Source organism: Pelodiscus sinensis, chromosome 1 (assembly GCF_052426305.1).
Source record: "Pelodiscus sinensis isolate ZL-2025 chromosome 1, ASM5242630v1, whole genome shotgun sequence".
In the NCBI taxonomy this organism is placed as follows: Eukaryota; Metazoa; Chordata; order Testudines; family Trionychidae; genus Pelodiscus; species Pelodiscus sinensis.
In genome coordinates, this window is record NC_143052.1 from 239,811,108 (window position 1) to 239,883,196 (window position 72,089).

Here is a 72,089-nt window from a genome sequence, read left to right on the forward strand (position 1 = left end):
GGTTGACAGGTGCCCCAATAAGTTTACAGGGAGAGCTTATAACATCTCAGATTTTAGCTGCTAGGATACAGAAATCCCTTCGCAGCGGGCAGCCTGGGGAGGCTGAGAGGTGCCCCAACGGATCTGTCCCCTGGAAGCGACACAATCCAAAATGCCCAAGCTGTTCCTATACCTGTCCCTTTTGACCGGCTGAAGTTCTTTTGTTTGTGTTCAGTTCGGGTACAGCAGCACGGGTTCAAGTCAGAAGCTTGACACGCACTGGCTTATTTATAGGAGAAAGAAAGAGAAAATAAAATAAAGAAACTTGGTTCAGTATATATATATTTATAAGTGAATGAGGGCACCCCACTTATTCCCAAAGTTTATAGCTAAATCACCTTACCAAAGGCAGTTTACAATAGAAATGAAGCAGTTTGCCTTAAGAAACTATAATAAAGTAACTAAACTTATAACAGAGTGACAATTAAAGTGTACACATAAAGAAACACATTGCAGGTACAATTCTCACCCCTGCGTTCCAGACTTGGCATGGCCAGCATCTTTCTCTCAATCCCTCGGGAAGAAGTATGGCAAGGTTGGGCGTCCCACGGACCTCGGGAGACAATCAATACCTGCCAGCAGGTGTAGGTGATTGGAGCTCAAATGGGGTGGGCTACTAAACCCCTTTTTATATCCCTTGGGTCACGTGGGCTTCTTCCTGGTCTCAAGTGGCCAATTAGGAAAAATGGCTTTGAACACCAAGTTTCCCACAAAGGGTACAAAGCATAATTCACACCTGGGAAGATGCAGGCAATGGGCACCTCTGGTATGTGATGGGCGAAGATTCCTCTCCTGAGACAGTGCAGGCGTGTCAATTACTGATACTAGCCATCACGGTGACGGGAGGCCTCCCAGTCGTCAGCTAGCCCATTTACTGTCTGGTTTCTGTTTATGGTAGAGTCAGGGACAGGCACCACACCTGCGTTCCCAGGGCATCAAAGGCTGACTGCCTTTCTCTTGCTCTCTGGAAGGGGGCGGAAACAAGATGGGGTTCGTGTCTGGCTACACAAGCATACCTATTTGGGGAGGTTAGTTAGAAGAGTGTCTTCTAAAGAGTGAAATGGAATTCTGAAATGATAATGAAACATATGTTGAATATTCATATTTTTATCTTGCCAAATGTATTAAATTTGAAAAGTGTTGATAATATCTGACAAGATTGTTTATAAATCATACTGCATAATGGTATGGTTTAACATTATTATATATGTTTTTAAATGAATAGCTCAGAATTTTCACTAATTATTATGATTATGGTGAAACTTGAGAGCAACTACACATGAAACAAATCAGTCTTTATATAAAACAAAAAAACTAAAGAAAGAGAAAGAGAACAAAAGTAATCTCTTTTTTTATCCCAGTCCAAAATAAAAAGTCAAAAATATGTGTCATTGAATGTGGAGATACATATTTATTAGAAACATCACCAGGACTATGCAAAATCATCTTTGACAGTGTCATTGATCCAGTGGAGAGGGCACAAGCAGTAGCCATAAATCTTGATTTTAGTAAGGGTTTTTTTCCCCAGTCCCACATGACTTTCTCATGAGCAAACTAGGGAAATGTGGGCTAGATGAAATTACTATAAAGTGGATGCATAATTGATTGAAATTCCATACTGAAAGTGTGGTCATCAATGGTTCACCATTAAACTGATAAGATATATCTAGCGGCGTACTGCTTTGATGAGTCCCTGGTCTAGTACTATTCAATATTTTCATTAAGAACTTGGATACTGTAATAGAGAGTTGGCTTATAAAATTAGCAGATAACACCAATCTGGGAGGGAATGCAAGCACCTTGTTGAATTTAATCTTGTTGATTTTAAGCTTTTTGGGGGGGGAGGTCAAGGTTACTTTGAATTCTAATCCTATCCTCCAAAGACACATGCACAGTACTTTACTTAGGAAGGAAAAATCAAATGCATAGCTACAAAATGGGGAATAACTGCCTAGGTGGTAGTACTGCTGAAAAGGATTTGTGAGTTAAAATGGATCACAAATTAAATATGAATCAACAATATGAATGCAGCTGCAAAAAAAAAGTCTAATATCATTCTGGGCTGTTTTAACAGGAGTGTCATACGTAAGACACAGGTGGTAATTTTCATGCTCTACTTGGCACTGATGAGGCCTCAGCTGAATTACTGTGTTCAAATCTGGATGCCATGCTTTAAGAAGGATGTGAAAAATTGTAGAGTCCAAAGGAGAACAACAAAAAATATTAAGTATGTAGAAAATCTGACCTGAAAGGAAAGGTTAAAAGCAGGGTATGTTTAGAGTTAAGACAAGTACACTGATGGGAGATCTGATAACAGTCTTCAAATATCGCAAGGACAGTTGAAAAAAAAAAAACCACACTGATAAATTGTTCTCAATATTGAGTGAAGGCAGGACAAAAAACTAACGCACTTAATCTGCAGCAGGAGAAATTTAGGTTCGATATTAGGGGAAAAACGCTTTTAAACTATAAATGTAGTTAAAATCTGGAATAACTTTGCAAAGAAGGTTGTGGAATCTCCATCACTGGAGGTTTTTAAGAACAGCTTGAACAAATATCTGTCAGTGATGGCCTAGAACATGCAGCTGGACATGATGACTTCTCAAGGTCCCATCCCAGGAGTACTTTTCTATGATTCTATGAAAGTAATTCAATTTGAGTAGATTCTCCTAGTACAAACAAATGTGATGTGATTTGTAGATGCAGGAATATTGTGATAAATTCCGGCAGATTTACATTATGAAATAATTTCATGCTGGCATCTGTTTTTCTTCTCCCTCAGCAATTTATATACCTTTATTGAACTCTAAAACCCAACTTTTCCATCATTACAGCCCAGGATCATGGTAACTAATAAGATGTCTTGGGGATCTGATGTATATTATATGGACTTGTCAATTATAGTGCCCAGGAAAAGTTCAGCACTGTCAAAAATCTTAAGTATAGCTAATCCTGAACTCCTCACAAAGGAACAGATCAGTTCCTTTGCTACTTTCTACCAGAAGGATGACAACTCTCATAAATGTTTCAGTATTATTTCAGATGACGTATGTGGATGGGGGTGACAGGAATATAAGCATTAATGGCATCCTCTTGTAATTCATCTTCCAACTTGATTGAAGCTGTTACCTATCCATTCTAGTCAGCATCAGTTGCTGGTAAGTAGGTTGTGGTAGCTCACCAGCTATTCACTCATATTGCCAAGGGAGCAAGAGAGATTTCAAGGAGTAATGTTGAGGCACTGGGTCGCTACAGCCTAACTGGCTGCCCTACACCTTGGTGGCTTCCCAAAATCAATGGCATTGTCCTATGGCTCTTTTTATTTTACAGGTTAAAAGGGCTTCTAACATGAGAATGACTGGATGTCTTTTGCATAAGAGTCTTCTCTAAATTAAATCCAAGATGGGATGGGTCTTTTTATACCAGAAGAAAAGGTGGAGACCCTGATCCAAATGTGATGGTGAATTCTGTCCTTTCTGGACCCTTATCCACTTGATAGAGTGGGATGGTTCCAAGAAAACACCACCATTCAAGCAAAAATCTGGCTCAAGACATTGGTATTGCTTGGTAAGTACTAAGTATGTTCTTAAGTACTGGACGTATTGGGTAAATGCAATGATTAAATCAAGTTGAATGTGTAATAGTTAATACAATTCTCCTGATTCCAGCCTATCAGCTACAGTTTCCAGGTTAGAATGCTTTGGTTGTTCTGAAAGAAGGTTGTTTTCATGGATTGTTTGAGAAATGTTCAGAGGCTGATGTGAAATTCACATTGAGAATAAAGGGCCTGTCGATCAGAGTTTGACAGAAAATAGCCGTGTTCACACCATACACACTATTGTAATAATATTTGCACAAGGTATGCCTTATGAGGTGCCATTTAAAAAACAATTTGCTGAGCAATGATATCATGACAAAATGCATGTAGCAGCATTTTATATGAAATTATAAACCTAAGCTGCAATCATGAATAAAGTGTTTTCCGGATAAGTCTGGGAAGTGGCCCCACCAGTTCCACAAAGACAAAGGGCGAGCTGTTGCCTCAGCCAAGTGTAAACAACGCTGAAGGACCATTACTTGCCGGGGGTATGTCTATGCTACAGAACAAAGTCGAGTTAAGATACACAACTCCAGCTACATTAAATGCATAGCTGAAGCAGCTTAACTCAACTTTCGGCACTGTCTACACAGCAGGAAGTCAAAGGAAGAACACTCTACCTTCAACTTCCTTTACTCCTTGTGAAATGAGGGTTACCATGAGTCAGAGTAAGAAGCTCATTATTTTGAAATGCTGTGTAAAGTCACACTCGGTTATTATATATGTAGTAGCCCAGTGTCTGTGAGTCTGTAATGCTGAAATGCTGGCTGTTCCTTCTGGGTGGCCCGTGCTGCATGGCGAGTGTGGGGACCAAACGGCCGCTTGCTCCCCCACGGCGGCCTGGCTGAGTGGCGCAGAAGTCAGCCGAGTGCCATGGCGGGAGGCGAAGGAGGGTGCGGCAATGATGTGTGGCATGACAGCGGCTCCAGGCCCTGCCCCTGGCTGTGAATGTCACCACCCTGCCCCCCTTCTCCCGCCGTGGCGCTCGGCTGACTTTTGCACCACTCAGCCAGGCCGCCGCATGGGAGCAAGTGGCGCAAGCGACCATTTGGGCTCCGTGCCCCCCATGCAGCACGGGGAGCGCGGCGCCCAAATGGCCATTTGGGCTCCACGGTCCCCTGAGTGAGGGGCAGGAGGGAGAGGAGAGCTGAAAGAGAGAAGGGGAGCCAGAAGGAGGAGGAGGAGAGACGCAGCGAGAGACCGAAGGCCCAGGAGAGAAGACCGACGTGGAGGAGAGACCTGAAAATCCTGTCTTATGATGGGCTAATTGGCTAGTTTCAAAATAAGTGTGTAATGTAGATATAGCCAAAGTGGCCACTTTTTGTCAGGAAAGAAGAAGGGGCAAAAAGCACAAACTGCCTGTTGCCTTGCTCCCATGTGGACATGCTTTTCAAAATGGGACAGGACTATAAAAAGAAGGGACAGTCACCGCAAGACATCCCTCTCTCTTTCCCTGCCCACTGCATTATTTGCATCTAAAAAGACAAAGGAAGCAGCTGTTGGACTCTGAGGGTACGTCTACACTAGCTCGTTAGTTTGAGCTAGGTAGGGTAATGAGGGCAAGCGGAGTTGCAAATGAAGCCCAGGATTTAAATATCCCGGGCACCACCATTTTAAAATCCCCTTTAGTCCGAACTCCGTGCCCACAGCTACACACAGCACGGAGTAGGTAGTTTGAATTAAAGATCCTAATTCGAACTACCATTACTCCTCATTCCACGAGAAGTGGAATGAGGGTGGGGGGGGGGGTGAAGACTTGTTTGAACCATGGAGGGGAAACTGCCCACTATATACAAGTTTTGTTGAACTTACTGATAGCCTGTAAGGGGAAAATGAGGCAGAAACATGCCTGCTACTCTGGACTGGGCCACCAGAGACCAATGCCACACTATACCATGGTACAAATAACATGGTACTGTAACATGCCATACTATAACATGTTACAAATATCATGGATTTTTCCCACTTATACTGAATTAAACTAGGAACAATGCTACTAAGTCAGAAGGGTCAGACTGGTTTCAAAGTGGAGTAAGAATGGAGAATCAGAGCCACTTCATTTTTGTCTTGATTTTTTTATATTCACAACTTTTTAGTTATAAATGAAATAGATGAAGGACAAAATGAATCTCTTTGTGGACTAACAATGGTAAGAAGTGTCACAAATAAAAGTGTGTTTACTGCATAATAATTATTGGTAGTATAGATAGCAATATCTATATTTAATGTTGTCTGAAACTTTCAATTATAAGATTGTATTCAGTTGTTTGTAGCTTTGCCATATATTAACTATTCAGGCTGAAATTTTCCATGTCTGATGTCTGACTAAGGCTGAATTTTTTAAAAACAGTTTCAGGTTTTAAGTTGTAAGGTTTAGCTATTTTGGGGCACATCTACACAGCAAGGCTAAAGCCGAAATAAGCTACACCACTTGAGCTATGACAGTTGCGTAGCTTAAGTTGAAATAGCTTATTTCAACTTTTGGTGCTGTCTACATAGCAGGAAGTCTGAGGAAGAGCATTCTTCCTCCCACTTCCCTTACTTCTCTTAAAATGAGGGTTACAGGAGTTGGAATAAGAAGTCCTCCAGCTTGACATTATATTGACGTGGACTAAGTTATTTCAGAATAACGCCAGTATTCTGCTGCTGCTATGTAGACGTACCCTTTGAGATTTGCAGAAGTGCTGTCCTCTCATGACTAAATAGTCATGATATCAACTCAAGCTGTGTTTTGAGGATATAAAGAGGTATACAAATTTTAAATGTACTGGAAAAAACAGGGTTTAGGTGTTTTGAGCTGGGAACCGAACATTAATGGACTTTTGAAAATTTTAGCCTTAATTTCTCCCTGATCTCTACAAGATGGAGAGGATAACGACACCTATTATCGCAGAGGTGTTGTAAAAATAAATTAATTACTGTTTAAGTGTTTGAATACTAGGATGACAGCACCATGGAAACCTCCAGAGAGAAATTAGTAACCTTGTATTCAATGCAGAATTTGAATGGTGTGCAGTAAATAAGGCCCAGGACTATACACACAATGGGGAGGATAAGAAGAAATATTAAAGAACTCTTCCTCACTGAATGAGACTGGGATATTTTGGGGGTAAATAGTATATGGTTATGTGATTAAAGACCATTCTATAATGAATAGGCACAAACAGATTGAACTAAAATTGCACAACCTAACTTAATAGTGGCTTTTCCTAACTTTGGGGAGTTTAACTTTACAACTTTAGCATTCTTTTAACACAGGTGTTTTTAACTTAATATACTATAGATGGATATTATGCAGTACAATATTTGAATAGGTAGCAGACTTAAAACAAATAAAAGGAAGTATTTCTTCACACATCGCATAGTCAGCCTGTGGAACTCTTTGCTAGAGGATGTTGTATAGACCAGGATTTTAACAGGGTTCAAAAATAACTAGATACATTCATGGAGGATGGGTTCATCAATAGCTATTCGCCAGAATGGGTAGAAATGGTATCCCTAGCCTCTCTTTGTCAGAGGCTGGGAATGAGTGGCAGGGGAGGGGCATCACTTGATGCTTACCCTCTGTTCATTCCCTCTAGAAGCATCTAGCATTGGCTGCTGTCAGAAGACAGGATACTGGGCTAGATGGACCAGTATGTCCATTCTTATGTTCTTCAATTCTTATTAAATAATGTGCCATATATGCTATTTGCCAGTGTGACAAAGACAGCAGCAGCTACTTCAACATTTTATTCAGTTTACAATCAAGAAGTTCATGTTTGTGATGCATGCTGTCTGGGGGCCTGAGAGCACAGAACTGTAACTGTAGTTTTAGCTTCCCTCAAGGTAATCAGCAAGTGTTAATTTCTTTCAGCTATATCTTCCAATATTTCCCTTACTACATCCAGATGGTTTTGCAGAGCAGTGGAGCAAATGGATGGGAAATTTTCTTTAGGGACTCCATGGCTAATAAAGAAATTGTAATGGGAATCTATGATGAATGATATTCTGAAAGCCACAAACTGGTCTCAAGACCCTGTTTTTAAATAATTCTGCCATTAAATCTTCCTTTAGCATCTACCGCAGGAAAATGTTTTACTGCAGATTTTAAACTAAGCTACAGTAAAAGCATTTTAACAAGAGAAAGCCTTGTTAAAAGTCCTGTATTTTTAAAACACACTGAGGTGAATTATTACTTTTTCCTTTCCTCCAAATACTTTGATCTACCCTGTCCACTATGACCATTTTCTCTGGTGACTGAACAATTCATAGACATTTCTTTATGAAGATCTGGTTAAGGTTGTAAATTATTACACAAGAATTCAGTAAAATGCTGGGCACAGCTTGACATCTATGCACAAAGAAAGGAATCAAAGGGTAGTAAAAGTTAGACTTAAAGCAGGGTTATACTCACACCTAAACCAATGTAAATTGAAAGTGACTCAATTAACTTCAGCTGAATTACTCCAGACTTGTACTGTTGTACGTGAGAACAGACTGTGGCTCTTAGCGTGCTTTCAGAAACTGTTCCAAGGTGCAGCTGCATAGCATCCTACAGAATGGAGCCTGGGAATTCTCGGGGGAAGATCAAGAAAGAAGCTTGCAGCTGGAAGGAGTGGCCAGCTCATTCTGGATGTTGGCCAGGGGCTGCTAATGAAAAGTAATCCAATAGCTGCTGGAGTCTTGAAGACATCATTTCCACAAACTGAATCTCCTGCTGAGACAGCTGTATATCATCAGCACAGACAGAGCAAGAAGAAATCCATATAAAAATTCAGGTACAGGGGTTACACAGAACAGCATCAGAAGGAATTCTGAGGGATGGTAACCAGCTATTTCCCATATTAAGCAGAGCAAATATCTCTGTAAAATTTACTACATCTAAATCCTGAAAGAACTTTTAAAGTTTATCCATTTTAGGTGCTGCACCCATCCGATGTGAGACACCAGTAACAGAAACTAAGTACCATCAGGTTGGTAGTGGCCCTAGAAAAGTTCTCTTGCACAACAAGCAACTGTGTATGGCTTCTGTATATAGTAAATAACGAGTAGTGAGGTCTGTTGGACAAGAGGATAATAGATTCCTAGGCAGGAGCCCTGTAGCCACTGATACTAAGGATTTAAACTCCATTCTGGGTACAGAAGCAAGAAAGATGTATACAAGACAGTACCAGGGACTCATGGCTCAGATCATCTTACCGTGGCTTTCCCATTGCCCTTCCTGGCTTGCTACCATCCATTGTGGATGGATTCACAAACAGACTTAGGCACTTAATTGCCATTTTAAGTGCCTAAATCCCAGAATCAGGCCAAATTGAGATTTATAATGCTAATCAGCTGCTACTGATGCCTGCAGGTGCCTAAAATCACTCCATACCTACAGCTTTGCAGTAAATGTTGACTATGCTTTTTCCTGGGCACTGCAGCCCAATTGCAGGCACCTGGATACCTATGCTTCAGAGTAATGCAAAAACCAGGGGATGACAGTCATTCCTCTGCCTATCTCACCTGTGGGGTCTGGTCCACTATCTGTGTTGGGGAACAATTAAGTAAAGTTGGGTTGATGAGCTGTTCCCCATCACTTTCCTACTCAAATAAGAAATAAAACATATAAATGAATACTTTAAGATGATACATATATGATAGTAACATATGTAGAACATAGCTGAATGGTAGAAAATAAGGGTTACATTTTATTAGTTTAATGTTGATGGAATGTTAGTGATTTATAATAGCACAGGATGAAAAATGTAAAACCAATTTATAAGAGCTTGGATAAATGTATAGCTGGATATGCTGCTTAGGTTAAGTAATGTTGATTAGAGGAATGCTAATGGATATGTAATGTGGAAAAGTATAAGTAACTAAGTTAACAAGGGGACCAAGTTAGAGAATACCAATCCAGAGAAAAGAAGATTTTCCTGGTACCCTGGTCTCAATAACATTGACCCCTACCTATGCTGTCTTATCTATTTATTATCCGCTGTATATTTAATCAGAAAATATCAGTTCCAATGATTCCATCTAGGGCTGTTGATTAATTGCAGTTAACTCATGTGATTAATTGGAGTTTTGATGGTATGGTTGAGCAATAGAATATCAAGTGGAATGTATTAAATATTTTGGATTTTTTTACACTTTCAAATACATCCATTTCAATGTTCACTTGCAACATAGAATACAAAGTACACAGTTCTCATTTTATATTATTTTTCTTACAAATATTTGGACTCTAAAAACGATACACAAAAGAAATAACATTTTTCAATTCACTCATACGTAGTGCAATTTATGAATCATGAGTCGTTACAGAATTGCACTTAACAACAAAAAATGTAAAATTTTTGTGCCTACAAGTCCACTCAGTCCTGTTTCTTGTTCAACCAGTTGCTAAGACAAACAAATGTGTTCACATTTATGGGAGACACTTCTGCCTGCTTTTTTATTCACAGTGTTACCTGAAAGTTGTAGGAAATCCTCCCTCTAAAGCCCACCAACAAATATACAAGCTTCAAAAAGATGACCATGGAGTTCTACTGCACATTCTGGTATATCCTTCAGCCCAGCTCTTGCCACCCTGCTGCCTAAGAAGGGGAACTGCCACAAGGGGGAACTGCCACAAGGCTGGTGCCCAATCTTACTGCTTAGTATGGACTACAAGGTCATAGCAAAAGCCATCTCACTGGGATCTGTGCTGGTGGATGTGATCCACCCTGACTAGGCCTACATCATTCCATGCTGGGCCATCATTGATAACTTATATCTGGTCTGGTACCTACCACTCCTAGTGTGTAAAGATAATCTGTCACTTGCCCTTCTGTTTCTGTACCAGAAGCAGGCATTTGACAGGGTGGATCATAGGTAGCTCATGGGTATTCTGCAAGAGTTTGGCTTTGAGCCCCACTTCATGAGCTTTTGCTGTTGGTGTGGACTTAACTTAGGCCATGCCCACATCTGTCAGCTTTGGTCCAGGGGTACATCTGAACTTCCTATTGCCCGACTGGCTATTGTTCAGCCAGTTGTATACCATTGTTATCAGGACCTTCCTCAATCTCCCCCACAAGAGGATGACAGGGTTGGTGCTTCAAGAGCCAGCCTTGCAGATGATCCTGATGGCACCTTGTGGGCCTGGGCATGAGAGACCTATAGTTGGGCTGACGCTTGCCAAGCCAGCTATTCATCATTCTCCTCAGCTTACTTTTGGGGGTAAACGCTGACTTATAAATTAACCTGGAAATGTGACTAGTCCTTTGGAATCAGAAGAAACTTTTCATTTGGTGAGATTGGTTTTCAGAACCTCCCATCTGTATAAGGAGTGATGCTGCTGTTGACAAAGGAGAACTGGAGTGTCTGAAGGGAGCTGCTTTTATGACTTCTTACTAATGACCGGTTTGGTGTGCCATATATAGGAGGACCCCCAGTCTTGGGCTATAAGTAGTCTTGTCTCTAAGTAATTCACCCTGAATTGACCCTCTCAGCAGTACCTCTAGAAACTCCCATTAATACAATCTCCACCTAAGAGGTCTTCCCCAAGACCTGTGAGCTTCCAGTCTTTTACCAGAACCTCTTCAGGACCTGGAAGCTAGTATCAACAATCAGGTCGGCAGTGGCCACCAACGGGAAGAACCCCCTGAGAGAACCACTGCTGTACTACCCCCCATCTCCACATGCAAGTGGTGCAATCTGGCTGATGTCACCATATCAGAGAGCTCCTAGACTACAAAGGGAATGAGTGAATCTTGCAGCACTTGGTCAGTGCTAGGGGCTTCCCATCCTCCATGTCGCTCTTTTGTACTCCCGGAGATGAGAGGCAGCCTTCTCTTTCTTTCTTAAGTAGGTCTTGTGGAAGGTTGCTCCCTGCTTTGGCTCATCCCTGGCTCTCTGGAACTTGTTGCCAGGCCCCTGCCCTGCGAATCTCCATGTCCACCCCTAACACACCATGAATCAGCAGAATGCCATCCAGTCATTCCTCCTGTGAACCGTGCCCAATAACATACTTGCACATACTTGTGCTTAATAGCACATTCTTACTTGCCTTCAAGTCCCACCCTGACACATGTGGCTACCTGAATTGTAAGGAAGGCAAAGGACTGTAGTGGGCCACCCTTGTCAGCTCCTCCTAGCACAGCCAAGACAGCCAGTCGTCACACCAAGAGGAGGAAGCTAAATGGGGGCGGTGTTTCTCTGACTGTGGGGCCTTATATGATCACAGCTTTGGACAGAGTTCTTCTGCACTATGTCCATTGTCTCCTTAGATGCCTTTGAGGATTGATAGTACTCTGTTCCTTGTCCCCTTCTGGTCCTCTGATTTTCAGCCTTAAACATCACTCTCATTTTTGTTTTCTCTTTCTGTCCCCAGCAAGTAATTGTAGCCTAGACTTAGTGGTTCTTCCCTTTGTAGTAAGACCTGTGTTAGTTATAGTTATGTGTTTTAGTAAGACCTGTGTCAGCTTAGCCCCACCTATTCCAGAAGTACAAATACTACACACCATCCAATTCCTGCCACAAATAAGACAAAGGACCTATACAGCCTGCTTCAGGACACTGATTAATCCCTGAACAGTGGGAAAAAATAATATGTGGGCATGTAATTACCTCGTAATGCATATGGAGGCTGAATTAAGGTTGCAATGGCAGACTTGATTATGGAACACCCTCACTTTTAAGAGCTTGACTTTGCAACCTAAATAGTGCTCTTTTAAAATAGTTTCTTTTGCATGCAATAATATAAACCTCATTGTTCCAGGTGCAGTTATGAGTAATGAATGTTCTTGGGTGCTCCCATGCTACACTGATCCTGCCTGGAACCGCTAGCCAATAGAGTTTGGAGGGTACAAAAGGAATGTGTTGGGATACCAACTGTAAATCCAACATCCGAGTTCTTGTGCTGCTGAGTATTTTTGGAAAAGGGACACTAAATAGTTAATGCTGCTGGTTTGTATGGATCTAATCCAGGATAAAACTGCAACCACAGTCTCTTCTCAGGCAGTGGAGTGAGACCACTTAGAAGCAGCAAAGGGAGCCTGGGGATCCAATCCCATATCAGAGCTCAATGAACCTACCAATCTGATTAACTCCTTATAGAAAAATACATAATTTAACATGTTTATGGGGAAATAACTAAGTAAAGAATTAGGCACAGGAACAATGTGGACCTGTCCACTAGTTTTCATCAGAGATAAATAATTATGAAGGTGTTAGTCTATTTCTGAGTTTCAAATTGTCACAATTAGTTAGGAAATGTTCAGGAACGAGAAGAAATAATTTCCCCCCAATGCTATAACTTGAAAAAAAACTGGCTTGTTTAACCTTGAACTTTAGGGGTGAAATGCAGGTTAAGCTGAAATCCACAGGCATTTTGTCATTGACTTCAGTGGAGCCCTGCCCGGATTTGTGAATGTTCATTGGATGCCAGGATTTACCTGAGCAGATGCCACTCTAGCTCTAGCTCAGGATGGAGGGTCAGCTGGGCCAAATCTGAATGGCACTGAGAATAGCCCACCCTCCCCTCATCACCCATGGAGGGGAATTTCAAGCCAAATCTGCTTCCTAGGCCTATAAGCGGAGGGGGCAAACTATAGCCCATAAGGCCCATTTGGCCTGTAAACTGTTTTAATCTGGCACTTGGACTCCCATTGGAAGCAGTGGCATGTCTCTCTTCTGACCAGCTGCTATGTGTAGGGACAGCCAGAGGGCTTCATGCACTGCCCCCACCACAAGCACCACCCCACAACTCCCATTGGCTGGGGGTGCCTGCAGATGGGGGAGAAGCACCACACGGAGCCACCTGGTTGTGCCTCCACATTGGAGCCAGCCAGAAGGGGGGACATGCCACTGTTTCCAGGAGATGGCTGAGGTAAGTGTCACACAAACCCTGCACCCCCCACTCACCAACCCCCTTCCACAGTCCTAATCCCCCCTCCTACTCTCCAAACCCCTTGGTCTCTGCACAGAGCACTCCCTATCCCCAAGCCACTCATCCACAGCCCCGCCCTACCACCCTCACCCCCAGCCAAAGCTCTCACACACTCCCTGCATGCCAACTCTCACCCCACTTTGGAGCCCCCTCTTGCCCTCTGAATCCCTCGTTTCCCCTCCCATGCCCTGAACTCCTCATTTCTGGCCCCACCCCAAAGCCTGCATCCCCAGCCAGAGCCTTGACCCACTCCTGCACCCCAGTGCCAATTTCATGAGCTCTCCATACTATTTCCATACTGTGCTGTGGCTCTTGGGCCAAAGGGTTTGCTTACCCCTGACTCTGAGGAAGGAGGCAGTAGACCAAAGTTTGGCTTAAAAAGCAGCTTGTCTTGAGTGGCATCTGCACCAAAAAAAGAGGAATTTTGTCTTTTGGGCTGGTTGAATATTTTTTAATTTCAATATTTGGCCAAGAAAACCTTTTGAGTAAGATTTTGAGAATTTTCTTTACTGTACTTTGACCGCTCTTTGTTTCCTTTTTCTTAAAGAGTTGGGGGAAAAGGCTGTAATTAACCCATCCTTTCTATTTAAACTAATTCCAAACACACCATAATTTTATGTCAAATCCATGCTGAGGACAGTTACATTGTTCCTATAAGAACATGACTTTTAAAAAAAGACAAAATATCTCAATATGCAAGAAAACGGAGTTCTTCATTTCATTGGTAGCATCATTTTTGTATATTTCTTCCATTAAGGAGCAACGATGAATTCCCACTTCCTGCAGTGTTACCTTGCCATGGCTACAGAAGGGTCTTATTCCAGATCCCCTGACAATGCCAGACATTAATGAAAATCACAAGATCTGCTTAAGATCATGAAATGTTTAGTAACTGTTTTGGGGTTCTCTCCAACTGCTTTTTGGAGTTTCAGCATTGCAGTTTTATTTATCAGCATGAGGGCTAGAAACTTTTAAAATAAAGCTGAGGTTCTAATGAATTCATAGGACTCCATGAGCTAAGGTTGTGTTTCTCAAAGTGTTCTGCGGGCCCATTTTGGAAAAGTTGCATAGCCATGGAGACACACAACTCCCACTGGCTCTGCTTCACCATTTCCAATCACAGGGAGCTGTGGGAAGGGTCAGCCTTCACACTTCTAAGTCCTTGCTCTGACCAAGAAAACAGTTTCCAACAGAAAGAGAAGATGTGGACTGTGTTTCTTGATGGGAGCATATCACACCACCTTGCATGCAGCTCTGCTGATCAAGATGTCAGTGAGGTTACATCCATGTGTTGTTATGGCTTCAGAAATGATGCTTTGAGACAGACAATTCCAATGTATACTAGGCCAAAAAAAAATTGAGCATTTGGAAATCCCAGCAGAATTGATTCTGTTAGGGATATGTTCTTGCTCAAACATTTTAAAATATATTTACAGGACATCGGCCTCTAACAATTTCAAGGAAATTTAGGTTCACAAATGACATCTGTCTAGCTTCAGGAGACAGAGATTTAAAAAAAAATCAGGGTGACTTGAACTTGTCATGTCAGCCATCTATTGTGGTTGCAAGAATTGGAGACTTAAGCCCAGAGTCAAAAACACTGCTGTCATGTTTCTATCTCAACCAGACCAAAACTTCACAACAGTTCAACATAATCTTGAATGGAGAACAAAGCCCCCGTCCAAAGCCGCTTTGTCTAGGAGTATCCGTAACTCACAAACTTAACTATAAAGACCACCTTACCAAGATGGCCCAAAAGACAAAGAATAGAAATGGCCTCCTGAACAAGCCTGTGGGCTAAACTTGAGGAGCTAACATACAAACACAGCACAACTCAGGAGTAGCTCTCTGATACTTAAATGGAAAACACTGCAGGCTGTGTCTAGACTGGCAAGTTTTTCGCAAAAGCAGCTGCTTTTGCAGAAAAACTTGCCAGCTATCTACACTGGCCTCTTGAATTTCCGCAAGAACACTGACTTCCTACTGTAAGAAATCAGTGCTTCTTGCGGAAATACTATGCTGCTCCTGTTCGGGCAAAAGTCACTTTTGCGCAAAGCTTTTGCGCAAAAGGGCTAGTGTAGACAGCTGAGATTTGTTTTGCGCAAAAAAGCCCCGATCGCGAAAATGGCTTTTTTGTGCAAAAGCGCATCTAGATTGGCAAGGACACTTTTCCGCAAAAAGTGCTTTTGTGGAAAAGCGTCCGTGCCAATCTAGATGCTCTTTTCCACAAACGCTTTTAATGGAAACCTTTTCCGTTAAAAGCATTTGCAGAAAATCATGCCAATCTAGACGTAGCCTGCGTAGTTAACCTCTTACGATATAAAGTTAGTTGATGTACAACTGAGTCTAATGATGAGAATAACAGAGATGACGAGACCAACAAACACTCTTGGCTACCAGTCCTAACGCATTTCTCTCTTCCTAACATCAGGCATTATATCGCGGCTAAGAATCTCCTTGACAAATTCCAGGAGATGCCAGAACTGCCAGTTTTCAAAAGATATGCATGAAGTGCCATGCCACTGACTCATCAGTAGAAGACCAGTCTGGACTATGTGACTGACCAGATCTGTGGTAGATGCTGCCATGCTGTGGTGAGCAGAATAGTAATGAACTGATTCATATGTAAGAAATTCCTTCCTCATCACCCAGCTTGAGGAGAGATTGCCAGGCTTCAAGCAGCCACTCTCTCTCTAGTGCAAGCTCAAGCAGATGCAGAATGGGGAGGTGTGTGGCAAAGAACCTCAGTCAGGGTCTCAGGAACAGTGCCAGGGTAGCTGCAGTGCAGCTGAGGATGCTGCATGCCTACTGAATGGCTGATCACGTGCTGTGTTATCAGGAGGACTTTCCAGACTCCACATGGCTGATCCTGGGACTACAGGATAACTAAAATGTATGACACATTCTTCAGCTCTTTCACTATTTATACATCTCTCTATTATCTCCCTAATATATATTCTGGATTTTGAACTTTTTTATTATACCACTTGTGCACTCACTAATTCATCAAACCTTCTCCCTGTGTCTCTCATTCATCCTTCCCTGCCTTCCCACCTAATACTCTGCCCTTGTTCCTTTTGCCCGGCACATGCAGTTTAATCAGCACCTTCTTTCTCTGGTTCCCTTCCCGCATTCGCTCCCCTTCACCTTTTCTCATCCCCAATCTTTTTTAGCTCCTTCTCCTTATTCCCTGCCCCTTTCTGACTCTTTATTTCATTTTTTTTCTCCCTCCCCCTTTTCCCATCTCCTCATTCCCTCCCTCTGTCATTGCTCAGGTAGTTATTCTCCTCTGAGTCATCTCTTTACCCAGTCCCCCCTTGCACTCTGATGTCCCCCCCCCATCTGTGACACACACACACACTCCCCACACTGAAAAGGGGAACAGTGAGCCTCCTAGTTGGCGCAGCGCGTGACTGCCTTTGCGTCAGTAGTGTGCCGTGTTGTACGGGGACACAACGTACATTCGCTCTAGTCAATGTGATGCTCCTGTGGGGCTGGAGCTCTTTGAAATGTAACTGTCCCTTTAAAAAAGGAGAACGCTGCTTCTCACAATCTACCTCTGTGGGTGGACAAAAGGCATTGGGATCTGACTGCTTGATTCCAGTGCATGAGACAGGGGAGACAGAGAGCACAGAAAGAAGGGGAAAGAGGAGACCCTGCCACAAAAGAGGTGAATTGGATCAAGGATGGGATTAGTGACACTGGGGAGGGAAAAGCTTTGGCTGAGTGATGCTGAAGATGCAGGGAACTGTGTGTGTCTGGATCCTATTTTTTCTGAATGGGAGCAATAACTCTAACTTGCTCCTGTAGCTAGAAGGCAAGCTCAGGGTTTGCCTTTGTGAACTCAGAAACTACAGGCTGCCTGCCTTGTTTGAATCAGTTCTGTGTATCAAAGGTTTTGGATTGTGAGAGGAGGGGGGATTGGAAGAATTTGCTACTCTCTGCCTAGATGACAGTAGTACTGGCAATTCCTAGGGGAATAGTTAAACTTCACTTGTAGGCAAACAAATACTTTCTGTTATGTAGAGATCTGTAGTATCATTGCTATAAAGATGGCATATTTGGTATCAATAACTAGTACATAAAAACACAGAGTTTATTTCTTTGTTTAACTGAGAAACTGGGTGCAAAGAAACTGCGAGAAAAGAGGACAAAGGTGTATTGAATAGCCATATAACTTAATAGCATTGTCTAGAACTTATGTATCTAAGATTATTTCAATTACACCTGTCTTCTATTTGCCATGATGTACTGCTGTGACTTTTGTAAAATGCCATTCAGTTTATAATTTTTTTATTTATAAAATGAATGACAAAATTGAAAAAATTCTTGTAGTGTATGAGAAATTTTTCATATCAAAAAGCAAATCCAGATGTGCAAAAGCAGGTATATACAGGTGTATAAGTACAGGAGATGAAAGGGGGAAGCAAATGTGGGGAGGGAAAGTGTGGAGATTTCAAGATTCAAGTTTTCTAGTATGGCTATTATTTGTCCACAGCTTTAGATGTTCATTAATATAATTTTGTTGCGTGGATTTTAACTCATTAATGATCATTTGTAAAAATTAACAGCTGATATTAATAATATCTTCTATTCTGGAGACAGTAAGCCAAAGTACTTCTTAGTTCTACTGTACCAAGGAGTACATAAAATAATTAGAATTCAGATTAAAATAAGTGATTTGTTGCAAGACCCTAATTTTTAGCAAGATTGTTTTGTTTAATTCATGTAATGATTGTTTTCTATTCTTAAAACAAACTTTAAAAAATTAAGTGTCTATTTGGCTTTCATTTCAAGGATTTGTCAGAAGTTTCTTAAGTAGTGGTATAACCTGAATTGTTTTAAACATGACTTATATTACTACTGATTACATCTGAAATAACCTATCAATAAAATAATCTATAGACTCTCTTTGATGAACAATTTAGGTTTTTTTTTATATTCTGGTTCTAACTGGTCTCATGCCATGTATGATTTTTTCGGTTTACTTTTATCAAACGTATAATGTATAATATATTATTGCATTCTCTCCAGACATCTTAATGAATTAGCAATCCAGGGAACAGTCGTGATTTCGACATGCCTTTCCATGTGGAGGGGCTGGTTGCTATAATTGTATTCTATCTGGCAATCCTGCTTGTTGGAATATGGGCTGCCTGGAAAACCAAAAATAGTGGCAGCGATGGAGATCGCAGAGAAGCTATTATAGTCGGTGGAAGAGATATAGGCTTACTAGTTGGTGGATTTACAATGACCGGTATGATAAACCCTCTTTTCTATACATGAAACATACAGCATCTCGTTCTTTCTTTCCTATGAATAAAAGATATAAGAAATATTGTGTTTTGAATAATGCAAAGTGGAAAAAGAAATTTCAATATTAATGGAGAGTCATGATTTAAGATGGATGGTTTTTGTTTGATACTGTATTTTTTAATAAGTAAATATCAGAGTGATTTAAATAGTTATTATATTCTAAAGGAAGAATTAACTCTATTTTATTTTATACTGATGCTGTATCAGTAAAATATGAGACATTTTTGTCCGCAGTGATTTTAGGTAGAAAACTGAAATCATCAGAATTTTTCAGTGGAGTGACTATATATTTTACTTGTATTATAGCATCCCAAACCCATTGGTTAGTGATGGGTTTTAGGGAGGGGGGAATCTTTAAATACAAAAAGGAATGGGAAAACATGCCGAAGCAAAGACTGTTTTTGATGCACCGGGCCAAATTTAACTCCGCTGATTTCAGTAGAATTACACAAGGGATCATTTTGGCCTATTTTGCCATAGTTGGGCAAAACAATTTAAGGTTGTGTTGTGCGTATTAGTGTGAGCAGTCAGAGATTAGAAAATAATTTCAGTACTACTTTCATTCATACCAGTGCAACCTCTCAGACTGAAAGGGGTGCGCTGGAATGTCTGAGAGAACCCACTGGACTAACTGAAGACAATGGGATTTCTTATGTGAGTAATTCTTCAGTGATGTGAGTAAAAGCATCACAATCTTATCCTAAATTGCAAGTGTTTTCAAATATTCTATCTGTCTAATTTGTACAAAATTCCATTGCATACAAACTGAACGGATATCCTCTTTATATTTGTTTTAAAATTGTTCAGTTTTGTAAGATTTTTAATGCAATTCCAACATGAAGCTCTTACGCCTCCAAATCAGATTGATCAGATTCTATTTAAATTTCTTTCTTTGGCTATATTTCCAGCTTCAGAATTCAGGAAGAGACTCATGAAAACTAAGTGCAAAATCCTGTGCTCCTTAGTCAAGCAAAATTCCCACTGACTGCAATAGGCGTTTTGCTCACTTAAGGACTACAGATTTGTTTGTAGGGTAGGAAAATTGGTAAGGATATTGTTTAAAGCCAATAGATTCTGAATCATGGCTAAAACACTATTCCCCTCTGTGCACTCGTATGTTCCTGTTTGCTAAACTGCCACCTCTCTATTCAAAGGTGGCTAAATAGCTTTTGTGATGATCTCTGGTTGGAACAAATGGGGCACGTCACCAGTAGAGGCGACTGAAGAGTGAGGATTCCATTTTATGGCAAATTATGAAGTTTCAAAACAAAACCTCTCATTTTCATGAAAGGAGGATGCGGGGATGCTGGTGCATACAGTTAGGCCTTGATTTTGGAAGACCTAGGTACCCAGGATTTGGGATGGAAAACTCTGCTCTGAATCAGGCAGAGAAGGGACCTAAACATCCCAGTTCTACCCACCCGGACACATACATCCTCCTGACACAATGCCATTATTATGAACACATTCCAAAGGCTTTTCTCCCAAAACAAAAGAAGAACAAAGACAAATATTTTTGAAATCTCAAAAGTTGCCACAAAACAAAATTGTTATCCTCTGATCATCTCTGCTGGTGATGCTTCCTGTACTCACACATGGTCCAATCCTGAGGTCCTTGATCAGGTAAAAATCCCATGTACTTTATGGTGCAAGGCTTGATTATCAAAACACTGATGCACATGTTTAATTTTATGTGCTGTGAGTAGTCCCACTGAAGTTAACATGGCACTGCCAACCACGCATAAAGTTAGTCCCATACTCAGTTCACTGGCACTTTGCACAGTGCTAAATTTATAGTTATTCATACATTTTTGCATAATCAGAGCCTAAGTCTTATTAGAGCAGGGATGATTGGGCCACGCAGTTTATAAAGCAGGAATGAAAGACAATTATTAAATGTAAGATTATGATAATCAACAATAATATACCATCACGTTATGCCTTGATATTTTCATATCATCAAACAATGGAGGATTTTGATTTTTCGGTAGTATATTGTGATAACCAGACATAATGAGTTAAAGTAAAGTATTTTAGTTTGAGTTTTGAAATTCCCATATTTTAGGAATATTATTCAAACATAAATATATACCATTCGTTTCCTTAATTGTTTACGTGCTAATTCAAAAACAAAGTCTGTCATGTAAATGAGAATGTAAACGAAAATCTGGTTGTTGAGCATCACAGCACACCCATAGCACAAGCAAGTGGGAACCAGAAAACTTAAAAAATTTAATACTTCCTTTTAAAAATTGTGTTTATAAGAATAGGGCCCAATGCTGCAACCTAGAATCCTGCAGCGCAGTGCCTTACTTCACAAGCAGTGCCACTGAAATCAAAGGATTGACTCCTACCATCAGGTTTTACTCAGCATAAGGGTGGCAGAACTGATACATAGATTTTAACACCTAATTTAGAGTCCAGTACTGGAGTTAATGGGAATTTTTGGATTGAGTTCTATGGGAGTAGTATAAGGAAGGCCCTTACAGTTATTAACATTTATTTTGTAAATAAGAATTTAGAGTGTTTATAAAAAGCAAATGGTCATTGAGGAAAATCTAAATGCAGGTATATGTTTCTTGAGAAATAGCGGTTTTAAAAGTAAATAATATGTTTTAACATGAAACTGTTCAAAGTTGAACATATCCACTGTTTTCAAAATATAAAGTTAAAAAACTGAGTTATGCACAACTCACGACATTTCATTTTAAACATGAAATTGTTTACGACTTATTGAACAACAAAACAGGCCTTTAATTCATACAGGCAGTCCCCGACTTACGCGGATCCGACTTACGTCGGATCCGCACTTACGAATGGGGCTTTCTCGCCCCGAAAGTCGGGGCGAGAAAGCCCCATTCGTAAGCTGCTCCGGTGCCCCTGGTCTGCTGGAGACCGTCTCCAGCAGACCAGGGGCACCGGGCGGGTTCCCGCGCTTCTGAGGCTTTGCCAGAGCAAAGCCTCAGAGGCGCGGGGAACCGCCGCTGCTGCCGCTTCAATCTGGGTGCCTGTGGTCTGCTGGGGACCGTCCCCAGCAGACCACAGGCTCCCGGACTGAAGCCGCAGCCGCGGCGGGGTCCCTCGCCTCTGCTCCCCGTGTCCCTGGTCTGCTGGGGAGGGGGGGGGGCGCAGCTAGTGTGCTCCCCCCCCCAGCAGACCAGGCTTTTGTTTTGGACTCTGGGGCAGAGCAGCTGGGGCACTGCCGATTGGTCCTGCAGCGCCCGCTCTGGGCACTACTGGACCAACCCGGCAGCACCCCAGCTGCTCTGCCCCAGGTCCTGATTCAGCCGCTGCTGGTCAGTTTCAGCAGCGGCTGAATCAGGACGCCTGGGGCAGAGCAGATGGGGTGCTGCTAGGTTGGTCCAGTAGCACCCAGGAGCAGTGCTACTGGAGCAACCCAGCAGCACCCCAGCTGCTCTGCCCCAGGCGTCCCCAAGTCAGCTTCTGCTGAAACTGACCAGCGCTGACTACAGGAAGCCCCAGGCAGAGTTGCTCTGCCCTGGGCTTCCTGGAATCAGCTGCTGATCAGTTTCAGCAGCAGCTGACTTGGGGACGCCTGGGGTTCTTAAGTTGATTCTGTATGTAAGTCAGAACTGGCGGTCAGTTTCAGCAGTGTCTGAATCTGGACGCCAGTTCCGACTTACATACAGATTCAACTTAAGAACAAACCTACAGTCCCTATCTTGTACGTAACCCGGGGACTGCCTGTATATCATTTTACATGCATACATTTAAATATAAGCCAATTATTAGCATGTTATTTAGTTTTTTTAAATTACCTCAGAGATGAGATCTGTGGCAAAATTAACCCACCATAAATGTTTATGGTTGTGATTAAACCCTGGGGGAAACACTTGGAGTTGTTTAATCAAAATGCTGCCACAGCCTAACAATAATTCTCCAAATGGAGCCATGATCCTTGAACACTGTTCTTTATTTTAGTAAAGAGAGTGCTACATTTTCTTACACAATGAAAAATTATCAATATGATGCTTGTGTGATCAGTAGCTTTGTTTTACAAAATCTCATTATCTTGATAATAATTTGAGTGCTCAGTCAGCAGACCATTTTATAAAGAAATGCCAGCTGGTTTTTTATCTGCGTAATGACTTGAAAAATCCAATATTTGATATGTGCTGTTGTAGAGAAAGATCACTTAAAGTGAGTGTCTGTTTCTCATCTGACCTAAGAGCAGAATTTGACTCTGCATCACTAATGTGCATAATCTCTAACTTTTCTCCCAGTGTACATTTAAAATGGAAAATTGGTGTTCTATGTGTCCCATCCAAAGGGTAAGCAGATAAAAGATTGAAATAATTTCCCATATGTGAAAGATTCTATAGATTATTAGTTTTTTATTCCCTTTGATTGGCTTGTTTTAAAAAAGAGGATTGCACAATAACTACATTAAAATAACATAAATGCTCAATGCTCTAGGTTCTTTCAACAGATATTTAAAAGATAGTCTTGCAAGTAAAAATGTAGTTAGGAGCCACTCCTCTTCACCCCTCAGATCCAGAAACTGACCAGCCAAGACATTAATACTGAACAATATTCCATTCTCTCCTCAAATATCAGCTCTTGGTGCATCTCTTCCTCTCGAAAGCCTGTGAAAATAGGTTAGCTCTGCAACATCCAGTGAAGATTAGTCAATCTGAGCTATTTGTGATAAGAATGGAAAGTCATAATGCTGCTATGGAGAATGTCCTATCAGCAGACCTTCTCTCTCAGGGTATGTCTACACTACAGCACTAATTCGAACTAACTTAATTCTGGGAGCCAGCAGCCTGGTCCTGGGAAGAGGAAGAGGGCTGAGTGGCAGCGGGTCGCTGGCTCATGCCATGCCAGGTGCAGGGTCTGCTGGCTGGGTGCTGGCAGGCTTGCAACTGGCACCAGCACCGTTGCCAGACCGTGGCCCTTTAAGGGCTCCGGGGCCAGGAGGGAGGCAGACGAGTTTCCCTGGTTGTGCCCAGAGTGGCCATCAGGGTAACCTGGGAAGGGCTAGCCTCCCACTAGTTCGAATTAAGTGGCTACACAGCCCTTAATTCAAACTACTTAATTCAAACTAGGCATTAGTCCTCATAGAATGTGGTTTATCTAGTTCGAATTAAGCGCTCTGCTAGTTCGAATTAAGTTCGAACTAGCGGTTTGCATGTATAGACGCTATGAAAGTTAATTCAAACTAACGACTGTTAGTTCGAATTAACTTTGTAGTGTAGACATACCCATACATACTGATCTTGCTCCAGCCAAAGAATCTTCCTTGTCCATAGCTAGGGCAAGGAGAGATAATATCCTGATTGGTTATAACACAGATTTCCCAAGGTCTGCACAGATCTCAGAGATCTTCTGTTTTTGGAGAACAGAATTCCCTGTTCATGCAGAGAGGTGCTGAAAGCCAACATCACCCTCATGAACTGGTTCAGGAAAAGGTCTATTAAGACATCCTCTGATATAATACTATGGGCCATTGTCAGAACATTCTAAATATCATAAAGAACAATACAATGAAATGTTATATCTGCAGCCATGTACAGATACATGAATATTACTGTGTGAGCAGTTCTGAGAGGGAAGGAAAGTGAAATGACCATGAGGGGAAGCCCAGCAGTTCTTTCCTAAAATGAGAAATTATTTCATTAGAAATATGGTAAATATATTAGAACCAGCACCTCCAAAGTTTTAAGTCTTATTCATTTAGGATCTGATAAAATAAAAAAATAAGGGTATGTCTACACTACAGCACTATTTCGAATTAACATAATTCAAAATAGTTAATTTGAATTAAGCTAATTAAAATTAATGCATCTACATACAAAAGCTATTTTGAAATAGCATTTTGCTATTTCGAAATAGCGCATTCACACTGAGTGGACCCTGAAGCTAAGGCTGGCCAGAACCAGTGCCGGCAGGGCATCAGGTTAAGACTTAGTGTGTGGGGCTGCTGCCGGAGGCTAACTGAGCTCTGTGCTTAAAGGGACCCCCACCCCGGACAGATAGTTCTCAGGGTTACCCACTTGCTTGTCTACCTCGATGAGGGACAGCAAAGCAGTCCTGTCTTGGAGTGCCCTGAGTGCCCACACTCGGAACACCACAACACTTGGCCACATGGAGCCAGAGCTGCCCCTGGGCACGCCGGTACGTCTCATGGGGTCGTTGCCATCAGCCCAGCTGCACTTGCTGCAGGCTGCTATCCGGGGGATCCAGGAGACCCTGCAGGAGAGTGTTCACTCACCCACTGGGGGCTCGTGCCCCATTCCTCCCTCACATCCTTCCACTTACTCCTCCCTAGCTCCTCTGCCTGATGTCAAATAAAAGACACACATGTTCAAAAATACAAACTGGGTTTATTGAACAATACTGGGGGGGGGGGATGATCCTCTGGGGAGACTGGGAAAAGGAGGTGGGAGAGGGCAAGAGAGAGGGTGGGAGAGGGGAGGGGGAAACCTGGGAGGAGGGAGCTGGAAGGGGGAAGCAAGGGGAAGAAGTGGGAGGGGAAGCTCAGGGGTAGGGGTCTCACCACACCAACTTGATTTTCATGCAAACCTGCTCCTGGGTTAACATGTGGCCTTTGGTGCTCAGGGTGGCAGCTATAGATGGCCACGTTCCTCCATCTAGTGCAGAGATCATCGACGTTGGGGGCATCCCCCCAAACCTGAACAAGGTCCATGATCTCCACCCTGGACCAGGAAGGTTCCTGCCTTCTCCAGCCCCTGGCAGGCTCCTAGGAGCTGGCAGACTGCTCCTGGGGAGCGGTGGAGAGCTGGCTGCCAGTGGCTTGCTGGCTCATGTTTTGGGACCACTGGGTCAGGGGCCCTGGTGGCCACTGCTGGCTCTGGGCTGGCAGGCTTGGAGTTGGCACAGGCACTGTGGCCAGAGTCTACCCCTTTAATGGCTCTGGGGCTGGGGGGAGAGGAGAGGAAGTGTTCCTGGTTGTGCCACCAGGACACTCTGGGAAGGCTAGAGGCCCCCTATGTCGAATTAAGTGAATTCGAAGCACTTAATTCAAAATAGCTATTTCAAATTTGGCATTACTCCTCGTAGAATGAGGTTTACCAAATTCAAATTAAGCGCTCCGCTATTTCGAATGAATTTCAAAATAGCGGTTTGCATGTATAGATGCTATTAAAGTTAATTCGAAATAACGGCTGTTATTTCGAATTAACTTTGCAGTGTAAACATACCCTAAGGCTGTATCTACACTGGCAAGTTATTCCGGAAAATCAGCTGCTTTTCCGGAAAAACTTGCCAGCTGTCTACACTGGCCGCTTGAATTTCCGGAAAAGCATTGACGATCTAATGTAAAATCATCAGTGCTTTTCCAGAAAAACTATGCTGCTCCCATTCGGGCAAAAGTCTTTTTCCAGAAAACTGTTCCAGAAAAGGGCCAGTGTAGACAGCACAGTAGTGTTTTCCACAAAAAAGCCCCGATCGCGAAAATGATGATCAGGGCTTTTTTGCGGAAAAGCGCGTCTAGATTGGCCACGGACGCTTTTCTGGAAAAAGTGCTTTTCCGGAAAAGTGTCCTGCCAATCTAGACGTGCTTGTCCGAAAATGCTTTTAACAGAAAACTTTTCCGTTAAAAGCATTTCCGGAAAATCATGCCAGTGTAGACGTAGCCAAAAAGTTCAGTCTGGTACTAAGGAAGGCTATGTTGGAAAAATATCAGAAAGGCTATGTTGGAAAATATTCCCTTCAATGCATTTAAAACACTAATATACATCCTCCTACATGGTTTTTAGCAGGTATAAAAAGCCTAATCAGCATAGGAAAAAAAGTGAGTAGGTTGGAATGAAAAAGTAAAGGGGTCCGGACCTGTTATTCCCTATCCCAAATGCAACCAATACTTCGTGCAATTGATCTGACTCAGCCAACAAGTTATTCCAGACTTAGACCTTTGAAAACTGGACACCATGATACAGATTTCATGTCCATACCTTCCTTAGGGAAGAAGGTAAAACAGCCATCCCTCCACCTAAACCTTTTCAGTGTAGGTATTACTGTTGTGGTATCTAGACAGTTCAATCCCATAACTACACATACAGCTAGCAATATATATCACAGCCATGTCTGGACACTGGAGAGCCAAACTAGACAGCACTATGTTTTCACTAGCCTTTCCATCCATCCCTGTCAGTGGATAAAAAGCCTATAGTATGATCAGTGTGTCAATGATTCTGTAATATTAGGTCCTTGTGCTAGATATCAGCAATGGGATGAGTGCTCTTCTGTCTTTTGATATTTGGGCATGCATAATTATCAGAGACAATGTCTGTGTATTCTGCAACAAATCTTAGCAAGCTATCAAAATGCACACTGTAAAAGCGGAATTACAGACAGAAGGATTTGACCACTACTACCAGGAGCAGACCCTGCTGCTGTCCCAAAAACATCTCCTGCAAAGATTTGCAGATGCACACTGGACCAGGGCTATGATTCTGAATGCAGAGGAGAAAAATAATCCTTATTTCTCTTTGCAGTTGGAACCTCACTATTAGCTTTGTTCCTTAGCCTATAGAAAGGTACACAATTTAGCTTCAAATTAAAAAAAAACTTTCTGTACATGCTCAGTGACTGAGTGATATTATTACAGAAAGTATGGGGAGAATACTGTAAACAATCTTCCATAAAAATAATTCAAAAATTTAAATAAATGTGTTTCTTTTGTGGTGTCTTTGCTGTCTTCAAATATTCCTACCAATTAGTCTATTGAAATAAATGTTTGTAGAAATAGTGGCTACTGGGAGTAGACTACTCATAGAAAGTGAATTTCTAATTTAGAATCACAAGTTTTTACACTGGAAGTATGATTCTAAGAGTTATATTCCTCTTGATCTAATTACGAAATAAAACCAACATCTTGTGATCTCTGTGTCCAATCAAAACAGCTTAGGTTTTGCATTTCAAAAATCTAATAATTGTAATGAACTGCTGATAAACAAATTACAGATCCAAGCATTAATTCATGAATATCATTCAGCAATACATGTAGCTGACAAATATATTAACCAAAATCAGGATCTATTTGCAGATAATCTGCAAACAGGAAAAGAACTCAAATTCACTGCAATTATTTTCTATGAATTATTTGCCCAGATGTAATTACAATACACTTCTGTGTGAGAGAGATCTGCAGACTTAATCTAGATCCTCAGCCTCCGAGGTTTGGCAATCTGCCATTAGAGACAGAATGAGTGTATTATCTTCCAATGGCTGGGAATATGACCAATGTTGCAGTTTTTATTTGAATGAAAGCAGGACCTCTACTTTTACAATAGCTCATGAATATATCTTTAAGAATCTTACATACATGTGGCAAAGTCAAAAACTTTGGTAGATGACATGCCCACCAAAGCTCTAATTTTAATGGCATTTATGTAACTGAAAATTGGCTAGATCAAGAGATTTTTTAATGTAGCGGGAGAGTGAAATTCAAGCCACATTTTCAGGATCTCCATTGGTTAAACTCTTGTTAAATGTAAAAGTTAAGAATTTTCTGAGTTGAGTTCTGCTTTTAGTTGTACATTAGAAGTTGAGATACATGTTGACCATCAAAATAAGATTTACGTTTTCCATTCTTCCTCCTCTTCTTCATCTTCAGCCACCTGGGTTGGAGGCGGCTACATCAATGGGACAGCAGAAGCTGTATATGTTCCAGGCTATGGGCTGGCTTGGGCTCAAGCACCTATTGGATACTCCCTTAGTCTGGTTTTAGGTAAGCAAAAATAAATTAGACTCTCTGTTTTTAAAAATATGCTGACGTTAAAATTGTTATTGGAATCCCATAGTTAGGCCTGGTGCAAGCACCATTAAAATTAATGAGAGTCTTTCCATTGACCTTCATGGGCTTTCAATAAGGACTTTAGAAAGGAAACTAATATATTACTAATTATTGGAAATAATTTGAGATCTTAAATCATTAAGAATTCCTTGAACATCCACAGGTTAATCCTTTTGAACACATTAGAGCAGTGTTTCTCAATCTTTTTTTATAAAGTACCCCTTTTTTAGAAAAAAAAAAAGTATAAGTACCCCCAGTACCTACAGTTTTCAGACATACACATTTTTTTTCTACCATTGTAATACATTTGTTTAAACAACTTAATCATAGCCAGGCTGGCGATGAATTTTTTGGGTGTAAAAAGTACAAAAATAATAAAGCACTGTAAAACTTTAAACAAAAATTCAGTTTTCTCCAAATTTCAGTTGTGTTGACGTACCCCCCACATTTCTCTCGAGTACCTAAGGGTACTCATTCTAGTGGTTGAGAAACACTGCATTAGAGGACTATTACAGTAATATAAAGCGTTTTTTTCTTCAAATCTGTCTATGAATGCTATTATATATGGCCCAAGGTCATACAAGAAGGCTGTAGCAGAGCAAGGAATTGAACTGAGGGTTCCTAACTGCTAGGCAGGGGCAGATATAAGACAGGGCAAGCGGGGCGGCCACCCCGGGCACCATGCTTCAAGAAGCCCTGCGCATGCACCGTGGTGCCATGGTGCATGCACCGTGTCAAAGGAAGTGCCCCGCGAAATTGTGCTACTTTGGGCCCTGCAAAATCCTCATCCGCCCCTGCTCCTAGGCTAGTCTCCTAAGTGCAGGATCATCCTTCCCTTCCAATGCAGAATGAAAGCCAGTGATATAACATAATTAGGAGGCTTACGCTGCATGGCTGCTGGTATGTAAGGTATAAAGAATTGACAATATCGTACTTTTTTCATGGGTTTTACCCATGAAAGCTCATGATACTATATATATATATATGTTAGTCTCTAGGGTGCTATAGGATTACTTCTTGTTTTCAAAGTTACAGACTAACATGGCAACCCCTCTGAGACATTTCTGATACCTGTCATCTTATTAGTCCCCTTGTTCCACTCTCAAATCCCCTTACGCCACCCTAAAAAAGCAGTGATGTGTTAAGAGAAGTACAATAGATATGGGATTCATGAACAGTACAAGAATGGCAGAAAGGCTGTCTGTAGCTTTCAGCCTAAACTAACTACGGTGTAACAGGAAAGTATATCATTTGCTCATGATTAGTAAGCTATTCTGGAACCCTTATAAAGTACAAGCAGGGACTCAATTGTAGAGAAATTTGAAGAAATATGTGAAATCTTCTGTACATGGTGCATCTTATATGGTGCAAGTAGGAAGTATCTGACCAAGCAACCAATCCTACAGCCATTACAGACAATGGCTATTTTGCAATAGACTGTGAAGGGGGCAAATTGGACTCTTAGTTATACAGGTCCTGAGTCTCCACAACATTACACCAAATTTATGCTGGTGGAACTCCATTGACTTTTATTAGGGCAATCTAGGCGTAAATCTGGAATAACATAGGCCCACAGTCATTGGAGTACCAATATCTGTTTCTGGTGAAGTGGTACATTGGGTAACTGCATTACTAAATGAAATTTGAGGGGAAAAAAATCTACAGTGCTGTTCCAATATGTGAATCTCAAGATAAATGCCTTTACATTAAATGAAAACAACTGTGCATTACTCACAGCAAGCTGGATGCATTAAATCACAGGGCTTTACACATTCACATTTTTTTTTTCAGAACCAGAACATGTATGTTGTCACTATGGGTATGTCTAGACTACAGGATTTTTTTGAAAAAAGTGGCCTTTTTTTTGAAAAAACTTCCCCTGCATCTAGACTGCTGCTGTGTTCTATCGAAAATAAATCAAAAGAATGCAACAGTTTTTTCGACCACAGAAAACCCCATTTTACGAGGAAGAATGCCTTTTTTCGAAAGTGCTCTTTCGAAACAAGGCGCTATGTAACGCAAATTGTGCTTTTTCAAAAGAGAGCATCCAGACTGCCTGGGTGCTCTCTTTCAAAAAAGCAGCTTGCTTTTTCGAAAGTACTGGTTGTAGTCTAGACGCTTTTTTTCGAAAGAGGCTTGCAGTCTAGAAGTAGCCCATGTGTGTACATAGGGTAGGAAGTGATAAATGGTTTTCATTGATCTTGTCTTTGAACTGCTGCTTTCTTTACATTAAAAAAACCCTTCCTTTTCTGTTTCAAGACTATTTTAATTTTATTTTACATTTCTGTAAAAATACAGTCAAGCAGACACTTTTACACCTGTGAAAACTAACAATATTTGACTCACTGTAAACACTTTTCTCCACTAACGCTGGCAAATTTGTTGTTTCACTTTTCAGGTGGTCTATTTTTTGCAAAACCCATGCGTTCCAAAGGCTATGTGACAATGTTAGACCCATTTCAACAGCTTTATGGAAAAAGAATGGGAGGGCTGCTATTTATACCTGCTCTTATGGGAGAAATGTTTTGGGCTGCAGCCATCTTCTCTGCATTAGGTAAGAGATCCGCAGGAATAACATTAGTTCACTGACCAAAGGGAGTTTAAAAAAAATCAGAAACGCATTAAGGAGCACCACTTCAAAATCAATTCCTAAATCCAGGGACTATTTAAATTGCTAACTACCCTGTCCAAACTTTTTTAAAAGGATAGTTTTCTTGGTCTAAAGGTTCCTGATTATCAGAACCTTGACTATCTCAGTACACTTTAAAAGAATGCAAAGATTTTTTATATATATATATTTTTAGTTACATGTGAAGGGTGTGTTTTACAGCAGTACTGAAAAGCTTTGGCAACACAGCTTTCTTTAGCTACAGTAGGATCTGAGTAATTCCATTCTAATTGAAAACATATTCCTCTCTGTTAAGTGTATCACAATTTTTTTGACACCCTCAGGATCACAGAGAGTAATAGCTCTCAAAGGGCACGTCTACACTAGGAAACTATTTCAAAGCAACTAAAATTGATTTAATAACTCCCAAAATAACAAAATCAAAATAGCATGTCCACATTATGGGGAAGCCTTGAAATGAGTCCAAGGCAGGCTCCATTATTGTGGATGTGCTACATCGACTTAGAGCCCCAGAAAGCACTGGGGAGTAAATAGTTCAAATTACTCTGGGGAGCACAGGAAGAAACTCGCTTAACAGAGACCCTCTGGTCCGGCAACATACCTGGTCCAGTAAGACTATGGATGTCCCAGGACCAGAGAGTCCCAGTGGAGGGCTGGTGGCTGGGCGCCTACAGCAGAGCTAGAGCCTAGTAGTGGAGCTGCCCTATGGCAGCAAAACAGGAGCCCAGCAGTAGGGCTGCCCCTCGGTGGTGACACTGCAAGGGCTGGGGGAGCAGGAGGCAGTGGAGCTGGAGTCCAGCAGCAAAACTGCCCAGCGAGACTAAGAGGCAGTGGGGCCACTCAGCAGCACAACCAGGAGCCTGGCAGCCCCACTATTGCCAAGTGGCACAGCTGCCGGCAGGACTAGCAGGCAGTGTGGCTGCCCCACAGGGCTGGAAGCCTGATCACGGGGCTGCCGGGCAGCAAGGCCAGAATCCAGGAGTGGGGCTGTTGCTCAGTAGCACACAAAGAGCCCGGCAGCCCCACTGCCACCTGCGAAGCTGCTCAGTGAGGCTGGGAGGCAGGGGCTGCCGACTGAGGCTGAAGCCCAAGCAGGGCTGTCTCCCAGTTGCACAGCTGGACCCCAGCAGGAGGGGCTGCCCCCCAGAGCTGGGAGCCCAGCAATGGATTTGTGTGTGCCACAGAAGGGCTGCCAAGGTGGGGTCAGGAGTCTTGCAGCTGGCGGGGCCAGCGGTGGAGGGAAGTCAACTGGGAGGCTGGCAGCGAGGCCATGGCTGGGGAGTCCCAGAAATGATCTTCCCTGGTCTGGCATAATCCCTCATCTGGGCACCAATCAGGTTCTGAGGATGCCGGATCAATAAGGACCAATCTGTAGTCATTTTGAAATAGCAGCACTGGAGTATCCTCATTATCGCTATTTCAAAATAACTATTTCAAAATTAGCATTATTCCCCAAGGAAAGCAGGAATACAGATTTCAAAATAAGCGGCCTGTTATTTCGAAATAACAGGCTTTGTAGTGTGGCCTCTCCACTTATAAATCTGACCTAAGGGGGGTTATTTCAAAATAAAGCCCCAGCGTATACCAGGGTAAAGAAAGAGGATAGTTATGCAAAATTTTTGATAGTGCATATAAATGGTGTAATCCCTAGTATTCGACCATTGTAGAATTGTAAAACAATTTCAGTGGCCCATAGAACACAAGCAATGCTCTGGACTAATCAAAGAAGCGAAATCTTGTTAAACGTCAGAATGCATCTGTATTTGGAAAATAAAGAATATCCTTAGGTTTCAAAAATGACTCATAGAACTAATGGAAACATGTCTCAGAAAGAAAAATTAATATTTGTCTGAAGAAAATCACCACCCCATTCTCCCATCCCTATTACAGACTTGAATTTTGCTGTCCTTTCAAAAATAGAAACATCTCTCGAGTTTAATCACCTTTAGTTGTCATGACGCGAATCAAGTAACCCACATGCATAGTACGGCTTTACAGGGCAATCTTTTTTAAAACAAAATATAAAATGTAAAGCTTCTTTCCAACTGTGCTCTGATTAACTGCAAAGCACTGGGGAACTTATTCTCCATAATTTCATCACAAGACCCTTATGAATCTGAGAATAAACTGCCTGCTGAGCTGATGGGAAGTGAATGATTTGAAGAACTTTCTGAGAACTTAAAATGTTCTTTTTTGAATGAAGATCAATTGATTTTTAAGACGGCTTTATGTGGTATTTCCAAGCAGCAAGCAAGCATTGTGAATGCCTTTCTACCATGTTATATTAACAAGTGGCAATTAAAGGCAATAAAATTGCACGGGTTTTCCATTTTAGCTACTATTTGAACAAAGTCAACCATTCTGTGCTTCCAAATGTACTGGACCATTCTCCCCTATGAATGTCATATCCACTCTGGGGAATAGAACTTCCATAGGTTTTTACTTTGAATTTCCTCTTCATGGGGAGAAAGAGATGGGTTTGCAGCTATCTAAAAAAGGTCTGTGGACCCATCCCCCAAACCATGAATCTTGGAGGTTTTCTGAAGGTAGCTGTTGAAGTAACAGCATGCCTCCCACTTGCCCCCTGAAATCCTAAAATAACACAGCTTCTGTAGGAGCTAGACTGCTAGGTCTTTCCCAACTCTGGGTGCACAAGGACTTTAGTGATTACATGCTGTGGAAATACCACACCTGCAAATCATTGTGACAGTTTAAATTCAACATTCTGAAATGAGCGAGGGAAGGCTTTTTAAAATGAATGATAAAAGATGCACGCTGTGAGGCTTTTTTTCATCCAAGGAAAACAGCAACTGCTTTGTTGAGATTTTCTGTTTGAATGAATGTTAAAGTTTTGTTCTCTAGGAATCAGGTGCGTTTAATCAGTTCTACAAAAGCAGTGAATTTCTAGAGTAATGGCCACATGCAAAACATCTGGAAAGGCAAGGGGCTGGCTACTTTGCCCCGTGAAGGCAGTTCAAAGTGGCCTTTAAGCAATTGAAGAAGGTAGATGGAACATTCTGCCTGGGCAGGGAAATTAACCTCTGGTGTAAATCCAGTGGAGGTGTCTCTTCTGCCCCCTTATCCCTGCCATTCCTCTGCTGTCCGCCATAAGGGGAAGAGCTGTAGGCAGGACAGGAAGGCTCATGGAAAAGCACAGCTCCACTATACTCCATCATTCAGTGATGTAAGTGAGGTTCATCCCTGTGCAGTCCTAATTGGAGCCAAGGTTGGGCAGCTGTGAATTAGGGAAGTCAGCACAGTTTGGACAGAGTGAAAAATCAAAGGCATAGTCTCCTGGTTGTTGTAAGTGTGCACAGTATGAGAGGATGTATGAAGGAGCCTTCCTTCCTTCCTTCCTCTATCCAGCTGAGTCAGAGAGAGGCAGGATGGCAGTCGCTACAATTAACAGAGCACAGAGACTGCTCTACCTCTACTCCTTCAAAGGCATCTGGTGCTGCAAATGAGGTGTGGAGGAGACAAGGCTATATCCTTGCTCTGCAACCATGCACTGACCCATAGAGCAGAGCATACAGATGTCACCTGGAAAGAGGTGTACCTGCAAGCCCATATCCCTAGCATGATCAGGAGGTCCACTGAGCATTCTGTCTTCCTGAGATGAGACAGAATATGCAGCTCCATACTGCACCTTACTTATCAACTGGATCTTTAAGGGGAAAAAACAGGCAAAAGAAAAAGTCCAGTTTTATTTTGCAGATCATGACATATCTTGAGACTGATTTGAGCTTTCTGAAAGGAGACTGGAGAGAGCAGAATAGCTAAAGTATTTTGTTTTCCCCTCCAGGTGCCACTATAAGTGTGATCATTGATATTGATGTCAACATTTCAGTGATTGTTTCTGCCCTGATTGCAATTCTGTACACTTTGGTGGGTGGACTATACTCAGTAGCCTACACTGATGTGGTTCAGCTTTTCTGCATCTTCCTGGGGCTGGTGAGTTTCCTCATTTATATTTCATTGGGTTTTTTTTTCTAAGTGTAATCTTGGTCTGGAAAATGGGTGAAATCCAGAGTCCCAGACCCCAGTCTAAACTGGAGATTAGGAACTGAGTATGATCACTGGCAGCGAAGAGAAAAAATTCCTTCCCCTCACCATGCTGCTGAATAGTGTGGTTCTTCGGACACAACCTGGGGTGAAAGTAAGCAGGTGCGCTCTGGAGCACCTCTCCAACAAGAAGGAGTCAGCTGGCTAGGACAATCCACTACCTGTCCCCACTTCCTCATGCAAAGCCTCCAAATCCAGTCTGCAAAGCAGAACTGCTCCAGTTTGCTTCCTGGGGGGGTCACTGTGAGCACAGAACTGCATTTGTGCCAGTGAGCCCATGCACTGATGCTGAGCAGGAGTTTGAAACTAGGGACACGGGACTGTATTTTTTAGCTCATTCCACCTCTTTGTACAACTCAGGCAGTACAACACTTGTTGTAACACCTTAGCTAGGATATACCTGGTACGGGAGAGTCCCAAAAGGCACAGCATTTCAGGAGCCAGTCCCTTGGTCTTCATCTCCCTCCCAGCAGCCTACATCACAGAGGAGTAGGAAGTGTAAGGATGATGAGCAGCTAGAGGGGGAACTGCTCCAGAAATCCCCAGTTGGCATATGGTACCTAAGGTACCATAGACTTCAGGCACAGTTCAGAGCAGTCTCTAGACTGCCTTAAAATATGCCAGGATTTGGGATTAGAGCAGAGAATCATGGATCCATTACTGCATTTACTGATCAACCTCCCTTCTCTCCTGTCCCATATAAAGTGGATGCAGCAAAGAATCAGACCTTTAATGATTGCACGTGATACAATATTGTATGAACAATAGTTGCATTCAAATAACATTATTAGGGTTGCAAAGTCAAACATTCAATTCTTAGGAAATGCCTGAATTTAAAATGAATTTAATCCACAAGCCTTAATTTGGCCCCTTTGTGTGTATGTATGACAGTATAGTCAATAATACTGTACTACTCTTGGTTGTCCCTGTTCCTGGTCCCTGCCTCCCAATCTCCCTACAACCGCTCTGCCCACTCCCAGTTTCCCTCTCCAATCCTGATAACCTTCACCTCAGTTTCCACTCCCCGCTAGGTCCAGTCAATTCCCTCTGCAGTAAAATCAGGCAGCTTCCTCTTTTAAACTGTGGAGGCCAATGAAAGCATAAGAGAGACACGCTCCCTGTTCCCAGTTCAGGTGCCCAGACTTGGACTCAGCGCAACTTGCAGCAGCCCAGAGCTTCAATTGAAGGAAAAATCCTGCTCAGTTCTGGGGTGGAGCATGCCTAGTGCAGATGGAATCTTCAGAGATTCTAGCTGCTACAATCAAAGAAGATGTATGTGCAAATTGTGATTTTTCTAAAGCTTAGACTTGACCAAATTTGAGCAGAATTTCATAGAATTGGACAAGGCACATCCCTGGGGCAAACACTTGCCTCCCTTGCCAAATTATAAGTCCCTCCTCCAGTACCAGGGAATGCAGGCGGTTTCATTTTCCAGAAGGAGAGACAACTTTCAAAAGTTTGAGAAACATTGATTTATAGCGTAATTCCCTCTTATCTATATACATTTGGTTTGTGTGTGTATCTACATTGTATGCCAAACTCCCCTAGCACATGTAAAACCAGCAGCGAATGTGGTTCTCTTGTGCTTAAAATTGGCATTTGAACTGAAGTGCACAGTAAGAAGGAAAATGCTGAATATATTTCTCATACAATAATTTCATATTTCTACAGCTTTTTACATTCAATAAAATGTCACTCTTTGGTTATAGTGGATCAGTGTTCCTTTTGCAATGTCACATCCTGCAGTTAAAAACATTGGATTCACAGCAGCACAGGAAGAGTCTTGGCTTGGATCCATTGAACCACTTGATGTTTACTCCTGGCTTGACAATTTCTTTTTACTGGTAAGTAATGGAGTGTATGAGAGAATAAAGCATTTAATCATCCATACTGTATTGCCATGTGACATATGTAAATGTAAAGTGACTAATTAAAAGATGCCAGTAAAACTGTGCATGGAGAATTTTAACTTCTAGACCGCTGCTTCAATTCATCTGATAAAGTGAGTTTTACCCACGAAAATTTGTGAGCCTATATATTTTTTTGTTAATCTCTAAGGGTATGTCTACACTACCCCCCTAGTTCGAACTAGGGGGGGTAATGTAGTCATACGGAGTTGCAAATGAAGCCCGGGATTTGAATTTCCCAGGCTTCATTTGCATAAAGCCAGCCGGCGCCATTTTTAAATGCCGGCTAGTTCGGACTGCGTGCCGCGCAGCTACACGCGGCACGAACTAGCTAGTTCGGATTAGGCTTCCTAATCCGAACTAGCTGTACGTGGAACGAGGTGTACGTGGAACGAGGTGTACAGCTAGTTCGTGTTAGGAAGCCTAATCCAAACTATCTAGTTCGTGCCGCGTGTAGCCGCGCGGCACGCAGTCCAAACTAGCCGGCATTTAAAAATGGCGCCGGCCGGCTTTATGCAAATGAAGCCCGGGAAATTCAAATCCCGGGCTTCATTTGCAACTCCGTATGACTACATTATCCCCCCTAGTTCGAACTAGGGGGTAGTGTAGACATACCCTAAGGTGCCACAGGACTACTCGTCATTTTTTAAGTTACAGACACAGGGTATGTCTACACTAGCCTCCTAGTTCGAACTAGGGAGGCTAATGAGGGCGACTGAAATTGCTAATGAGGCGCGGGATTTAAATATCCCACGCTTGATTAGCATATTCCCGGCCGGTCACCATTTTGGAAACTGACTAGCTCGAAGTAACTGCCTGCATCTGTACGCAGCAGAGAAGCGGGATTCCGAGATAAACACCTTAGTTCGAATTAACTGTTAAACCTCATTCCACAAAGAGTAACAGTTAATTCGAACTAAGGGGTTTATCTCGGAATTCCACTTCTCTGACGCTTGTAGACGTGGGCAGCTACTTCGAGCTAGTCAGTTTCCAAAATGGCGACCGGCCGGGAATATGCTAATCAAGCGCGGGATATTTAAATCCCGTGCTTCATTAGCAATTTCGGTTCCCCTCATTAGCTTCCCTAGTTCGAACTAGGGGACTAGTGTAGATGTACCCTAACATAGCTAACCCTCCAAGACAGATATATTCTGATAGTCAATTGATTTCAATGATATTTCAGTAAAATATGAAAGCACAGCAGCGGAAGTGGAGGCCTATCAGCAAAGCAATTAAATATTGTTTATCTAAAAGAGTAGACCTAGTTAAAGTTCATGAATTAAATAGGGATAATATTTAACAGATGATGTTTTGCCAGAGGACTATATTGTGGGTGGCAATAAATACTATATACAACTGACTAAAGATGTCGCAGTTGTAGATGAATTAGAAAGACTGGATGGATGGACAGACATATGTCAGAATGAAAATCAGTTTAGTGTTTGCAAAATCCATTGGCTATAGGAATGGCTGTTAACTCCACTTATTCTTACGCTTGTCAAACACTTTGGATTATAACAACCTGGCTTCAGTTTCTTTGAACTTACAACTTTCCATTCCAGGTGAATGCCTCAGGCTGAATGAATGTATTTATTTATAAAATTTCAGCCAAAATGGTGCAGTTGTTTATGAGAATTGAGCTAGAAATTTTTTTTTAGCCCATGTTAAAAAATACTGTTAACCTTTTCTTTGAGAAGCCAAAGGTCCCCATGCTTTAGAGAAGGGAATTGGAATTTGATGGCCTGTATGCCAGGGATGTGATTTGTACTTGTCCTGTGAAAATCTGTTGAATTTGGCCAAACAGGGGACAAAGAAGAGGAATAAAACACGTTATTGTCCCTGTTACTCACTCTGTTAGCTGATGGGAAAGAGGTTTATTTGATGGTTCTACATATTCTCACCCTGCTGATGACTCATAAGGGTGTTGATATAATGCTACATGATGGAATTTCTGTTGTTCCATTTGCCTTTTTTAAAAAGCTTAGGAAATTATACATGTGCACACGCACACACCTGTAGTAAGACTGCCAAGCCAAACATCCAAAAATTGTCAGAATTTAATTTGCAACCTTTACTGGGCTCCCTTGTGTCTATACATTATGATCATCTCAATCCCTGGAAAAACCATGGAGCAGGTCCTCAAGGAATCTATTTTGAAACACTTGGAGGAGAGAAAGGTGATCAGGAACAGTCAACACGGATTCATCAAGGGCAATTCATGCCTGACCAACCTAATTGCCTTCTATGATGAGATAATTGGTTCTATGGATATGGGAAAATTGGTGGACATGATATACAATGGAGTCCAGATTAACCGACACCCGGTAATCCGACACTCCGCTTTATCCGACCCTGCAGCTCTCGGGGACAAAGTCCCCGGGAGCTGCAGGGTCGGATACAGCGCGGGCCAAGAGAATGGCCCCGCTTGCTGCCCCGTTGCTCACTAGGAGAAGCTGCTGCTGCTGCTGCTGCTGCCGCTGCTGCCGGGACACTTCCAGGCAGGAGCAGCAGCAGCTTCTCCTAGAGAGCAAGGGAACAACTGATGCCGCTCCTGCAGAGGATGTCCCTATCAGTCGAGTCCCTATCATTCGACCTAAACGGGACCGACACATGGTCGGATTACCAAATATGTCAGATGATACAGATGATGTCAGATGATATGTCACCTGCAGGAGCGGCATCAGCTGTTCCCTTGCTCTCTAGGAGAAGCTGCTGCTGCTGCTGCTGCTGCTGCTGCTGCTGCTGCTGCTCCTGCCTGGAAGTGTCCCAGCAGCAGCAGCTTCTCCTAGAGAGCAACAGAACAGCTGATGCTGCTCTGCGGGGACTTTGTCCCCGGCAGGAGCGGCATCAGCTGTTCCATTGCTCTCTACAGTAGAGTCTGTATCATCTGACATATTCGGTAATCCGACCATGTGTCGGTCCCGTTTAGGTCGGATGATAGGGACTCTTGCCAGCAAGTTAAAGAAGTATGGGTTGGATGAATGGACTATAAAGTGGATAGAAAATGCTCCCTGGGCAATGATCAATGGCTCAATGTCTAGTTGGAAGCTGGTATGATGCAGTGTCCCAGGGATTGATCCAGGGCATAGTTCCCACTCAGGTGAGCACCTGCGTGGCTGAGCACAAAAAATTATCCCCCCACCCACCTCCTTTGCAGAGCCGCACTGCAGTGGTCACCTTCCTGCTGGAAGGTGAGGAGCATGGCGGGTGGCTGCTCCAGGTGGGACCAGTTGAGGCGGCATGGTGAAGCGGGGGGGCTGTCACAAAGTGTGATGAAGGGTGGCTGGGACTATGAGATGGGGTGGCTCCTGGGGGGACCTACTGAGGCTGCATGGTGGGAGGCTGCTCCAGCTGCCAACTGAGAACACATAGTGGGTGGCCGGGGCCTACTCCAGTGAAGGACTGGGATCTTCTGCAGCCACGTGGCAGGGGAGGCCAGGATCTGCTCCAGTGGCTGGGGCCCGCTGGGGCTGCATGGCGGGTGTGCAACCAGGGCTTGCTCCAGTTGGGGGGGCTAGGACCTGCTGCATGGCAGGGGAGCCAGGGCCTGCTTCAGCAGCCAGGGGCTGTGGCTAGGAACCGGGGGCCGGGGCTTAGGTCGGCTGTGCAGTGGGGGGCCGGGGCTGGCCATGGGGCAGGGGACCAGGGCCAGCTGTGTGATAGGGGGCTGGTGCCGGCCATGTGTCAGAGGCCTGGTACCGCACAGGCACTGGGCCACGTGGTGGTGGGGCTGCTCCCAAAGCCAGTGCCAGCTCTTCCCCAGGGCTGGAGCTGTGTTCAGGGCCACAAAGTGGCTGCCTGACTGCTCCCTGGTCTGACCGCATGGCAGCTGCCCTAAGCTGGAGCTGGGCTGTGGTGCGGCTACTCCTGGGGCTGGGGCCTACTGCATCTCTCTTCCCCGCCTCCTGCACTTCTCTATTGCCCCTTAGAGCCCCCTGCCTTCCAATTCTCTATTCCCCCCTGTTTCCCACATGTCACTGCCCCACCCATCGCACCTCACTCCCTGGAAACCCTTCCCTCTGCCCCAGGTGGGGACTCACAGCCAGCTCCATGAGAAGCAGCCTGGGGCAGTCCCTGCCCTGCACACAGTCTGCCCAGGGAGCAATCCTCCCCGGGGGGGGGGGGCGTAACTCACCATCTCCCCATGTGGGGGGGTGCTACCTGGGAGAGTCTCTTGGGGAGCAGTGCACTGGTGGGTGCCACAGTAGCACACACCCAAACAAGCACATGTGACCTCACCGTTGGTGCACAAGACAAAACTCACTCCACTCATGGATGGAAAATCCTAAAGGGAACACTGGTCCAGGGCATAGTTCCCCCTAAGCTGCGCGCCTCTGTGCTGCGCACAAAAAATTCTCCGCCTGCCCGCCTCCTTTGCAGAGCCGCACAGCAGCGTGCTGATAGAAGGTGAGCTACTGCTGCTGCTGGGGGGAGACATGCAGAGCTCAGCTGGGAAGTTCTTTGCTATCACCGATTACCCAGGTCTCTGGCCAGAGCTACATAATAACTGCCCAGCTGCTCCAGGGGTCGGGGCAAGGGCCAGGGCTGTGGGGCTATAGCAGGGGCTCCTGCACCTGCAGGGCTGGCCCGGGACTGTGTGGCCATGGCAACAGATCTTCTACCTGCCAGGGCCTGCCACCCAGGCATAACCGGGGCCACCACCCAGGACTAGCTGGGAAGTCTCCACACAGCTCTGATGCCAGCTTCAGCCCTGGGGAAGGTCTGGAGCTGGGGTAGGGCCACAGGGTAGCTGCTTCTGTGGCAGGCTGTGGGTCAGCTGCTGGGCCTGGAGCTGGGGCTGCAGTGTGGCTGCTCTGGGGGCCAGAGTGTTATGTGGCATGGGGAGGCCAGGGAGCTGCTGTGGTGTTGGCTGCCATTGTGGCAAAGGAACAGGCTGCAGTTCCTCTGCTATCATTACTGGTGGAATGACGCTGGAGACACTAGACCTTCATCCCAGCCCTTGAGTGAGTTGCCTTTTCCTTCTGCCTTGGGGGTGGGGGCAGCCTTCCTGAGGGGAAGGTGCATTGCAGCCTTGCTCAGCACCTGGGCCCACTGCAGCCCACACAGCACTACCTGTCGCTTGTCCTGCTGGTGCTTTACCGCCCTGTGCAGACAGGAACAACATGGCTCAGACAAAGGGTTGCCAGATGGTTTCAACAAAAATACTGGACACTTTTGACATTACATCACAATCTACATTACATCTTATTTAGAAAATACTGGACATTTATATTTGCTCATTTATATTTTCTCAATTTGTATCCCAAACCGAAAGCTGGACTGTCTGGTTCCAAACTGGACACCTGGCAATCCTACTCAGACACTGAGTGGACGGTACCCAGGGCAGGGACCCAGCCAGGGGAAGGGGGTGATGCTGGCTCCCACATCAGTGCTGCAGCAGAGGGAGAAAAGGAGCACCCTGCCCCAGATTCTGCCTGGCTCTGCTAGTGGATGTCCATGCTATTAGTGCAGCATTATGTAGTGTAGCCATTTTGCACCCCAGCCGCACAAAGGTACCCTAAAAGCAGGATCTCACTTCCCTACTTGGGTCCTATCCCCAGTGTAGGTAGAGGACTCCCTATCTTGCTTAGAGCCAATGAAATGGCTCCCCCAAACAAAACTCCTAGGACAGGGGCATTCTGGAGGAAAACTAGAGCAGTGCTGCACTGTGCCTATTCTTGGCCTCCTTTGACTTCCATAGAACTGTGGGCAGACTTAGAGTGGCCTTGAGGCTAATTTAACATACAACAGCAGCTGAACTTGCTTCTGCTTAGGTGGATTATACTGAAGGCACTAAGGGGGCTTAGATACATCTTTCAGTCTTTCAGCCTTCTTGCTTTGATGCACTCTGGTCATGCCTTAGTATCCTAATAAAAGTTGAGAGATGCTGTAGTTCAAATGTTTCTTCTGGGTCTCATACTTCTGATATTGCTAGCAAATCCTCCAATGTCCTTGTGTTTGAATTCTAACAGTAATCATAGAATCATAGGACTGGAAGGGAATTCATATACTGTACATCTAGTTGCAGGAGGATCTGGGAGAGGGCTATAAGCAGAGGAAGTTGGGAGAGGGTTCATGCTAAATACATCTGATGAGGTTCAACAAGGACAAGAGCAGAGTCCTGCACTTAGGATGAAAGAAACCCATGCACTGCTACAGACTGGGGACCCAACTGGCTAAGAAGCAGTTTAAAAAAAAAAGACCTGAGAATTCCAGTGCATGAGATGCAGGATATGAGTCAACAGCGCACCCCTGTAGCCAAGAAATATAACAGCATATTGGGCTGCATTTGTAGGAGTAATGGCAGCAGATTGAAGGATGTGATTATTCCCCTCTATTCAACACTGGTGAGGCCACATCTGAGTACTTTGTCCAATTCTGGGGGCCCCACTACAGAAAAGAAGTGGACAAATTGGAGAGAGTCCAGCAGAGGGTATTGAAAATGATTAGGGGCCATGGCACATGACTTATGAGGAGTGCCTGAGGGAACTGGGCCTATTTAGACTGCAAAAGAGAAGAGTGGGGGGGGGATTTGATAGCAGCCTTCAACCACCTGAAGGACAGTTCCAAAGAGGATCAAGCTAAGTTATTCTCAGTGATGGCAGATGACAGAACAAGGAACAATGGTTTCAAGTTACAGTGGGAGAGGTCCAGGTTGGATATTAAGAAAAACTATTTCACTAGGAGGATGGTGGTAAATTCCTGGACTGTCATTTCTCATTAAAAGTGCTGTCATATGGGTGGAAATCAGGTAAATATTGAATTTTATTAACATCAGCAGAACTGACTTAAATGGGGCCTGTGTGTTGTGTAGTCTTGCCTTAATATTTGTAATCCTGCCTGTCAGTGTGAAATTTGCATATGTTTGCATATATATTTGCATGTATATGCAATCACACTTACGTTGTGTGGCTCTTGGTATATGCTGTGAGTATCACGGGGCTTCCAAAGTTGAGTAGATGACCTCCTGAGGTGACTTCCAACTCTTATCTTCTCTGATTCCATAACAGTCTTTAACTGTATGATCATAGACAACGGGTCTGTTTTGGGATCCGTACTGTTCAATATCTTCATCAAGGATTTAGATATTGGGATAGAGAGTACGCTTATTAAGTTTGCAGATGATACCAAACTAGGTGGGGTTGCAACTTCTTTGGAGGATAGGGACATAATTCAAAATGACCTTAGCAAGTTAGAGAAATAGTCAGAGGTGAACAGGATGAAGTTTAATAAAGAGAAATGCAAAGTGCTCCACTTAGGAAGGAACAATCAGTTCCATACATACAAGATGGGAAGCGACTGTCTAGGAAGGAGCATGGCAGAAAGGGATCTAGGGGTCATAGTGGACCACAAGTTGAATATGAGTCAACAGTGTGATGCTGTTGCAAAAAAAGCAAATATGATTCTAGTTTGTATCAACAGGTGTGTTGTAAGCAAAACTCGTGAAGTCATTCTGCCACTCTACTCTGCACTAGTTAGGCCTCAGCTGGAATACTGTGTCCAGTTCTGGGCACCACATTTCAAGAAAGATGTGGAGAAATTGGAAATGGTACAGAGAAGAGCAACAAGAATGATTAAAGGTCTAGAGAACATGACCTATGAAGCCAGGCTTCATGAACTGGGCTTGTTTAGTTTGGAAAAAAGAAGATTAAGGGGGGACATGATAGCGGTTTTCAAATATCTAAAAGGGTGTCACAAGGAGGAAGGAGAAAATTTGTTCCTCTTGGTTTCTGAGGACAGGACAAGGAGTAATGGGCTTAAAGTGCAGCAAGGGAGGTTTAGATTGGACATTAGGAAAAAATTCCTAACTGTCAGGGTGGTCAAATATTGGAATAAATTGCCCAGGGAGGTGGTGGAATCTCCCTCTCTGGAGATATTTAAGAACAGGTTAGATAGACACCTGTCAGGGATGGTTAGATGGAGCTTGGTCCTGCCTTGAGGGCGGGGGGCTGGACTCGATGACCTCTCGAGGTCCCTTCCAGTCCTATAATTCTATGATTCTATGATTTTTCACAGGACCCCTGCCACACTTGGAGTACAGGATGGATGGTGCTCAGTTACTGAGCCTCTGTTTAATATTTTGTTTTCTCTTTGTTCAGTGTTTGGTCACATCCCTTATGTTTTGAACACTATTCAAACCTTGCTTTCAGGATAGTCTTGCCATTGCAATCTTAATAATGTACTTTTTAATTTAGATTTTCATGTCATTTTAAATTTACTCAAACATTATTCCTGTTATCCACCAAGATAGAAGAAGAGACACCATTTTAAAAAGAAAAGATATTTTTCTTTTATTTAAAATTATATATTTTATATAAATTTTAAAAGAAAAACAAATTCTCTACCATTATGAGAGTTTGAAAATTCTGTGCCACAGCTGTCTCAGGCTTTCTATTGGTATTACTTTGGCTGCATGGCTTACAGGAAGTATTGAGGATTGAGTTGGAAGTGAACATCACACAGTCCATCATTTAATGGTTCTGAGGTCTAAAACATATGTCACATATAATGAAATGCTCATTTCAAATCCCACTGGTGCCTAAGGTAGATCTTGTTGGCTTCAAAGGGGGAATCTGTCTGTCAGTTCCCCATCTATGAAATTAATTGATAATATTTCCTAATCTTTGTTGTAAGGCTTAATTAGTCTTTGTGATGCCCATTGAGATCTTTGGGTGACTGGTGATACTGAAGTGCAAAATATCAATGATGATTGTTCAAGTGAATGGCCTGCACAGAAAACAAGAGATGTGATTACACATAACAATACTGCAGTGTTACCTGAGAGGGTGAAAATATTCAATACTCAGCTGGAGTACTGTGTCCAGTTCTGGGCGCCACATTTCAAGAAAGATGTGGAGAAATTGGAAAGGATACAGAGAAGAGCGACAAGAATGATTAAAGGTTTAGAGAACATGACCTATGAAGCCAGGCTTCATGAACTGGGCTTGTTTAGTTTGGAAAAAAGAAGATTAAGGGGGGACATGATAGCGGTTTTCAAATATCTAAAAGGGTGTCACAAGGAGGAAGGCGAAAATTTGTTCCTCTTGGTTTCTGAGGACAGGACAAGGAGTAATGGGCTTAAAGTGCAGCAGGGGAGGTTTAGATTGGACATTAGGAAAAAATTCCTAACTGTCAGGGTGGTCAAATATTGGAATAAATTGCCAAGGGAGGTGGTGGAATCTCCCTCTCTGGAGATATTTAAGAACAGGTTAGATAGACATCTGTCAGGGATGGTGTAGACGGAGCTTGATCCTGCCTTGAGGGCGGGGGGCTGGACTCGATGACCTCTCGAGGTCCCTTCCAGTCCTATGATTCTATGATTCTATGATAATTCTTATGGGCTATGCCTAGCTGAAATTTTTGGTATTACATATATAATTGAAGTAGCTAGGACTCTGGATAGGAACAGGTTATTGCTGTTGCCTATTCCGATGTATGTAAATATGATAAAGAAACCCTCAGTAAACCAGAAATGACAGAGTGTTGTTTATTGTACTTTCAGATGTTGGGAGGCATCCCATGGCAAGCATATTTTCAACGAGTTCTTTCTTCTTCATCTGCCACATATGCTCAAGTATTATCCTTTCTGGCTGCTTTTGGCTGTCTTGTGATGGCCCTTCCTGCAATACTCATTGGCGCAATAGGAGCATCAACAGGTAAATGAGTGACCTGAGTTAATACCTCTATTGCTATCAGTGTATGAAACCCTTAACAGAGTGTGTGTTCCATATAATCCAGCCAGATAATAACATTAAACTTCTCCTGATTTCCTTTATACAAGAATAGACCTGGATTTAATTGTACAGGCAGTCCCTGGGTTACGTACAAGATAGGGACTATAGGTTTGTTCTTAAGTTGAATTTGTATGTAAGTCGGAACTGGCTCCAGATTCAGCTGCTGCCACTGAAACTGACCAGGGGCTGCCTACAGGAAGCCGGAGGCAGAGTTGCTCTGCCCCCAGCTTCCTGGAATCAGCCTGATCAGTTTCAACAGCTGCTGAATCTGGAGCCTGGGACAGAACAGCTGGGGCGCTGCCCGGTAGGTTCCCACAGGACCAACCCGGCAGCACCCCAGCTGCTCTACCCGAGACGTCCCGCAACAAAAGCCTAGTCTGTTGGGGGGGGCGCACTAGCTGCACTCCCTCCCCCCCCAGCAGACCAGGGAGACCCGAGCAAAGCCGCACAGGCGGAGGGACCCCGCCGCCCATGTGGCTTTGCTCCTTTGCCCCCGAGCAAAGCCGCACAGGCGGAGGGACCCCGCTGCCCGTGCGGCTTTGCTCCTGTCTCCCTGGTCTGCTGGGGGAGTCCAGCAAAGCCGCTGGACGCCCCCCAGCAGACCAGGGGAACAGGAGCAAAGCCGCCCAGGTGGCAGGGGTCCCGCTGCCTGGGCGGCTTTGGTCGTTTGCCCGGGAGCAAAGCCGCCCAGGCAGCAGAACCCCTGCCGCCTGGGCGGCTTTGCTCCTGTCCCCCTGGTCTACTGGGGGGGGGGTCGTCCAGCAAAGCCACTGGACCCCCGCAGCAGACCAGGGACACCCAAGCAAAGCCGCCCAGGCAGCGGGGGTTCCGCTGCCTGGGCAGCTTTGCTCCCGGGCAAACGAGCAAAGCCGCCCAGGTGGCGACTTTTCTCGGGTGTCCCTGGTCTGCTGGGTGGGTCCAGCAGCTTTGCTGGACCCCCCCCCCCCCCCCCCCAGCAGACCAGGGAGACCGAGATAAGCTTTTCTTGCCCCGGAGGACACGGGCGGCGACCCGCCGCCCATGAGTTCCGGGGAGAGAAAAGCCCCGTTCGTAAGTGCGGATCTGACATAAGTCGGATCCACGTAAGTCGGAGACTGCCTGTATAGAACATTCTTCTGACTCAGAGTATCCCACAGTTTAGTCTAATGCTATAAATATTTAATATATTTTGAATATGCTCATGATCTGTCTATTGCAAATGTCTAAAACGACCTTCTGTCGAATGGAATCAGAGCAGATGAGGTGTATATGTCATAGACATTCTGTAAATATTGTCTAACGGAGACTGTACTACTGTGCAAGTGGCAGAACCCTGTGCTAGTACAACCGGAATTCTGTTCCTGTTGCTGCCACTATTTTGCCTCTCCTCAGTGTTCGCAGACTTGCTACCATATTTTAGTTTGAGTTACATCCTGATATTAGCCATTTATTATTTGCCTTTATATTGCCTAGGAGCTTCAGGCATGGGTCATGGGGTCAATTTTGTTCGGCACTATGCAAGCATAACAAAAAGATATTTCCTGCTCCAAACACCTGGGCAGGGGTAAAGTAAGTAGGTAAAGGCACCGTGTGTTTGGCAGTCACTGACATCTTGGGGCATTTCTTCCTTCTACTACTATTCAGCAACACAACAAGAGGAAAGGTGGTTGCTCCTTTTGTTGCACCGTTTTCTAGGGAAGTCTGAGGTCTTAACACCCCTTGCTGTGCTGTACAGAGGAAGACAGTTTTCTTGGTTTTAGTTATCCTGATGTGACACCCAGAGAAAAAGAGTGGTGCAGAACTGTGATCTGCAGCACCAAGAATCTGTTTCTTGTGATGCTTCTAATGATTGGGAGGATTGGAAGCAGAAGACCTTTCCTAGGATGGGCCTCATGGTTGAGGGGGATAGTCCAGCACACTGATTTCAAAGAATCAGATGAGGACAGTAGGTTACACCACTGTCCAAAAGCTACCAGAAAGGCACGGAGGTTTGAGGGCTCTTGCATCAAAACATATAAATAAAAAGAAAGAGATCTTTTGGGTGCAGAGGTTAGAGGTTGGGAAGACAGTAGCACAACCCATTAATTTCTCTGTGAAATCAGAAAATGTAGCCAGCTATAGTTGGATTGTTCAGGCTTAAATGAGCCCACCCCTCCTACTGAACCTCAGGTGGTACAAACCCCCTGCAAAGCAGAACAGCTGGTTTGGATTTGCTGCAATCATCTGAACTCAAATTGGCAAGGTTTGCATAGACTCAATGAGCATGAATGAACGTGACATTATGCACTGATCACTGATTATTCACAAAGGCAAAGAAGTCAATATGCATCCTCTACATTTATATGTATATATATATTTATATTACAGATTGGAACAGGACTATGTATGGTTTACCAGACCCCACGGACAGAAAAGAAGCAGATATGATTTTACCAATTGTGCTTCAATATCTTTGTCCTGTCTATATTTCTTTCTTTGGCCTTGGTGCAGTATCTGCTGCTGTGATGTCATCAGCTGACTCTTCAATCTTGTCAGCAAGTTCCATGTTTGCTCGAAATATTTACCAACTTTCATTTCGACAAAATGTAAGATTAAATTTCAATTGTTTTTAACAGGAAGGTTTTGGGGAGACTTTCAAAGTGACGCTGAAATATTCTCCATTTGTTTCTGTCTACAGTAAAATAAAATGTAACATTTCTCTTATTACAGAATATTAAATGAAGAAAATGAAAATTCATAGAAATCCTGGGAATTGTAATTAAATAGACAGATGAAGAAGTAACATCTGGTGAAACTGTATTTAGCTCTATTCATAATGTTGCAATATACCTGAACAATTCCTAATTATTATAGTCAATACAAATTTTATTACATCATTAACATAAGAGATACTGATTTTCACAACTTTGATTAACATAAAAATGCTTAGAAATCATTTGACAGACTGAAACTGAGCAGAACGAACTATAGCTTCAAAGCCTGACAGAGTAAACGAAGAAGTGATATGTTCTCACATCTACAAATTGTTTCATGATAGGTTTATTTTTAAACTTCAGTTGTCATTCCACTTGGTTTTTTGTTTGTGCACTATGTTAAATTATTTCTCCCTAAAGCTGCAAGAATTTCAGAGTGAATGCCAAGTCCCTGAATTTGTTTCTTCTTACATGCTATGGATCTTGGTAAATCTTGCACAATATCTGACGTATGAATCATGCAAAATCCTCTGATTTTTCAGTGTCTTATGTATAATCTAGTCATAATAAAAGTCATACATGTATTACTAGAAAACTAACACTTTTTTCTTTTCTTTTTTTAGGCCACAGACAGGGAAATAGTGTGGGTCATGCGAATCACTATTTTCCTCTTCGGAGCATCAGCCACAGCAATGGCACTCCTAGCTAAGTCAGTTTATGGACTCTGGTATCTCAGTTCTGATCTTGTTTACATCATCATCTTTCCTCAACTCTTATGTGTGTTGTTTATCAAAGGAACCAACACTTATGGTGCCATTGCAGGCTATTTGTTTGGTCTTGTTCTCAGAATTACTGGAGGAGAACCATATCTCTACCTACAGCCCTTGATCTTCTATCCTGGCTACTATGCAGATAAAAATAATATATACATCCAACGATTCCCATTTAAAACACTTGCTATGCTCACCTCCTTCTTTACTAATATTGCAATTTCCTACCTAGCAAAATATTTATTTGAAAGTGGTTCTTTGCCACCAAAATTAGACTTCCTTGACGCTGTTGTTGCAAGGTACAGTCAAGAAAACATGGATAAAACAACTCTTGTAAAAAGTGACAATATTATATTAAATGAGCTTGCACCTGTGAATCCTAGGCACAGTCTGACTTTGACCTCAACTTTCACAAATAAAGAAGCCTTCAGTGACATTGATTCAAGTCCAGAGCTATCCAGTGCTGAAGATAACTTAGTAACCAACACAAAATGAAATTCTGCTTTCAGATAAAATACAGTGCAATGGGGTATCCCAGGAAGAATGGTAAGAGGCATTTTAGCAGAAGGAAAACAAGGACCAGGAATGAAATGCCACTGCACAATTCTTTACATCACTTCTATGAGAGTGGGACCCTGTGAAATAAACTGTTATATTTTATTATCATGTTTGTTGCTATTGGGTAGTGAAATATGAAAGGATAAATTCCTCATATCCCCACCCACTCAAAGAGACCTTGGTACTACAGAATTTAATAATTATATAAAACAAAAATAAAAGAAGAGAAGAGAAAACAGTGGGAAAATATTTAGATCAGTCAGTAAATAAAGATACTTGACATTTTATATTCAGTCATCTATGAGATTATAATATGGTCAATCTAAAATAATGAGCAGTCAACATTTTATTGGCACTATTTGAAAAATACCTGGTCACTACTGTGATTCATTGCTAATTATCAGGCTTCTTGAATAGGAAGTAATAATTAACAACCTTTCTTGCTTTTTCTTATAACAAATATCATAAAAAGAGGTTCAGTATTTTATTATTTCTACTAAAGTAATTAAAGGTGTGATTAATAATAAGTTCCTTGTAGGAGGGTTAAATGTATTATACGTAGAAAAGGTTAAAAAAGATATCACTATTTAAAAGTGGTGTTATCATATTTATACAGTATACAAGATAACCTTAAATAAATTATATTACTATTTATGCCCTTCCTTTCTATCACTGAGTGGCTGTCACCAATAGAGGATAAAAAACTTATTAATAAAAAAAATAAAGCAATAAATTGAGTTGAAAAACTAAGCTCTGGGTGAAGTAATAGGAATTTATGCTTTGTAAAAGTAAATAGAGTTTTGCAGTTGTGAAAAAATAAACAATTTCTTTGATCAGTGTCAAAATTAATTTGGGACATAAACAGTCTATTGATGTGGAAATGTAACAGTCCATGAATAGTAGGGAGACTCAAGAGACCTGGATGGAACTTTGTAGAAAGCTTTTACTTTTCATCAAAAAAACAAAACATTTTGAAATAAAAAATGCTATCTATTTTGTTTTGGCTGTGCTATGAAAAGTCTAAATTTTCTGTGGAAAGTGGACATGTGGAAAATTTCACCTTGTTGAAATCCCAATTTTCAACCCAATCAAGGCTGGCACCAAATTGCAGAGCAACCAATAGGAAAGGCTCATCCACACACCCAACAGATTGCACAGTGATGCTTAACAGCCAAATGGAATCCACCTTTGTTGGGAGGGCAATAACTGGTCTATCCCAGTGCCTCTTTGGAACTCTAGGATTGGTCAGCAGGTGGGGTATCACCCATAAAAGGCAGCACCAGACTGCTCAATCACCTGACACTGCAACCTAAGAATAAATAAAAATTGCAGTCACTTGACCATATCTTAGATGTCTGTGTCTGTTTCCATTGTTACAGTCTTTTCCCAGTGGGAGGCCTAACAACTAAATTGCTCTACAATGAAAAGTTATACTGCAGTAGCACTCCAATGAACCTTGAAAAATTAACAGATCACAGAAAAGTGTAAAACTGAAATTCATATTTCTTTCTGTGTTGATTACTGGTGATAGTTTCTTACTTTGTTATTTTGGAATAATGTCAGTTATTCTGAAATAACACTGCTGTGTAGAAATAGCCTAGCATTCATGAAACTATGAATTATAGCAGAGAACAAAAGAAAATGTAAGAATAAGTTTTGCTGCTAAAGGAAGAAGCCATCAACTTTTGCATTCAGTGTCAATGTAACTGTCACAAGGTTGATCCTTACATTACTTTGCTCCTTTTGTGGAGTTTTAATGCTATATGTATATTGTGTATGTACATACAATTCAGTTTGGAAATATTAATGTTTTTCCAAAAGTCTTATTTCAAAAATAACACTGCATCTCAGCTCTGAATGTGCACCATATGAACTGCAGTATTGTATTTTTTTAAGTCATGCTCTAAGGACTGTAGATTCAAATTAGGATCTCCTTCAAATGCACACATGGTCCTATATACAGCAAAAATGCCAAGTTTCTACTGTGTGAGTGAGTAGAAGAGGAGATTCAGATCACGTAGGGAGCTCCATTAGGCCATGCGGAAGGGAAAGGAGAAGAGAAAGGACAGGAAAGTTGCTGGATTTTGTCCAGTGGGTGTATGCCCAGTTTAGATCTGCTAATTCAAAGATGACACAGTGAACCATGCTTGTACTAGCAGCCATAATGCAGGTGGCCTGGGCCCTAGTTCCAAGTTGAATTTGAGGACTCCATCTGGCAACCATTTGTAAATGAGCTATGCAAAGCCTTGATACTTTGGCTTTGTATAGGGGAAGCCATAATCTCACCCTTAAGGCTAAATCCTAACACCTTCCATGGACTTGGAAGGCTTGAATGCAGTAGGATGACTGCAGACCTTTTGTTCATGGGGGAAGAATGCCATGAGGCTGTACTGAGGGGCTGGCTGAGCAGATGATGGAAAATTCCATTTCACAAAGGATCTGAGATTTTGAAAAATGATTTAGTTTCAATTTGGAGTGAAACCCAGAAACTTTTACATTCTCAGCTAAAGGAAGTGACCCAAAAAAAGTTTGGATTGAATGAAACATTTGGCTAAGAAACAATCATTATTTCACTTTTGACTTTTCAAATTATATGTTATAATACAGAATTTTAAAAATTCAAAATGAAATGTTTCTAAATCAAAATCTTTCATTCCAAAAATAGGGAAAAAGAAAGGTTCCACATTATCAAAAAAATATTTCTGGTTTATCTCCTAAGTGAAATGTCAGTGAAACTAATACAAATGTATTTCAGTTTCAACTGAATTATATTTGCTGGTGGAAAATGGTTCCATCCAAGTTTTCCCAACCAATTCTAAATGGAGGTTCCATATCTGTTGCTCTTTGAGTAGCTTTATTCCATGGCATCACAATCACAGCAGAGGGACCAGAAGAGTCTGGGATGTGGGCACTGGCTCCACAACTCTGCCAATCTACAAACCAAATCTATATGCTTGCCTAGAGGGGAGTCATAAAAATTGCAGCGGAACTGTACTGATGCTCTCCTTCAAGTACTGGAAGATTCCAAGGTCCTCACAGACAACCCAGCATAATGCCTGTTTGCAAGACTTAATTCATCCTAGAAACTTTGGCAGGTATAACTATATCACTCAGAGTTGTGGAAAATCCCCACCCGAGCGACATAGTACACCACCACCCTAACCCCCAGTGTAGATAATACTATGTAGACAGGAGGGCTTCTCCCATTGTGGGACATAGCTACTGCCTTTCAGGGAGCTGGAGTACCTAATGCCGATAGGAGAAGCTCTCTCATCAGCACAGATAGCTTCTTCACTAAGCACTACAGTTGCACCACTGCAGCACTATAAACTTAGACGAGCCCAAGTCTTCTTGCTTTAGTTGAGTTTATCTAGCATTAGAGAACAAAGATGTGAATAAAAATAAGGGCCATACCCTAACCTTGACTTTTTCAAAGGAAAAAAACTAGATTTTCACATGCAAAATGACAATAGGATATAGTTCTTCAAAATATGACTGCCAAATGGTTCATCAGCCAACTTTGTTTTGACATATATCTTTTGATGTTTCTTTCCTAGCTTACCATTTTTTAGACAATAGTGCTAATTCCTCTATACAAACAACAGGGCAAAATTATGGAACAAGTCCATTTTCAGACATTGAGATAATTATTTCTAGGCCCACCATTGTGGATAAAGTATTTTTATCATGATTGTATGCTTTATTTCCATACGTTTAAAATTACCATGGAAAACATGCTTGTTTGGTAGATCTGTAGAATTTTCTGCATGAGATTTGTTCATTACATCAAGCTTATTGCATAGCCATGATATCAAAAATGAATGCAAATAATCTATGAACTATTATTACGTCTTTAACTGTCCACATAGGATGATATGTGTATTATAAATAAAATAATCTTATGTGAACCTGAACTGAATGTAAACTTCAAGTGAATCAAGTACGGCAACAAATTTAGCCTTTTATTTTCATATAGGACAATATTTTAGGGTTTAAAATATAAATATCATAGAAATAAAATGGTCATTTATTTTGCCTTTTACCCTTTAAGGTCATTTGAATTAGTACAATGTATAATTAGGCAGTAAGTTATTGTAAGTCTGCTATTTAACAGGGTAGTATTTGTGGCTATTGATATAAAATGTATATTTTTGTCTGTGTCAGAAATATTATATTAAAACTCTGTACAGTACCTAACAAATCAAACAAGCACCATACTATAGATGTCTATGTTTAAATTGCATCAGTACTGTATTAAATAGTGCCCAGGTCATTCAGGAAAATATTGTCTAGTTTTGGCTCTGTTTTTGTCCATCTATTAAAAAGAAATATAAATTTATTTTATTATCAAGCAGAGTAAATTGTGTTTGGTTTGTATACAATATACCTGTATAGCACCACAGAAATAAATCATCCTACAACTGGATAACTCATAAATATCAAGGGAAGCTGATGAGCCTCACTTTACTTAATTTAACTTTGGCAGGGTCAGACCACGGCATACTACTTTATATTTTGAAGAGTTTGTTTGCAAAATGACTTGGCCCGGTCGACAATGGGCCTCACTTGTTAGTGCGCTATAAATGCCTGCTTAGGGCCCTGGTTCCTGAAATCAGAGGGTTACACCAGAATCTAATTTTTAATTTTTAATTAGCTTATGATTCCTTGTGGTTGTGAAGAAAAGCTTGAAAACTTGAACAAAATGAGGGTCTCTAATGCAGTGTTATCTGCCTGATTCTGCAACCAGCCTGCAACCACAGCTCTAAAATGTGTGATTTGGTTCATTCATCTTAATGCTTGGTTAATTCTCAGAGCCATTGCACTGTGGGGCTCTGCTAGCACCCCTTCATCAGAAAACTCTGTGTGTAGCAAGAAAAGCACAGTGGGTTCATCCAAGCAGAACCTCACACCCCAACTTATAAAGAAAGTATTGGGTGACTCACCCTGCTGTCCCCCTTGGGCTACGTCTACACTGGCCCCTTTTCCGGAAGGGGCATGTAAATTTCACTAGTCGTCGTAGGGAAATCCGCGGGGGATTTAAATATCCCCCGCGGCATTTAAATAAAAATGTCCGCCGCTTTTTTCCGGCTTTTAAAAAAGCCGGAAAAGAGCGTCTAGACTGGCCCCGATCCTCCGGAAAAAGTGGAGGCTCTTATTCCTTTAGAAAAGTAGGAATAAGAGCCTCCGGAAAAGGGCACTTTTTCCGGAGGATCGGGGCCAGTGTAGACGCTCTTTTCCGGCTTTTTTAAAAGCCGGAAAAAAGCGGCGGACATTTTTATTTAAATGCCGCGGGGGATATTTAAATCCCCCGCGGATTTCCCTACGACGACTAGTGAAATTTACATGCCCCTTCCGGAAAAGGGGCCAGTGTAGACGTAGCCTTGCTGTCTAGAGAAGATGAGATGTCACTGCAACAGTCCCTGTTCTTGGTGGAGGGAAGAGGGGATACCTCCTGCCACTGTGCTGCCTTACTGAGAGAGGGATAAGCCACTGTCATGCCAAATGGGAGCCACAACTTGGGAGTGGAGTTAATGGGGTGCATTGTGGAAAGCTGATAAAAAAAACTGATAGTCCAAATGAAGTGGAAATTCACAGTATTCTTTTTTAAAAAGTGAGGGGCAGACAGAGGGGGGAAAAGCTTTCACTAAAAACTGGATTGCAGGCCATTGTGGCCAGACCCATAGACGTACTTAGGTTCCTCTGTGATCCACAGAACTCCTGCCTCCTAACCCTATAGATGTCTAAATTCACTCAGCACCTACATTTATGCTGTCAACATTCCCTAGGCATCTGTGATTCTGCTTCTAGCCTCTGCACTGCTGCCTCACTCAGGGTGTCCAGACTCCCATCTCCCTAAGCTCTAGTGTGATCCACAAACCAGCGGCCACCTATCAGGATAAGGCCCATTCAAGATCCGGCTGGAGGAGCAGATAGTGGTAGTTCAGGGGGACACCTTATAAGAGGGTGCTCGAATCATCAGGTTATGAAGTCATTCTCTCTTGCCCACTGACATGTTTCCCCTAAATGGAACAGCTGCAACAGGAGAGATTATGAGAGCCCCACATCAGAATATCCCATCAATCAACGGCTACAGCACCCTCCTGAGATGCTAGCAGCCCCTCTTCAAATCATTCCCCCTACCCTGCATTGCAGGAGGAATTGAACCTGAGCCTCTACATTCTACCTGAATGCTTTAGCCAAGCGGGCACCTCCTCCTCCAGCTGTGTCATGTGGAGCGAGGCAAATGCCAAATTCATTCTCACAAAAACAATTTCTGTGCCTCAGCCACCTGACTCCACGAGAGCGGATGCCAGATGTGGCTCGCTACCAGAGACAGGTGTTTCCTTGCAGTCTGCATTCAGGCAGCAACCTCTGTGAGAGGGATGGGACTTTGAAGACACCTCTCTCATCAGCATCTCCCATTGGCTATTTTAGGCAGCTCCCCATCTGCTATGCTGTTTTGTGGTCCAAATTCCCAGGCACCCAGCACTCCCCGTTCATTGCCTCGGGGCCCTAGGCACCTAACTCAGGTTCTGCAAATTGCACTGTTGTTCCTTTGATTTTCTAGGTTCGTAAACGCTAGGCCTTGTGAGGCTGAGCACTGGGTACCTGTTGTTTAGCACACTCTCTATATTGTACGTGTTGTACTTTTAGCACTACCAGAGTTCTGTGAGCATAAGAGCTGCAGGATCATTGAAAACTAAAGGTCTGCTTTTATCCAGCTAACACCCACTGAAGTCAGTAGAATAGCTGCCATTTACTTTACTGGGCCTGAATTCAGGCCCTACAGTAACATGCAGGCACTTATAATGTTACAATAGCAATAATTGGCACTTACACAGCACTTCTTTCTATAGACCTCAAAATGCTCTACAAAGGTGGGTAGCAACCATATCTCATTTTACATATGAATAAATTAAGGGACAGAGAGTTGGATTTTCAACAGCATTGAGGCACCTTTTACTCCCTTGTAAATCCATGGGAGCTAGGAACCTACATGACAAAGCACTTCTAAAAATCCCACTAACTCCTATTGTCTGTTTGTTCAAGAACTCCTCCTAAACAGTAAGAGCTACGGCTACTAAATTTGGTGTGCAGCTTCCTCTTACCCTTACCTAAAGCAAGGTCAGAGTTTGGTTTTTCCAGGAATATGGGAAATGCTGGGGATGGGACTGTTTCCAGATGATGGAAAGGGAGAGGGCTGCTGATTGAGGGAATGCAATGCTGCAGAGTGGCCACTGGGGACAACCACACCACCAAGAGAGTGGTGAGCTGAGGCTGGGGCTTGCCTTCTTGCCTGCCCCCAGACTGGGTAAGTAGCCTCCTTACCCCAAATCCCTATCCCCACTCCTTGGCTACAGCATGGGGCAGGGAGGAGAAAGGGGCTTTGCCAGCCAGGGTGGCTGGGGAAGGAGAGAAGGACCATGCTGGCTGTGGGGGCAGGAGGGAGAGAGAAGGCTCCTGCTGGTGGAGGGACTGGGGCAAGAGAAAAGGCCCCTGCCAATCAGGGAGACTGTGGTGAGAGAGAAGGCCCCTGGAGCCAAGGAGAGCTTGGGGGAGAAAGAAGGTCTCTGCCAGCTGCGGGTGTGGGGGAGAAAAAAGGCCACTGCTGACCAAGGGTCCTCAGGGGAGAAAGAAGGACCTTGCCAGCCAGGAGGACTGTGGGAAGTGGGGAGAAAAGGCACTGCCAGCCATGCAGGGAGAGAAAGCCCTGTCAGATGGGACCCCCTGCCCTGAGCCCCTACTCAGCCCCCAACCCTCACTCTTGCATGTCCCCGGTCTCCTGCCCTGCCTCCTCCCCAGATCCTGTACCCCTCACACTGCCAGCCACCTTCACTGAAGGATCTGGGCATGCCAGGTAAATTTTTTAGTGTATGTATATTTATATATGTGCCAGGCACATAGGCTGCAGCCATAGGTAAAGTCCCAGATACTCTCTATAGGAAAAAACTTTGAAAATTATTTGTATGGGCTAGTTTGTGCTGATGTAAATGTTTTTGGTAAATTTATTAGATTGCACAGTAGGTTTTATTGTACTACTTTTGATACTAACCGCCACTAAAACCAGAACATGTATGACAAACATGGGAAGATGTACTACATTCCACATATATTGAGCATACACACAAACACAAATATGTATGCAAGAACGCCACATTTTGCTGAAACCCTTGGTTATGTCTTTCTGTGTATTGAGAACTTGATTCTAATACACACAAAGGTAGATTTACATCATTCTGGGCCTGTAAAGGGGATTTGAAGGATATATATGTATGAAACTTACACCAGCTGAAAATTAGTTCCTGATTTATTATTTGCATCACTCTTTCAAAGTATAAATCAAAATATTGCACAGTTATCAATAATGTTGAAGCCATGAAGTACGGTACATATACTTATTTGGAAATGGATTGGCACTTTTCACCCAACTGTTAATGAAGTTTCCTTTCAGTAAAGGGAATGTGATATTCTCTGACATTTTGCTAATAAGATATAATCAATAATTGTATACCGGTAGCAGTGCTCAGAGCTCAGCGCCATGTTTTGTATTGGTTAACAGTTCGCATTTTTCAGTGGGCTAGAATGCTACTAGCATGGTGACTAAATCCAGTTGAAATCCTAGACCAAGCACAAGTCATTCAGAAAAGCGGAGCGACTCTGTTATCCCCCTGGTATTCTCCTAGTATGCTCCCTAGCAATGTGATCTGGGAACAAAACAGAGCTTGCATTAGTGTCTTTGGTTGACAATTTTGTTCTGATGCTGGATATTGGTCTAGTGTCCATTTGTATTAGATGGGTCAGCAGCCTTTGATAACAGTGACGACTAAGTGATGTTGACCTTCCTGTGACTTTTGGGGAAGGGGTGAACAAGGGAAGTGTGCATCAGTGTCCCATTCCTACTTCAATGGAAAATTGTAAAGGACAGTGGTGAGCAGCTCCTCATGCACTCTCAGTATCTCCTCATGCATGGTCCCAGGGTTCCCAGTCTCTCATGCCCTCCTGTTCAACAGGAGTGAAATAAGTGAGGTTATGAGGTGGTTTAGACTGCATTGTTCTAAACATGCTGAAAACAGAGAACTTTCTGCCTCCTTTTCTGGGATAGATGATACACAGCAGGTTCATTCTTTCTCAGTGCCTAGCCAAGAAAGGGACTTGGATCTGAACTGTGTGACTCTCAACCAGAATATGAGCAATGTGTTATCAGAAACAAGCAACTCCATCTGTTGGAGATGGTTGTGATTGCTCCATTTATTGGAGGGGCGTGTCCACCCTTGCCAAAGCAGTTCATCATCTCAAAAGAGTTATATGCCCAGCTGCTTCTGGATTCTTAAAAGCATTGTCTAAACTAGGGAGTGGGGAAGACTGTTCAAATGCTTACAGACTCACCACAGAAGCCATGCTATTGCCTGGGGACTGGGTTTTATTTAATACTGAATAGCTCCAGGCGGTGGGGCATTTGCCCCACACTGGCCCTTTAAGGGTTAAACACAGCCTGGGGAGAGGGCTGGAATGCTGGAGCTATGGAGCCAGCAGCTGTAGCTGGTAGGAGCCAATTAGGGCCCAGCCACAGGCAGTACAAATAAGGGTTCCAGGAGGGAGGAAGGGAGAGAGACTCTTGCTCTGACTTGGGAGTAGGAGGGACCTAGATGCTAGGGAAGCCAGGGGCTTGCAGAGCAGAGCAGAGCAGAGCAGAGCAGAGCAGAGCAGAGCAGAGCAGAGGGAAAGTCAGGCAGAGATGGAGAAGCTCTGGCCAGGCAAGTCCCCAGGCTGCAGGGCCTGAAGCAAGGCCTCAGGATGCTAGGGCTGTGGGGAGGCAGCCAGGATAGGCAAAAGCAGCAGGTCCACATCCCTTTGCCAATGAAGAGTGGCCACTTCAGACTGCAGTTTGCCCCTGTGGCAGGGGCTAGATGAAGACTGGCAGTGGGTCGCTGAGATAAGAGAGGCATAGGGAATTAAGGGTCCCCAGAGGGGGAATACTTGAGAGTGTGAGGGCACTATGGTAGGGCAGTACCCCCATAAGAGGGTGCCGTGGTCTGGGAGAGATGTAGGCCCTGACCTAGAGTGGTGGAGAACAACAGTGGGTGAGACTCCAACTAGAAGGGGGTGCTCCAGCACCAAAAAAAAAGCTTATTCCCTGAGCTACTGGCAGGAGGTGCCGTGGTTGTGAGGTCTGCCCTGTTACACTCCACAACATGTTCATTCAGTTGTTTTTAGGTTTTGCTCCCTGTAAACAAGCCCCATTAAATTCCCTTCTATATCCTAATTTACCATTTTTCCAAAAACCAGGTTCTCTTGTCCAGCACTGATTAACTACTAGTGGCATCACTGTAGTCACTAAAGCCCCAAAGTTCTGACTTAGTGCACTTTAAAAATTGCTTTGGCTTTAAGGCCTTTTTAGAAAAGCTTGAACAGAGGGCTAAGAGGATAACTCTCAAGATCCAACAGCTAGACTTCTTTAATAATCAGAGGCCAGGTCTACATTAAAGGGGAAGGTCGACTCAAGATACACAACTCCAGCTATGTTAATTACAGAGCTGGAGTCTATGTACCTTGTTTTGAGTTTCCCCACTGACCCCACAGTGGGAGGCTGACAGGAGCAAATGCTCCCGGTCACCTTCCCTTACTCCTCATAGAAGCAGAAATATTGGGATGCCCTCTAAGTTTGAATTAGCAAGTCTTAACTAGTCTCGCTAAATCGAACTCCAGAAGATCGATCACAGCAGTGTCAATCTTCCATGTCGTGAAGACTTGGCCTAAGAAAAATCAGAGCTTCTACAGTCTTTCACAAGAATGTAGCATTCGTGTAGCTAAACAGACATCTTTCCCTTTCTGCAAATGATTTCAAAATTAATATATCGATTTTTTTTCATTTAAATGATAAAGTGAAGAAGTAAGGCTCATCTTTGCAAGCCATGCTTATGTTTTCCAGTCAGTGAAATGCAGCTGTGCTAAAGAGACAGTCAATAAAAAGAACTAAAACCAAATGGTGTGTTTATAAGGACACTTGACCACAGAGTGGAATAATCAGAAAAGTAACTGTTTGATTAATAATGTACAGACTAAGCTTAGCCATACATACCAAAATCCCACTATGGTTAAAACAAGAACAGAAAGGGAAGATGTATCCCACTGTTCTGGCCTGCTGGAGAACAACTGTTCCCGAAGTGACTTTACACTGCATAATGGGCTGTTTGTTCAAGTTTAAAGAGCACTTTATGAACTTTAGCAGCTTTGAATTTTAGCAGCTATGAACATGCATCTGACAAAGTGGGTCTTTCCCCATGAAAGCTTATGCTCCGATAAATCTGACTATACGGTGGCTCAAGACTTCTCATTGTTTAGCAGCTTTGGACATTTCAGCAGTTACCCATGCTCATGGAGAAACTGCAGCGTGAGCAAGCAAACCCACAAACTGGCCAGGGGATGCACTACAAAGAGGCCCATAGAAAGTAACTTGCAGATGTTAGTTGCTGATGAGAGTAAACCAATCTGTTTTCAAGGTATAGCCTAAGAAGGCTGTGCCAAGAGCGATGGCCTAACTTGCCTTACATGGACCATTAGTGATGGCCAAACACAGACCATGCCTGGGTCTGTTACAATCTATAGGAAATTATCTTTTATGCATTTTACTGATGTGATATGATTGCAGAAAAACAGGCTAGGATGTTTCAGCTTGCACTGCTCACTGGTTTACCATTTGGTCAAGCTATTTTCTGCTAAATTCTTTTTGTTGTCCCTGTGACTAGAGGGACAATGAAAAAATCTTTATTGAGACTGGATAAATTGTCAATAAACAGCTCACTTTCCAACATTGCCAGTCCCTTTCTCCTCATGAGCAATACATACGTATAAAGAAAGCTGTAAGGGGTATCATAACAAATAGTATCTAGAAAACGTTCAGCTTGGAAGACTTTGCAATGTTACTGTGAAACGTCTGGATTGTAATTGAAATGCAAGCTAATGGTTTGGTCTTCCTAACTGATAGATGCCAGAGCAATCCTGATCACAAATAGCAGGTATGTAATTAACTAAGGTACAAACTATATGGCAATATTCAAAATAAAAGTCACCTTGGCATATGTTACTCTTAACCCTGCAATAAACCTTGGTAACAGATTTTAGTAGTGCAGGGTATGTAGTTTACCACAGTGTGGTAAGTGCATGGGCTGGAACCATTTTCATGTATCTTGAGATGCTGCATCTGGGTTTGGTCTTTGAGGAAACAAAATGTTAATGTTAAAAAAATCCCTCTGCTCTTTGCTAAGCATACTTAGAGAATGGCAACAGGGCAGGAAATAACGATAGGCAGCACTAATAACCTGTTTTAGAACTAAATGAAGGCCCCACCTAAAGCTTCACAATTAGGAACAGTGTTACTGTATTAAGGCACATGAGTAATCATGGTCTATGCAGCATCCAGCAGTCATCAGTACCAGGGTCTATGACAAAAGGAAAAACTATGTTGCACTTTAAAGACTAACAAGATAGTTTAATAGGTGATGAGCTTTCATGGCCCAGATCCACTTCCTCAGATCATATTCTGGAAGAGAATTGGCACAACCATATATACCAAATGCCAATTCTCTTCCAGAATATGATCTGAGGAAGTGGGTCTGGCCCACGAAATCTCATCACTTCTTAAACCATCTTGTTAGTCTTTAAAGTGCTACATAGTTTTTCCTTTTGTTTTAGCAAGATCAGACTAGCACAGCTACCTCTCTATTACTATTCAACATGCAAGGGTCTATGACTAGAGGCTTCAGAAGAAGGTGTTAGAATCTTTGTCATGGTCAATCATTTAAGGTTTCAATAAATTGCCCCAGTGTGCTGTAACCAGTTAGTTAGCGGTGAAAGTTTCCAGTTAGGAGCAAAAAAACCATCAGTCACTCAGTAATGCAGCCTGGATTGCAATGGCTGCAGTAGAGAGGTCTGCAGCAGAAGGAGGCCTATTATATCAGCCAGGGCTGACACTGAGGCTTGATGTGACTATTTCCATCTTTTCCATAAAAAAGACAGATCTGAGTCTTCAAGTCCAGCTTTCACAATGCTGCCTGATGGAGTCCTGTAAAGAATCTCTCACTAATTCTCCTGGTCTCTGCTGCAGATTTTTTTTTTTAGCATTTCTTCCTGTGAATCCTACGGAGTCTCAGGTTTGGATTCAATAATTTGTCTCTCATACCTGATCAAAGGAAGGCTGGTGAAAGAGGATGAGGGGACTAACAGACTTCTTCCAAACACATTGCAGGAGCACTGCTTCCTGTCTCATTTTTGTCCTCCACATCTATGACTAAAGACAGGAATTAATATTAAGACTCCTGTCACATGTGTATTGACAGAATAAGAAGCAATGGCCTCAGGAAAACTATTTCACAAGGAGGGTGGTGAAGCCCTGGAATGGTTTGCCTAAGGAAAAGTTTTTAAGTTCCAGCTTGACAAAGCCTTGGCTGGGATGATTTAGCTGGGATTGGTTATGCTTTAAGCAGGGTATTGGACTAGATGACCTTTTGAGGTCTCTTCCAACTCTAAGCTTCTATGATGTTCTTTATATTTCTGCACAGCAGTGAACAATTCATATGCCTATTATTTCTAGTATCTTAGGAACTTTTCAATAGCTTGTATATTTTGTTACTTATTTATACTGCATATAGATCATGCATTATTATTAATTACTATTATTAAATTTAAAAAATGCCCAAAGGACAAATGATACAAGACCCATTGCATTGGGTGCTGTGTAAGCACCTGCTTTAAAGTATTTACAGCCTAACAAAAGAAGGCATGAGTGAATTTATCATGCAAAGAGATGGATGAAGTAGCAAGAGGGGGTGTAGCAGTGGTAAAACTATGCATTCAGTAAACTAATATGCACATCACTTGCCTCAACTTCCCCTATCTCTTTCTTTGTCAAGTCTAGTTACACTTACGCTCTTCCAGGCTACAGCTGTCTCTTACTATGAGTCTGTACAGTGCCTGGTACAAGGACACTTACATTTGCTTAGGATAGCTTGTTGCTACTGTAACATAAATACAAAATACCAGCAAGGTCAGTCATTACTTCAAGGGACCTCTGCAATCAATGGCAGTTGCTTGCCTCCCCAGTACAATATCACAAATAACATTAATTCCAGTTGCTGCTGTTCTTTGTGTCTCTTGTGCTTGTTATTGGTGTCTATAATTTACCTGAATTTGCAGTAGCTGTGCTCCAGGGCTTTTACCCTGCACATCTAATCTTGCAAATATTTGAGCTCCATTGCCTTTGCTTTGGGAATGAAGAAATTCTTTTTAAAACACACACTATTGACCTTTCTTTCTGAAGCATGTTGCCAAAGAAACAAAGGAATAACCGGCACCTCGCCCATTCATCTGATGGCACTGCTGGTAAATTAGGGCTGCCTCTCAGGAGCAAAGGGATTGCAAGGGGTTGTGCAAACTATTTGTTCTTTTTGAATTCACACAGGTCTATGGCCAAAGAGAGTTTCAGTTTATGTGTCAGGTTTGAACAAACCCCAATACCTAGCAGAACTGAAACTTCAGTTTGGTATGAATATTTTTCAGTTTGGTTTGGGGGTTTTGCCCATTTGCATAGTCCTTTCTGCATCAAGCCACTAAAAATAATCCTATGTTAGAAACTCCCTTTCTCTCCACTGGATTTCACAGTGCATCTTTTCCTCGCTATGAAAGTCTTTTAGATCCAGATCTCAGAAGGCACTTACATTTGTTCAGCCCCTTAGAAGTCAATGGGCCTATTCATACACTCAGTTACACACCTGTGTAAATGCATTTCTGCATCAGAGCCTTAGACCCAAAACTTTTCAGAACAGCAATTGGCTTTATACTGGTCTCCCATACAGTGTCAGGTTATCATTTTGTTTTACAAGAATACATACAATATTTTTCATAACAACAGCCCGACCGGCTAAAATTTATTGCAAATTCATCAGCTTTGTACATTCTGGCTTGAGTTTTGGATCTGTATGGTAATAAAATCCCCGAACAGTACAAACTGTCCTAACTCCAGGGCAGAACAATGGGAAATAAAACCAAGGGGGAAAAAACCTGTGCTTACATTTAGAGTTGTAAGTGTAATATCTGAATATAGAAATGTATCTGAAATTATTGAATGCTCTTGCTCACACACACACATCCCACGGTATAGCATTTTCATGGGGGTTTTTTGCAAAATAATTCATAGAAATGTTTAACCTGAAAGATTTTGACCTCCTGTAATAATTAAATCCAATGATTTCAAATCCCCTTTGTATTCACTACAGCTGAGTTCCTTGTCTAACACAAGGGACTCTGCACTAGACTTGAAGCCCAGCCACATTGTGCCTCCTAAAATTCTGACTGATCGGTCTCTGTGGTTATGCAAGTGCGACAACTCCTAGACTGAGCCTAGTTTGCAAACCCCAGCAGGGGAAAGGAAGAAATAATACTAGTGATTCATCCAGTCCCATGACTTAGTGAAGACAAGCCAGTTGCTTAATTGGGGCCCAGTCTTGCAAGATGCTAAGCATTGTTGGGATTGCCCCAAGACCATTTCCACTCTGTTTCACAAGACCCGATCCAGGCTTGTCACTCAGGTTCCTTTATTTGTCAAACAGCAAAGCTATACTGATTTGATCAGCTTCAAGCGCCACAGTGGATATTGGGCATATACAGTACAGTAAATCCCTACACATCACACAGTAAATCACTTACATACATGTACACATCACATTGCATTGACTATACCTGGTATCACACATTTTGATACTGGCTTGGTTACTTTGTAGGAACCAATCCCTGTAGCGTATGCTTTCTTTGCATGCTGTTCACGCATTACTCACTCCTTCCCTCTTTTTACATTCTAAGCTTATTTTACTCATTGTTTTCTTGTCCATTGTCAATGGGTGTTCCCCTAATTTTAACACAGACATTCTGTGTCCAGCCTGCTGATCCATTCACTTTCCTAATCCTATCTCCCAGAAAAAGAGGCCTCTCCCATGACCCATTATTAATCATATCAAGCCAGACCTACCAACATAACTCCAAGCACCTGGGTTTGACAATTTCAGACTTGAAGTCTAGCCCTTATTATGTGGATTGGGCAGTTACATTATTAGTATTATGCTGAACTGTGAGGATGATCAGCCCTACATAGCAAAAAAGCCTTCTACTGTATTGAAAATATATTAAAATGCAGGAAGGCATATATTCCATATGCTGCATAATGTGATCCAAAGTGATTGCAATGAACAGATGCATTTGGCCATACATAAGAATATTACTACGATACTTGATATTGTCCATTTACCTTGATTTTCTTATATACTTCTAAGCATGGTCTACATTTTTTTTAAAGGTAAAAACTGTGTTCATTCAAATATAAATTAAACCAATCATATACATCCCACAATAAGTGTTTCTTTTACTAAAAGACTGTTATGGCCTTCCATACATGCAAAAGGGACTTTTCATAGTAACTTAAGAGATACAAATGCCAATATAATATTTCACATAGTTAAAATGCCTAATCCCCTTGCTGCAATCCAGAATGAGGTGAATGACACATAGCTAGTCTTCTTCCAGCATGAACATATTGCTGATTGGTTGTTGCTCTCCAAATGTCTGTCAGAAGATGAAATATTTTGCAAGTCAATCATTTCCAGGAGCCATCAAGTGAAACTGAAAGGGAGGGAAATATAAGGCTTTTCCATCAATTCTGATCTTGTTGCAGTCAAAATCTCGCATGCAAGGTCAATGCTGAGGGGGAAATGAGACACTTCATATACTAAAGGTCTCACTTTCAATAAATGAAATTCCCAGCTGTATATTGGTGCCTTCTCAGTGTACCTTTAATGGCAGAACATTTGAAATTGCTACCACTAACATCTTAGGAGATTTGTTGTTGTTGTTGTTGTTGTTATCAGTTTTTTTCCCCAATGTTTTACCAATCCTAATCTAAGCCTATTGGGTCTAGTGTTCATGTTTTTTATAAATCTAATATATAAAATCAAGCTTTTTCCTACAAAGCAGTCACAAAAGAATACATTACACTCTCTCAGAATAAAGCATCTCAGCTATGTCTGATTCTCTCATTGACTGTCAGCTTTATTTATCAGAGTTCAGACATTGTATATTACAATATACTCTTACAGTGCTATATTAATAATAGTTATGAATGTAAATATGTATATATGGCAGTGAAATAATTATAGGCGCAATAATGGAACAATTCATATCCGGAAATAAAATCTAAAGCCATGTTAGAACCTGAAATTTTTACAGGTTACATAACAGATTTCTTCTTTTCTTTTCTAAAAGTAGGAAAATGTGGAGGTTAGTAGAAGCCCCTATAACACCTTGGAAGTCCTGTCAGTTACATGTATGTAGCCCACACACTTGTGGCTGTGGTTCACTGTCCCATGTAGTGGCACTTAGACTGCATACAGCGACAGATAAGAATGAGTGAGCTCTACAATCTGAGCAGCATGCTAGCTGGCTTAATAGTTCAAGCTGCAGATACTCCTCCACTAAGTTCCAGGGATCACAGGTTCAAAGCTGCTGGGTGGTGGTTAAAAGTAGGGGTTAAACAAGTGCATGGATTATGTGGTCACTTTGTAAACAAAATATGTCAGGTCAGCATCTTCTAAGAGGCAATTCTGCAGGAATGTTAAAGCTACTGTGAAATTTGCAATGTTTTCTTTATATATTTGAAAACTTGAACCAACAATCACTAATTCAAGTATTATCAACAAGAGAGCACAGAGAAATTTAGATTCACCAGTGAACAATCTTTTTGGACCAGATGAGACCATAAATATGAGAAGGCTGAATTTTATTAATCATAGGAGTCTCCATTTGAGACTTTCCCAATTGGATCACAAGAAAAAAGTTTGAAAACAACTGGCTTGGAGAACTGGATTCTTAACCAAAATTTTGAAATACTTCCCCTATCAGAATATTTTAATACTAACTTCCCTATTTGTGAATTTCCTAGTACATTTCTTAGATTGAGACGTACCCTCAGGCCCTGGCCCATGTTTTTATATTTGTGTACTGCACCAATTAGAGTCAGGTCCCAGTCTTCTAAGCACAGTTGTAATATGAATAGTAAATACTAATGTTCTGTGTGGAAAGGAACCAGGCCTGTAGAGAGAAAACAATATGGACTAGACAGAGCCAGAGAGGAAAATCCAACTAGATGTACCCAAAGAGAAGGGACTGGACTAAGCCTGTCCAGAGAAGAGAGAGAGCAGACCTAGCAAATAGAAGACACAGACCTGGAGGAGGAGAAGAACAGGGGGGAATTCACACCTGCCTGACAGCTGCTATTAGAGAGACAGAGTGCAGAACAGGTTATACACTTTGAACTTCATTCAGTGCTGTGGTTTGAAATGTTGTCATCTCTCAGCTGAAATAAATTCACCTTCCTGTTGTGAAAGGAAATTACCAAGATATCAGGACTGTTCCACGATGGAACTGTAATGCTCTGCCTCTAAGAATTATGAATCCATTTGTGATGTACAAAAACAGGCACTCTTTTCCCCGCAAAATCCCATGATCTGGCCTAACCCTTCCCAGCACAGCATAGCCCACTTATGGGAAAATTTAACCATAAGGATATCTCTCTTGAGGCTAGCCCTTTACATTTTCCAGAGACACACAGCTGCAGCCCTGAAATGACCATTTTACAGCTTGCAGCTGCTACTGCTTCCTGCCTACTCTTCTTCCACAGCCAAAGTAATCTAGCTCCATTTACATTTTTACCTAAACATTCCTGAGGAGAGATACATTTTCACAGACTGGTATACTATAAGTCACTGAATTGGTAGTTACACATTATCTGTGTATTCTGGAATGGTTAAAGGATGGGAGTATATTGCATTGCATAAGCCATGAAGTGATTCCTATGAATGCCGAAGTGTGTAAGTTTTAAAGCACTTTGGGATTAGTCTACAAATCAAATATCATTATTAAACATAACAAGAAAACAAGAGACGCTCTAAGTGAAATGATTTTGGCTAGATTTTTGCCTAGGTTTTTTAGGAAACTATATGTTTGGTGGAAACCTCAGAGGTAGAGCCCTACCAAATTCACGGTCCATTTTGGTCAATTTCATGGTCATACGATTTTTTAAATTGTAAATTTTATGATTTTAGCTAATTAAATCTAAAATTTCATGGTGATGTAATTGCAGGGATCCTGACCCAAAAAGTAGTTGTGAAGGGGGAAGGGGGTCACAAGGTTATTGCGTGGGAGAGGTGTGTGGTACTGCTACCATTACTTCTTTGCTGCTATTAGAAGCACACTGTCTGTACAACATTATTTAACATAATTCAAAAGCATACAAAAGACCAGATTTCACAGTCCATGAAGTGTTTTTCATGGACATGAATTTGGTAGGGCCATACTCACAGGGGATAAGAAATGGCTCCCCCCAAGTAGTCAGATGGTTTGGAAATCTAAATGCGGTGGAGTGCTACAGATGTGATATATACACTCAAGATTGGTTTGCTGACTACAGTATACTAAAATTAGAAAAGGAAACAGAATTATTCTAAAATTAATTATAGCAAAACCTGGCACTGGTGGTGAAAGTCACTTAGCTTCTTGCCCAGCAAACCGGTACTGAAATGTTCAAAAGTGGTCTCTGATTTTCAGTGCTCCTTTTTTCTTTTTTTTTTTAAATCTGACCCAAGGCAACTACAGGTTGGACCTCCCTGGTCTGGCACCCTTGAGACATGACAGGACCCGAATAAGGGGATTTGCTGGACCAGAGGAGGTCCCTATCCTCGTGGCCCAGTGCTTAACACTGCCCTAGGCTAGGGCTCCAGCTCAGCCCCACTGCTGGCTGGCCCCACTACAGCTGGAGCCAGACCTCCCTAGCTGCTGCTGGTCCCCCGCTACTGCCCAGCTACTGGGTCAAGATGTCTCTGCTGTGCTGCTCTACCACACCCCCGACATGGGTTTCCCAGCTGTGTCGCCAGCCCAATAACCAGACTCCCTATACCCGGGCTGGGTAGTCCAGGAATATCTGTGGTCCTGCCATACCCTGGATGTTGCCAGACCAGAGAGTGCCAGTTAAGGGAGGTGCAACCTGTAGACGTAAAGGTACACCTCCCCACCAGCTCCAAAGAGAGTTCTGGATGCTCAGCCTCTCTGAAAATCAGTCTATGTAAATTCATACTTATCCCGATGCACTCTGAAAGCTTACATGGAGAGAGTTGAAAGACAGATGTATACATTTTCAAAAGCAAATCACGTTATGCTATGAAGAGCATTTGTACTATAAAAGAATAAATATAATTATTTCTGTATGATTTCCAGTAGGGATTCATTAACCAGGGTCCAACTCTCCACAGAAAGCTGTGAATATTAGTATACATCCAAGGTATTGATAGTATGCTTACAGCTGAAAGAGGACATTACTACAATTTTTGTAGTTACAAATTGTAAATACAGAATGGCAAAGAGACAAATGTCTCCCTGGGGGGCTTTTAAGAAGCAAAACCTTAATAAGCTCATCACTTATAAAAACTAAATGCTTGCCCAGGGACAGAGAAGTGAATGGGAAAGGCATCATGCGGTTATGTTTCTCTTCAAGTGTAACCTTCTAAGACTCCAGCTAAGCTCCTTTTGTGATTGCTACCACACAATGGACTGTGTACTAAAGCAAGACTGAGTAAGACAAAGATTACATTAGCTCAACATGACATTTTGGTTGGTAGTTATTTTTTAAATGTACAAGAATGCAAACTCTTCCAAAGGAAATTTTCTGTGTCTTTTAGGGGCACATTCTATCTTATCCTACTAGTTTCTAGCAATAACAACATCTGCCAGAAATCCTCTTGTGTTTCTGCCAGTGGTTAAAATTTCCAAGGCAATCCCTGCTTATTTATTTACCGTGTAATATCTGTATATACAATTGGCCAAAGGAACAAGATTTCTAAAAATATTTATTTCCTGCCTCTCTCTCAAATTTTGTATATACACAGTGTTATTCTGGGTTCTGTTGAATTAAACTTTATATTCATTGTGGAAAGAGAGAGTCTCAAAGGGAAGAAATAAGTTTGTTTTATACTGTTTTCCCAGGTGAAGTCATTACTATGATGGATGAATTGTGAAACATACTGGCACTA

The 72,089-nt window shown here is 42.5% G+C and overlaps 1 protein-coding gene across 1 annotated transcript; it reads left to right on the top strand.

Moving 5' to 3' along the window:
* The first annotated feature begins 16,919 nt into the window (after positions 1 to 16,919).
* Positions 16,920 to 55,268, top strand: SLC5A7 (solute carrier family 5 member 7). Its single transcript, XM_006114558.5, has 9 exons — positions 16,920 to 17,205; positions 18,570 to 18,792; positions 28,453 to 28,566; positions 31,031 to 31,186; positions 35,064 to 35,212; positions 37,033 to 37,167; positions 46,733 to 46,886; positions 49,311 to 49,528; positions 50,260 to 55,268. The coding sequence occupies exons 2-9, from the start codon at positions 18,615 to 18,617 to the stop codon at positions 50,899 to 50,901; spliced, it is 1,746 nt and encodes a 581-aa protein (XP_006114620.1). The 5' UTR covers positions 16,920 to 17,205; positions 18,570 to 18,614; the 3' UTR covers positions 50,902 to 55,268.
* The last annotated feature ends 16,821 nt before the right edge of the window (positions 55,269 to 72,089 follow it).

What these genes read in the sequence shown, in the direction of transcription:
- SLC5A7 (XM_006114558.5), top strand. Translation starts at nt 18,615, where the DNA reads ATGCCTTTCCATGTGGAGGGGCTGGTTGCTATAATTGTATTCTATCTG. An exon ending in TGGTGGATTTACAATGACCG is followed by an intron (nt 18,793 to 28,452) that starts GTATGATAAACC and finishes CTTCATCTTCAG; the next exon opens with CCACCTGGGTTGGAGGCGGC. An exon ending in AACTTTCATTTCGACAAAAT is followed by an intron (nt 49,529 to 50,259) that starts GTAAGATTAAAT and finishes TTCTTTTTTTAG; the next exon opens with GCCACAGACAGGGAAATAGT.